Below are 72,089 nucleotides of genomic sequence, written 5' to 3' on the forward strand. Positions count from 1 at the left end.
AGGCAAACCCATGTAATAATGCCTGGTGTGGGCCAGGCACCCTCCTCCATCTTGTAGCCATGCCATTGGCCATCTATGGCCTCCAAGTTTGCCGGCTTAACTGCCCCAGGTCAGGGAGTGACATATCCCTTCCTGCACATGCCACCTATGAGGATGAGTCACATGACCCCACCTACACATGGGGGGGGGGGGGAAGAAGGTAAAGGCCACAGTTGTCCGAGGGTTCCATTTTCTCCACATCCTCACCAACACTTGGCAATGTCTGTCATTTTTATCCTAGCTGGGACATACAGGGAAGCATGAGGATCTTTGGTGAGCTCTAGCCACACTGTCATTTTAAAGATGAAGCAGGCAAACCTCAGCTGGGTTGCGTGACTTGGGCACCCCAGATCATTAGGGCTTCTGTGCCATTTCTCCCACCCACTCCACCCTGCAATGCTTCCCCAAGTAAAATGTCCTGTAGTTACTTCAAAGCAACTCAGATACAAAATGGTCAGCCCGTATTACAGGGGGTGCCAATCCCCTCCCCCTACCACCAAAAGGAATCCCAGACAATACAGCAGAGCAGACACCTGCTAACTTGGCAAACTCTGCATCAATGCCACAAATCCCTATCAGGCCCTGATGAAGGTCTGATCATGTATTTTTTTTTTTAATCTACCCTGCTGTGATGGCTGTATCCCCTCCATCTGTCCCATGCTGGGTGAAATCTGCTACAGCTGCAAGCTACACCTGCTAGAGAGCCAGACTTGTACCTTGGGGGTCGGGGGCGAGTTAGCAGGTGGATGCAAAAAGCTGGCAACCACTTTGCAAAATTTTCTTATCCTTTTGTAGACTTCACTCACGGAAATAAAAGCAAAGGAAATGAACTGCAGGGATGGGGGTGGGTGGAAACAAAGACTGGTGCATCCGGACTTAAATTTTCAATGCAAAATGTCATTTTGCATTTGCAGTGTGGGAAGAGATGGTGACCCACCCTCCACCCCAACCCAAATCGAAACAGCATGCTTTTCGTGTGGGTGAAACTCAAGTTCAGCTGCAAGCGATCTGCTGTGGGGGAGACAGCTGGAGCTCAGGGCCAGCAGCTCCATTTTTCTCTCCGTCTTTTTTTCAGTAAAAGGAAAAAAAATCTAGGACCCCTTTCCAGAACTTTCTACCTTCAGCATCTTCCTTGATTCTTCCCGGCTGACCACATCCTTTGAACACTAGAACAGCGCAGTGTGCGCCTGTTCTGGAGTCAGACTAGAGCTCGGGCTGGGCTCTGACCCTGCCGCTTAACTGCTGTGTCACTTTGGACAAGGTATTTCACCTCTCTACACCTTTACTTCCTCATCCATACAATGGGATAAAAATATTGCCCAAGTCGTGGCATTTTTATGAGTATTCAAACGAGTCCATGAGCCAAATACTGAAAGCTTAACCCAGTGCTAGATACATAGCAAGCTCTTCCAAAGTGGGAGCTGCCATTCTTACTGTTATTAGTATTAGCAGTACTGGTAACATTAGCAGTAGTGGAAGTCATTTTTCTGACTTCTGGGATCCTGGGACTTTTTCAGTTACTAGGTGAGACGGTAGGAAGAAGTGACAAGCAAGTGGGTTGAGGCTTGGCCGAGGCTGTGCCAGCTTAGCTGAATAAATACTTCTTCCACGATTTCACACAAGGCAGAGTGGTAGAAGGTCAACGTGGGTGTTGAAGTCAGACAGACTTAGGTTTGACCCGGCTGTTCTGTCCTTTGCAGCTTTGTGCTATGGCGCCTATCACTCAGCCTAAGTTCGTATCTTGTGATTCTCTCTGGGAATATCACTTTATTGTCACGGAGAAAACCAAGCAAGAGAGAGTGAGCTGATACAGTGGCATGAAAACAGATTCACTATTAATACGGACTAATTTGATTTTCTTGATTCTGAGTCTGATTCCCCGCCATTTGATTTAAATAAAAATGAGAACATTTGAATAAGCAAAGGAGAAAAAGTTACTCGTTATCGTTCAACTCAAAGAGGGCACTGCCAACGTCCTGGTGTTTATCCAGAAAAACTATCTTGGTTGCAAGGTTGATGAGATATGAAAACAGGCCACCTAGAGAGAAAGACTTTGGACATGGAGGCAGCCACCATCTGGGGTCAATCGTGTGGACGTTGCCCAGTTGGAGCAGAGGGCTCCAGCAGATGACAGGCTCAGCCCCCCGCTATGATTTATTGTCAGGGCAGTGCCATCAGCTGTCACCCTGCAGGAAAGTCATCTCAGTCCCCGTCCGCAACGTGGAAGTCAAGATGACCACACAAGTTAGTTTTAAAGACCTTTTATCAAAAGGGAGGCAGGACATAAACTTAAATGTAATGTATCCAGTGTGTCAGTGTGCCCTCCTTCTCTCCTCTGCCCTCCCTCCCTCCCTCCTTCCCTCCCTCCCTCCCTCCCTCCCTCCCTTTTTTCAACTCTTGCCCATGTGTCAGTTCTGAGCTCCATGCAGCTCAGGGCTCACAATGTAATGAAGGAGGGCAACAAAGAGGCAGTAACATTTATAATCTAATTAACGAGGTTAACAAAGAGCAGTAAGATTGAGAGGCAGTCCCGCTAGCCATGGAACCCTGAAGAGGGTGTGACTCTCCCACCTCTGCCTGGGTTATAGAAAGTCAGACAGAGAAGCTTCCCAGGTGTCCACTGTGTTCTGTGTAAGTGCTGTGTGGCTTTAGACGAATACCCTAACCTCTCTGAAGTTCAGTTTTCTCATCAGTAAAAATGGAGAATATACAAGGATAAAAACTCTCTGTGGTCTCTTATTATGAAATGTGAGACAGGTTTGTAAATACTCTTGTGTCACCCTCAGGACACTACATTTTGTTTACCCATTCACCCATTGATAGACATTTGGGTTGTTTCCATTCTTTGGCTATGGTAAATAACGACGCTATGAAATTCATATACATGTCTTTGTGGGGACAAACGCCTTAAATTCTCCTGGATAGATACCTAAGAATGGAGCTGCTAGGTCATGTGGTAAATTTATAGTTGACATTTTAAGAAACTGCCAATTATTTTTTCCAAAGTAGCTTCGCCATTTTCTATTCCCATCATCAGCTTCCGAGGGTTCCGTTTTCTCCACATCCTCACCAACACTTGGCAGTTTCCGTCATTTTTATCCTAGCTGTGCCCTAATGGGATTGAAGTAGTACCCACAGTTGTCTGAATTTGCATTCCACTAGTGGCTCATGATTTTGAGCATCTTTCATGGGCTTCTTGCCGGACCCTTTATTGCCTCTGCGCTTAGAACCTTCTGTTCCACCTGACGTCAGTCACACACTTCCACAGTCAAACCCTGGACCTTGTCATTCCCTCCCTCATAATTTCAGTTTTGGACATTCTGCCCTTAACCATCACCATCTTTCTAGCTCACTACATCTCCATCTTCAACCATTTTTCAACATTCTTGGGATCCAATTCTATGATCCTGACAACTTTCCACTTTCTCTCAGCCTCCATCATGCCTTTCCCTTTGTGTTTCTTCACCTTAGATGCTATGGGCTGTCATTCCCTGCACCTCCCTCTGTGCATTGTGGTTTCCTGGTTAAACCACACCTCTGGTTGTATCCAACGCTACATCTATTATGCAACTTCACCCACACATTGAACATGGCTTGAGGAAACACACACACACGCACACGTACACGCACACACACACAGGCCTTTCTTTAAATTCATGACCACAAACTTCAAGGTGTGTTGGGTGGTACCTGGCAATCGACTTATCCAATCCGATGGACTCAGTCTCCCATTCTCCGGGTGATTATTTCATACCTTGTCCTTTCTCCTCAAACCTTCAGGATATGCTCTCCGAGTCTCCGTCTTAGCTGATGTCTGTGCTTCCTATTTCGCTGGGAAAATAGAAACAATTATGAAGACACAACTAGCCATTGGCACCATATCTACACACCCACAGGCATCTGCTCCTACTCTCATTCCTTCCTGTTCTATGGATGGAAAGTCCTCACCGCCATCTAAGGGCAACTCACTACTCACGCACTGCAACCACCCCCTCTAATCTATTCATGGAAATGACGCCAGGAATTGTCCTCTCTTCTATAGCAGCAGCATGCCAACAGGCTGTCACCACCTGTCTCAACCAAGCCCTCTTTGGGGGCCACATCCCCATAGCTACTCCCATCCTCCATTTCTCTGCTCCCAGTAGCAGCAACAGTCCTTGGTAGATGTGCCTTCTGTACTCTTTTCGTCCCTAATTCTCCTCCTCCAAGTCTTTCTTGAACCCACCCCAATCAGGATTTCACCCCTACCGTCCACCATAACAGCTCTTGTAAAAGCTACAACGACCTTCAAGGTTGCTAGTCGGTGACAATTGTTAAGCCTCTTCCAACGTGACCTACAGCAGCATCTGAGGTCTCAGAATTAGTCCCTCTCTCTTCCGTAAAGCACTTTTCTCACATTTCCTCCTACCTCGCTGGTTTTATGTCTCCTTTGCTAATTTTTCCCCATTTGCCGACTTTTACGTTGTAGAGTGTCCTCAGGCTTAGTCCTTGGGCCTCTTCCCTGTCTAAACTCACTCCTGGAGTGGTCCCAGCCACGCACATGCGTGTAAACACCCCTGGAAACCATGACCACCCCGGCGACACTCCAGCCTGGACCTCTGCTCCATGTTCATAAACCCAGTTGCTCTCTCAAAATTTCTACCGCATGTCTAGAATGTATCTCAAATTGAACACGGCCAAGACGGCGCTCCTAATTCCTACCTTCTCTAAATCCACTGTCTTTACCATCTTCGTTAACAGAAATGACCTTTTTCTCAGTTTTCCGATTAAAAATTCAGGAGTCATCCTTGACTCTTCTATTAGTTTGCTAGAGCTGCCGTAACACAGTGCCACAAATGGGGTGGCTTAAATGTCAGAAATTTATTTTCTCATAGTTCTGGAGGCTCGAAGTCTGAGATCAACGTATGGGGAGACTTGGCCGCTTGTGAGCGCCGTGAGAGGAGCTGTCCCTGGCTCATGGGTGGCGGTCTTTTCCCTGTGTCTTCACAGGGTCTTCCCTCTGTAGGTGTCTGTGTGTGTCACGTTGGGAACCACACCCTGTCTCCTTACAAGGTCCTCCATGATTATGTGCCTCCTACCTACCTCTTAGCGTTTCCTCTTTGCTCATCTGCCCATCATACCAGCCGTCTTTCTCTGTTCCTGTCACAGGCCAGGCACTCCCCAGTCTGAGCTTTTGCTTTTCTCTCTCCCTGGGAAAAATGTTCCCTTAGCTTCTCACATCACTGGCTCCGTCTCATGCTCAGGTTTCACCCCAAATGTGACCTACTCTGACTACCCAAAGTAGCCCTCCTCCAAACTTAATCGAATCACCCCATTTTTCTTTCGTGACACCTATCAGCATCTATCTGCATTGTTTACTTGCTCACTGTCTGCCTCCTTCTATGAGTATACAAGTGCCGGGACAGTCAAAACCTTTTCATTCTTGGTCACTACTCTGTCCCTAGCCTTAGGGTTTCAATACATGTTTGCAGAAAGGAAAAAATGAATAAATGGATTAATGGAACCCTCTAATGCCCACCCAGATTAGGGATTTTACATCAACTACGTCCTGCACTTGAAACAATAATTTGGGCGCACGCGCACACGTTCAGGGAGATGAGAGGAGCCAGAACAGGTAGAAGATTAGATTAAAAACAGAGTTTAGGATAGACAGTGTCAGGCCTCTTTGTTCATGTAACCAAAGCCTTGAAAATACTACTGAAATGGGAAGCCATGAATTCTAGAAGATTGTGTGGGGAAGGCCTGTCTCCGCCTTTGGACAAATGGTGCCCAGCTGAGCTGTGTGACAAGGAAGGTGAAATCGTTTTCAGCAGCTGCCACTGAACTTGAAAAGGGTTGACTGATATGACAAAATCTTTTCACAAAGAACATAAATCAAACAAGATGACTGACAGTGAAGTAAACATTTTAGAACCAGAGTAATTAGGAATATATTAGCAATTAAAATAAACTTATTATCATTAACAAAATTGGCAGTTACTTGCAATTTCCCCGGGGGCCTCATTTCAAGTTTATCCTTGCAGATTATATTAAGGCAGGATTAATGCTTAAGGCAGTTTTAATTTGTCTCAATTATTCCTGGTGTATGGATGGCCCTTGATAAATAGTTGCTGATGGAAGGAAGGATGGAAGAAAGGAAGGAAGGAAGGAAGAAAGAAAGAAAGAAAAGGAAGGAAGGAAGGAGTTGAAATTCTAGAGATGCTGGTAAACATGAGAGCTTGTTTACTTGCCATAAAGTTGCAATGAGGAAACTCTCCTGAAGGAAAATTAAAGGAAAGTACAATGGAATTATAGACACAGCATTAGTTACTCAACATAAAAATACTAAATTATATATAATAATGAAAATAATAAGAACCAAATAGCTTTCTAGGTCAATAGCAGACACAAAAGCAGTAAGAAGGCTATTTGGTTGTTACTGGAATTTCAAAACACCCTGTTCAAGATTTATTTCTACTGCTTATGGACACAAAAATGTTGTAGCCGTTTCCTCAGGAAGCACCATGTATCTCGTTATATTTCCAGGAGTCAAATAAATGAGTCTACTTTGAATAATGACTCACATAAACAGACACACACCATGACTCTTTAAACTATCCTATTTGGTTTGAGTGAAACGAACTTGACTTTACTTGGAGCTGTCACACTGTGATTTATTGCCCAATTCCCCCTCCTGTTAGTGGACTGTAGCAATCGCAGCTCATTTGTACACCTGTCCTTCATGCCCCATGGGTGCTGTTTCTGAGAAACACAGTGACTGTGATGTTGATTTGAGGAAGGACACAGCATAACCAGCCCAGCCTGGCCCACGACAAATCATTAAGTAGAATTCCTGGATCCCCTGATTTCTTAGCCAAGGCACTTCTCTGTTCCACCAAAGCGATGAAACAATCTGTTAAGACTGCTTCCAGAAGTAGCTCTTATCCTAGATTGTGGTGGAAAGGTCCCAAGACAAGAAAGTGTCTAGTGAACAGAAGAATGGGGCACCCTTCCTGGGTAGCCTTCTAGATCCCTTTCAAACATGGACACCACTGCGATGATCCTGCTTAAGCCATGAGATGTGGTCCTTGCATCCAGAACAGCCAGGCTCTTGGGGAGACTGGCTCACTGACTCATTTATTCAGTCAATTAATATATATTGGGCATCTATGGAGTGTTGGGAATTGTGATGAAAGCCAAGATTCGGAGATGAAAAACAAACTCCCTGCCCTTAACTAGCTCTCAGTCTTGAAAATGATGCAGTATAGAGTGCAGGTTTGGGCACAAAACACTGGATCCACTATCCTAGTAATACTGGGCTTCAGTTTCCATATCTGTAATGGTAGCATTGTCTACCTCCAAGGGTTAGAATTAATACACACTCCAAAGCACTTGAGTAGAGTACAGACGCAGTTCCATTGTTTGTTAACTTGTGTATTAATGAATCGAATACCCCAGTTTCATAGGCATTAAGTTTCCTAGGAAACATTCAAGGCCCATTTAACCGTTAGAGAGCTTAAGAATGAGGTAGAGAATTCAAGAACAAGTTTGTCTGAAGGTGAGGATAGAAGCTCAGAGCCAATATGGCAGCCACCTGGGTCACAATTGCTCTTGAGAATTTTCTAGAGTCCCGGACTATTTTCCTCTTCTGACCCACAGGCTGAGATCCTTTATACTGGACCTGACTTCATGCCTCTGTCAGATTAGAATCTACCTGGAATACGTCCTAGTACCAGCTTCCTGCCAGAAGCTAGATCTTTTCTAGCCTTGATGGAACCCCTTGCTGTCAAAATGCTCAAGTTCAAGCACAGGCCTGCTGCTCATGGCTGCCATCTCTTCCATGAGGAGTCAGACACCAGCACGCAGACCTCTCAGTGACACAGCTATAGATGACTGCCTGTATTGTCACCTTCATGTGGAAATGGGCAAGTTTTAACTCTGGAAGGTGGAATCATGAGTCCGATGCCACACAACCATAAATCTGTGGATATGAACTGGCTCTCCAACACCCAAGGCCATACTCTTCACCCCACACTGCCCTACTTACGAAAAACAGTGAAGTGATGGGAACTCGGCTTTTTGGCAGGAGCAGGGGATGTCACCCAAATGTATAGTTTGAGTGCTTTTGGGAGTGTCCTTAGAACTCCAACTATTTCTCCCACTGTGGGGACATAGTGCCTGAAATCCCACCGTTCCAGTTAGTTCCTTTGGCCTGGCCTTGAAGGTCTCCATTACCCTGATCTAATTTTTCGGGCTTACTGTTCAAAAATCCCCTCTATGCAGTGTCTACATTGTCACACCGATTGGTCCTTACTTCTACCTTACTTGGCTTTTCTGCCTCTCCATCTCAGTCTACGCTCTTCACCGGGCAAATCCTAATAACTACCCATGATCACCAATTATCAGGTGTCTGCTCAAAGATTACATTTCTTTGTACTCAACTTTGCTCTATGAATGTTCCTTAAAATGTAAACATATTACACATATCAAGATAAGAAGCATGCACTCCACACAGCTTACTATGACTGGGATGGGGGGGTAGTTTTTGTTTTTTATTTTAAATCTTTTATATATTGCTTTTTTAAAAAAATAGGGTAGACAGTAATGATTTTATAATAAGACATTAAAAATAAACAACTCTTGGGAGGTGTAATACATTAAAGCGCTAAGATCTGAACATCTGAGAACCAGTGAGGTTACTGATGTGCTTTCGAGTTCAGAACTGGGTTAATGCACGTGGCACACTTTTGCAGAAATGTCAGGGGAGTAGTGGGAGCTACAGGAGATACACTTCCTATACTTTACAATTAAGAAAGTGGTGGGTAGGGGAGGTTGAGGGAGGGAATAGTCGGTGGTGTTTCTAAAACTTTTTAGCAGAAAATTGACTGACTTTGGGCGGCGACTTTAAAGAGATGACCACTAACCTTTACACTGGGCCCGCTGTGTTTTTAAAAAAAATGTCTCTCATTCACTGAGATGATCTCATTAAAGCGCTACAATGATCTTTGAGGTTATTATTATTATTCATCATCTTACGGGGGCGGGGGACAGGGAGGCTAAGGAAGTTTGAGGTCACATCGCTAGTAAATGGAGCAGGGGCCACATCCAGGTCTCCTGGCTCTGGAAGGTGTTAAATAAAATACAAAGAGAGAAAAACAAAGGTGCAGGGACGCTCAGAGGCAGGCGTAGCAGGCAGTCCCATCAGGAAACAAGAACGCCCTGCGGCGACTCGCTTCAGTCTGGCCAGTTGGTTTGGCGACAGGGAAGCAGCCTGAGGAAGGTGGAGGTGCAGACGTAGACGAGGGCGAGGTCTGGGCTTGGGGGGGCCCCTGTCTCCTCCCCGCCGCCCCTGCACCGCGGAGTCTTACCTCCCGGCTTCCCCCGAGCGCAGGAAACGCGGCGCCGCCTGGTCCCGCGCGGCCTCCGTAGCGACGCCGTTGCCATGGCTCCCGAGAGCCGGGGTGGACGCGCGGAGACCTAACTGGGACGCGCGAGGGGCGTCCTGGAGGGTGTGAGTTCGGCTTCCGAGGCCCACGGACTGGACAGGCGCCATGGGCCGGAGTAAGCACCCCTCCCACCTCCTGCCCTCGATCGTCCCCCTTCCAGGCATCGTCCCAAGTCCCTTGGGACCCTCGGTGCGGCCCCAGACCACCGCCCCTGCCCTTCCCGCCGGAGGACCCGGCCCAACTCAGGGAAGCCTGTCCCTCGGCCCTCCTTCGCCCCGCCTGGCAGCCTGGCCTTTGAGAGGCCCACGTTCCCCTTCTGTGAAAGTGGGGTGGGCGTGGGGGTGGGTGAGAAAGGCCCTGGGCTTCGGGAAAGGGGACAGTGGAAGTGCAGGGGTTTGGCACACCGGGATGCGGCCCGCGCGGCTCCTTGCTTGCTGTGTGGTCCTGGCCTGGTCAACTGCCTGGGAGCCTCAGCCTTCGGACTCACTCGGGAGGGTGGTGTCGCCTAGTGGTTAGAGACCTGCTGGGGGTGGGGGTGCTGGGAAGCCTCCTCCGCCTGCTACCTAGGAGACTTGGAGCGAATGACTTCACCCCTTTGGTCCTAAGCGACCTCATCTCCAAAACGAAGGCAATAATAGTATTGCTTTCCTGGCATAGTAAGTGTTGTAAAAGCATTCCTTTAAAAATACCAAGAGAATGTGGAAAGTGATGGGATGAACAGTTATTTATATTAGTTTGAGCCACTTATGTTAGGTCCTTGAACCCTTTTGATCCCAGCACCGTTTTGGACCTGCTCAAATGGCATTTGGTACAGTTCAACCTAACTGATCACGTGTAAAAGTGTCATAATTAATGTTTTTTTAATTAAGAGACTCTGCTAGATGATGGTGTTTCTGCCTTGGAAGAGCTGACAGCCTGGCAGTGGAGAAGGCAGGTGATCTGTAAATGTGACCTCCCCCACCCCCCATAGCTTAACCAGGTACTGATATTTCCTCTCACCCTCTTTCATAAAGCAATAGACAAGAAAATTAGGCAGTCTTAAAAAATTAAATGAAAATTTTGTTTCGGTATTGTAACCCACCCATTTTACTCCCAGATATTACCAATGGAAAAATGAAAACCTTTATCCACACAAAGAGTTGTGTATGAATATTTATAGCACCTACTTTTATAGGAGCTATAAAACATGGAAACAACCCAAGTATTCTCCAACATCTGTTAATGGATTAACAAATTGTGGGCTCACTGATCTCTAGACACCGGTGTAGTGCCGTTTATTACCTGGCCCCCACGTGTCCCCACTCTAAAAAAAAAAAAAAAAAAAAAAATTGCCTTGATAATGCTTTGTGTTTCTAGGTGTTCATGTCAGCTAACATACTGTGTCCAAACAGGCCTCAAAATGTTCTGGAATGCCCCTTTTCCCAGTGTATCGTTCTTCAAGTAACGAACAATAAGTTCTTTCGGAAAGGATTGAAGGAATCATTGCTGTGTACTCTTGTTATGCTGTTGCACAGGCCTTCCCCTTGGGGATCCAGCCTTTCTTATAGTCAGTGGGGTGTCAGATAAAATACAGGACAAACAGTATTTTCATTTGCTAACTCTGGCAACCCCAGCTGCAAGTCCCAAAACGGGCTACGTTTAAGAAACTCGGCAAGAAATTGTGAATTTTTTTTATTGAGGTGGTTTTCAGAAAAGGGAAATATTCGAGACTTTCACAGCTCTACTTTCTTCTGTGACTCTCCATTTTCTTTTAATCAGTCCTACTTGTGTCTAATTATTGCTATTGTGCTGCATGAACTCCTTTGTGTGCGTGTGTGTGTAAACTGGTTATTTAGGCTGAGAGAGGTTCCCCTGCTCCTCCCCGTTTTCAACTAATAGTGGTTTTTTATCATCTGAATTCTCATGATTAGGAGATCGGGATCAGCATAATTCCTTCCTATTATCTACACGCCCCTGAAAGCCAAGCTTTGACAATTGCATGGAAATGATCAATTCACACACGTAGTAGCATAAAGAAAGAGGTTGTTGTTGTTGTTGTTAATTTTAAGGAAGTTGTACCGTGTTTCCCCCAAAATAAGACCTAACCGGAAAATAAGCCTTAGCATGGTTTTTAATAAGACATCCCCTGAAAATAAGCCCTAAACCATGTGTCCTCCAAAATAAGACTGGGTCTTATATTAAGTTTTGCTCCAAAAGATGCATTAGGGCTTATTTTCAGGAGATGTCTTATTAAAAGACATGCTAGGACTTATTTTCTGGTTAGGTCTTATTTTGGGGGTAGCAAGGGAGCATAGGAAGAGTGTTTGGTACCAGTAGGAACTTTGTCAACAGTTGGAGGAACCTGCAAGTCTCCAGGTTTGAACAAATCAGGAACGCTTCTAAGTCTGTAGAGCTGGAGGAACCTGTGATAGGGTGTGAGATCCGGGAAGCCCTCTGTCTGTGGGCGGTGCAGATGCTGAGACAGCTGTCCCAGGCCAGAGATGAAGTGATGATGCTTAAGATGCTTTCAGGTCTTACGGTATTTGTCTTTCTCTGTCTGACTTATTTCACTTAACATAATGTTCTTTAGGTCCATCCATATTGTTGCAAATGGTAAGATTTCTTTTTTTCTTTATGGCTGCGTAATACTCCATTGTATAAATGTACCACAGTTTCTTAATCCAGTCATCTACCGATGGGCATTTCGGTTGTTTCCATGTCTTGGCTATTGTGTACAGTGCCACAATAAACATCAATAATGTTGTAAAGATTTTGTAGGGTATCCGATGGACACTTGTCTCGTTAGGGAGCCCACCTCAGGGAAGATGTAGATGCCTGATCACTGCCCTGTACACCTGAAGCTGAAGAATAATCTATGTCAACCACAATTATATATATATGTAGTTACAAGAAGCGGAGTACAGCATTAGGAATAGAGACAGTGGAAATGTAATGGCTCTGTGCGATGTCAGAGGGGTAGTGGATAGGGGGAGGGGGGTTGACACTGTGTGAGGGATATAAATGATAAATGTCTAACTAGCTATTACATTGTTTTGTGCACCTGAAACTAATAAAAAAATTGAAAAAAGAAAAGATGCTTTCAGAATTCCCCTGAACACATTCAACTTAACCATGCCTCTAGGTTACGGCTCTGATGGAGTTCAAGTTAGGTTTCTATCTTCCATAGGGACGTCCCACTAAGCCTTCTGGGGCAACCGGGGATCCGGGAAAGAATATAAGTGGAGGGCCATGTATCAGGTCGTGATCAAACTGCCAAATAAAATACATTTTTCTCCCTAAAAGGGTACCTTCATAATAACCCAGGAGGCTATATTTAATATAAGTTTCTCAAACTCCTTGGGTTTTGTGCCAGAGCTGGTGGCTGGGGAGAGCTGGCTCCCTGGCCGCCCCTCCCTCCTCTTCCCATGCCTGGCTCTATCCTGGGCCCTCCCTCATGCCCATGTGTGAAGGTATATACTACCTATGCACCAAGCTCTCCACATTCCTGGAAACAGCTGCTCCTTGGACACTCCTGGGTGTAGGGAGGCAGACCTGATGGTAGAGGGTTTCTTCAGGAATGAGCCTTGGAGAGGCTGCCAGAGCGGGGCTTGGAGCTGGGCTTGGGGCAACATGGGCAGGGGATTCCATTGCTCTCCTACCTGGGGCATGGTCTACAGGGACAGCCATGGGCTCTGGATCGGCAGGTCCTTCTGGCCCCATTGACTCCAGGTCTAATGATAGCAAGGCCTCCCAAAATCCCCCTCCCCCGTGGCTTTGTGTAGTTTACATCCTAGATGCACCATTAGTCATTGAGGAAATTCCCCACCTGGTGAGTGATTCCCACATTTCAGTAAGTTAGCTGCAATAACATCGGGTGTGCCATCTCAGCCCCTTAAGCCATGTCGCATCCTTGCTGAGAGAATCCTTGTAGCTACCTTACACAGCGGCTTCTCTATTCTCAGCTGGGCTGTACCATTTATTCGTTATCGGTTGATTTGCCGTTAGGATCAACTTTGGTGGTGGGACTCTTGGAGAGTAATCTTGATGCCCTTTCTTATATAGGTCTGGTCCTCAGAAAGGTTTTTTTTTTTTTTTCCCCTGAATAGAGCCCTGTATTTGAGCTGGTTTGCCTTCTAGCAGTGGCAGCCAGAGACAGTGGAACGTAGTAGGCAGGCAGGACCCCAGTGAGCCAGTGCCCTCCCTTCCGGGGCCACTTTGGCCTGCCCCTCCCCAGGACCTGCTTTGCAGCCATCTCTGCCTGTTGGTTGAATCATACCACAGTGGGGACATTCCTTGTGTGGTATTTGAATCTCTCACCCTCTATATTTCCCTCGTCTTCCTTCCAAAGAACTGTCATTGCAAGTTATCCAATCTCCTAACACGAGAAGTAGCAGAGGGTTCAGCCAACTGCACACAAATGATAAGGTTCATACATGTTTTCGCATTTTTTGATAAAGGCAAACTCCACTTGGAGGGTGTGGCACGGATGCGGGGCTGCTGAAGGTGCTGTGAAGAACTTGGCTTCAGCTCGAGGAGCGTGCACATGGAGGAAGCCCGAGACATCTCCAGAAGCTCTTATTTGCTCGTGCTGGGGACAGTGTAGCCCAGCGGTTAAAGGCACACGGTCAGGCGCCAGGCTCCTGCATTTAAAAGGGGGCTCTAGCACGTCCTACCAAGACCTTAGGCAAATTTAAAAACTGTCTGGTCTCCACTTCTCGTCTGACAAATGTAAATAGGTATTGTCCCTACGCATTTGTTACTACATGCAAAGCGTTTAGGACAGCGCCTGGCACCTTGTAAACGGGCAATGAATGAATATCATCTCTTGGGGTGGACATGCGAGAGCTCCCATTCCTAAAACGTGGGGGTTCAAGTGGATTGTTTTCCAATAGCACTGGAGATGCAGGGTTTCTCCACTGTCGTTACCTCCTTGATTTTACTGCATCTTATGAAGGTGCTTTTTGTCTTGTTCTTGGCTCCAACTGTGGACCAGGGTGTTGTCTCCAGTCCCTTGGTGCCACCATCAGGCCAACCCAGTCCTGCATATCCCTGGGGAGGAGACTCATTACCGCTCCTCCTGTGAGAAGCTTCTTTCAGTTCTGCTGGAAACAGACCAAGTGGTGGTTGCTTTATACGATTGCAGTGTAGAATCTGGGGCCTTCCTCTCCTTTCTCTTCAACGTAATACCAGTTGAATGAACGTGTGGATGAGCCTTTCCTTATCGCTCGGTGGGAGGTGCTTTCATATTTGTGCCGTCAGCCCAACTCTGCCTCAGTAGCAAGTTGCTTGCTCTGCGTTTACTTTGTGGGTCTCATCCAGTTGGACGTGATACCACCACAATACCTCCATATCAACATTCTTGTAGTCATTACGCATCAACTCTGTCTCCATCCATGCACCAAAATGTGTGTACACCCTGCACTAAAGAGACAACACGTATGGTATCTTTCTTCCCTCTGACGCATCGTGGCGTCACAAATCGTCCAGCAGGGGGCAGCACGCCTCTGGTCGCTTTCCTTTTGAAACTCACTTTGGCCTGGAGAATGGGCCCTTAACTGCAAAGAAAAACCCAATGCGTCAGTAATGTGTTAACCTGCTGATGCGCCCAAGGACGGAAGTGTGATATGTGACAAATGTTCTTTCAGTCACAGAAGACCTCATTAGACGGAACGCTGAGCACAACGAGTGTGTAATTTTTTCCCTGGAGGAGCTCTCCTTGCATCAGCAAGAAATAGAAAAACTAGAACATATTGACAAATGGTGCCGGGAGTTAAAGATCCTCTACCTTCAAAACAATCTAATTGGGAAAATTGGTAAGTGGTCAGGACTTTAGTCTATGGTTTTTTTGTGTGTGTGTGTGTTTGTTTTTTAACGTTGTGGATGGGAGAACTTTGGAGAAGGCAGTGTTATTGTTAGAGGGAGACAGAATTACATGGGGAAGTGGACACAGCTTCGCTCAGCAGCTGCCACGTGGAAACAGGAGGAGTGTCCCCCACACTCAGAAGAGCATAGTGTGGTTTCATGGGAAGAGCAGGCGCAGGCCCTGACGTCAGGCGGACCGGGGTCTGAGCCCCCCCTCTACCACTTAGCACATGTGTCAAGTGAGGCCAGTCAATGAGGTTGTCCAAGTCTTAGTGTTGCTATCTGTAAAATGGGGATAATAAGAGCTAACACACAGAAGCGGTATGAGGACGACAGGAAACAATGTGCATAGCACCTCACACATGGCACGATGGCTGCTGCTGTTATTAATATTCATCTTGTCAGGTACCCCAGGGTGCCCCAAACTAGCTGAATGAAGGGAGAACTGAACAGAGTTAGAGGAAGAGGCATGGCGTCAGGGTTGACGAAGCACAGTGAGCGCCAGCCCCTGTGGGTTCTGGCGCTGGAACCCAGAGGTCAGCTTTTAAGGTTATATTTTAACTTTCCAAGCTGATGTGCAGGGGTTCTCAATAGGGGCATGTGGTAATGTCTGGAGACATTTTTGATTGCTGTGTGTGTGTGTGTGTGTGTGTGTGTGTGTGTGCGTTAGTGCTGCTAATAGCATGTAGTGTGCATGGGCCAGGGATGCTGCTGACCACCCTGCAATGCCCAGGACTCCCCACAGAAGGAAGAGTTACCCAGCCTCACATGTAGGGATTGCTGGGCTTGAGAAACCCTGGCGGTGTGGTTGCCTCTAGTTTGGTGGATCATTCAAAATTGGCCCTACGGTTGCAAAAAGCCGAAAATTTGCATCCTCTTTTCTGAAGATGTATTAGAGTTCTTTCTTCAGATAATTATTTTCGGCATCTTTTACTCTACCAGGAATTTGAAACTCTGGCACATTGTTCAATTAAAAGGCGGTTACAGACAACCACCAGCTTTCACGCATGGGGTCATTGAAGAGCCGGCCTCATTGTACTGATCTAAAAGAGTTCTCGCAATTTTCATCTCCACAGCTGGGCCCATCACAATGACTCATTAGTAGCATCACATTTCAGTCCTTTTCAGAGCTGTGAGGAGGCTTACATTTTTGCTTCCAAAGTATTCTTAAATTAAACACCCTTTTAAATTTTAATAATGGGATTTTTCAGTGCTACCCCACCCATAGGCATTTAGGCATTTATTTAGCTAGTATTCCTCTTGGATTGAGACTTAACTCACGTGCCATTGAAATAACACTTTGCAAAAACAGTTGCCCTCCCTGAAGTTCTGTTCCTCTCTGGGAGATGCAGATGGGCTACAAGGAAGGGGGTTGGGGGGTGGGGGGAAGGCTCTATTTAGTGTCGGTCCAGGTGTGAGCTGAGGACTCTCTGGGGTCCTGTGAAAGGGGGGCTCAGAGCCCATCCCACACCTACTGACCCAGTATCTGTGGAGGTGGGCTCGCAGAATCTGCATTTGTAATGACTTTGCCCTGAACCTCCAGCCTGGGCAAAGCTGACAGCCCCAGAGCTGCTCGAATTGGGGAGGGTTTGGCCCAGGACTCTGGTTATGGAAGAGCAGCTGCTTCCAGGATGGTTTGGGCTCCAATGCTCTGACTCCCTGCGGCTCAGAGGCTCTATAGCGTCTACTTACAGAGTCCTTTTCTCTTTCTGACCCACTTGGCCCATTTGTCCTTGAGGAGTTAATTTAGGGACATACTTCCTGAACAAAACTTACCTTTGTTTTTCCACTAGATGACTCTTTTAGCATTTAGAGTGTTATTATACATATAACAAATGTGGGGAAGGAAAAGGTATTTGATTGAGGGCTGGCAATTTTAACCATGATAACTTCAGGTATTTTTGTTCAGAACACAGACTAGACACTCTTGTCATCACAATCCTTGGCACAAAGACCTCTACAAATCTGTTGACTCTCAAACATTCAGATGCTGCCTAGAGAACCTTTACTAACATCAGTATCACTTAGGATAATCTAACTGCTGAGAGACACTTGAGTAATTTTTTCTAAAATCCTCATTTTGAAAAATGAGTAAACTGAGGCTCGGAAAGGAAAACTTACTCTCAGGTCTGTGAGAGCAAGTACATGATATTTTATAAATTTTAAATGAAATGCAGTGATGATAAGGGTGATGATTGTAAATCATCATATTTGATCTTCATAATATCCCTGAGTAGAAGAAGCATTATTTAAGTGGGGCTGCCCAAATGCACATTCCTTAGCATGGTTTTTTACATTCATGTCGTCTCAGGAAGGACTGTTCTTTCAAGGTCTAGTGTAGTGATTTACTGCCAAGCTCTGGAGTCAAATTTTCTGCCTCTACCACTTAACCTTGAACAATTGGCTTCATTCTTCGCACCTTGGTATTCTCACTTGTAAACGGAAGACAGTAATAGAGTTTTTACCTCATAGGGTTGTTATGAGGATTAATGACATTATATATACAAAAGGCTTAGAAAATCACGTGGCATACAAAGAGCATTCAGTGACGTTAGCTATGGTAGCATGAGCTGTTTTTAAAGGGCCCCATCCAACAGTGATTCCTTGACTTACTCACACTGTTGTTTTGCCTTTATGGGCTTTCATATTTATTAAAAATGATAACCCTGTGTCAGGATGCTGTGGGCTTCGAGTCAAGGAGAAGCCAACTCAAAGTGGCTTCCCAGGAAGGAAACCAATATCTTACCCACCTATTAGTCTAGAGATAGGACAAGCTTCATCTCTTGGTTGGTTGATTCATTTGGTCTGTTCCACCAGCCACAATGGCTTCATCTTAGAGCTGGTCCCCTTCTGGTTGCAAGAGGACTGGGTATCAATAGGAACAACACTTCCTTCCTTTTTAACATCCAGCAGGGAAAAAAGAGAAAGGAAATCCCCAAACCAAACATGGGATTGAGATCTTGCCTTTTCATCTGGTTGGGAGCATTTGATGTGCATGCCCTCTCCTGCTTCACAAGGGCTGGGTGACCTAAGACTGTGTTGCTGAGCTGTCACGAGCAAGGGACATGGGATTGCCATGCACTGGCGCAGCGTGGTTAAGCCTTACCCCTGGAGTTGGGGCTGAAGTGGCTTCTATTAGGAAGGATGGAGGGAGAAATGGATGTCGCATGGGCAATCAACAGTGTGATGTGCAGGTATAGATTTGAAAAAGCAGCATGGATTTGAGAACCATAATAATATTTAGACTCTCTTTGTCATCACAATAGATTCTGTAAAAATGTCTTTTGTCTTGAAGGTTAATTACATTATTTGTATATTTCAGAAAATGTTAGCAAACTCAAGAAACTTGAATACTTGAATTTAGCTTTAAACAACATTGAAAAAATTGAAAATTTGGAAGGTAAGAATTTTTTTCTAATTTTACTGTGAATTAAAATTGAGGTTTAAAATTATATTTAAACTGTATTGCTTAAACAATATATTCTCCCATTCTGTTGGTTTTCTTGTCAGTTTCCTTGACGGTATCCTTTGGAGTACAGCTATTCTCCTTTTTAATAATAGCTTTGTTGGGTATAATTGATGTACAAAGACCTGTATGTATTTAATGCATATATTGGATGAGTTTGGACATATGCACACACCTGTGAAACCATCACCACAATCAACGTAATAGACATATCCATCCCCTCTATTTTCTCTGCTCTCCCCTCAGACTTCTTTTAAATGTATATTTTGATTGCATTAGGTTGATCTTCCATGCCCCTCAACCCGCATCCTATTTAAACCTCTTTGTGCTGTGCTACATTCTGGAAGCTTTCCTGTTTTCCTTGGCAGGCTTCTATTTTGTAACGTTATTGCTTTTCTAAATGTCTGGTAACACTTGGTGTCTTTTCATTATCACAAAGGGTTTGGTTGGTTAGGTGGCTGGTGTGGGCTCGTGTGCAGTTGTGAGGTTGTGTTGTGTTTGCACCTCCAGCCTCCCGCCTGGCTGGCAGGGCTGCTGTGGGATCTGTGGGAGTGGGCAGAACATGAGGACCGGCAGGCATTCCCTCGGAGCGCAGGGGCAGGGAGCAGAGGCAGGCAAGCTGCTCTCCCCACCCCACTCCCATCTGCCAACAGCTGAAGTTTGGAGGATGTTACTTAGGTTATGGGAGATTTTATCCTGTTTACCTCCTTAGAAATTGATATTTCAGCGACTATCAAAGTCATATATCAACCAAGACATAAATATTCATCATACATTTAAAATTTTCATCCTCAAAGCCTAAAATATCATCACTATCAAAGCCCCAGACCCATCATCAGTGCTGGAATTGAGATGATTCTTCCCATGGTTGGCATTTTTCCACGTTAGAAATGGAGTCATTGCTCTCTGAGCTACCACTCTACAGCCCTGTGACTATGTTCTCGTGTGAACAAATGGAATAACAAAATTTACTCAGTATCCATGTTTTGCGGTAGTAAAATGCCAATATAAAATGTCAGAGGAATCATTAAAACGCTCACTCTTGGTTGGCTTGTCCGGGACTTGTTATTTTGATGCAAGTATGTGAAAGGATGGGGAAGTTCTATTTCTGCGGTCTGTTTTGGTCATCACCACTAGAGGGCAGCGTCGTCACTATTGTCTTTTTGCGCTTTGGGCATCACAACCCGCAGCCCACCTCAGGCGTTACCTGGACGCTCCTTCCTTGGGCGGATCCACTTCCCAGCTCTCACGTGGGCGCGCCCGGCTCAGGGCAGTTTGAGGATATGTTTGGGTGGATGGCGTCTGCTGGCAGAGACGCACTTTTTGTTTCATTTTAAGGGTTTGAAGTGAAAGAGGAGGAAGATGGCTAGACAGATGCAGCTCACCTACTTATGTAAATTATCTCAATATAATTTTAAACGTGAGTTGCATTTTTGTTTGTTTTGCTGGATGGCAAAAAATAGCTAGTATCCTTTTTCCTTTTTCCCCGTTGTGGATTTACCTGGAAAGAATAAAGTAGCTTCTTTTTCATTCCCTACTCCTCACCCTCCCTAACGTGGAAGGAGAGGTAGGGTTTCTAATAGTGTGAGCTGCCCCCCTTGGGGAGCCAGTGCTGTTGGTTTCAGTGACCTTCAGACCCCCGTGCGTCTTGGGCTGGGTCTTCGCAGGCCAGGAGGTAGAGGGTGGGACTCAGGTGAAGAAAGCAGTGCCTAACTGCGGGGCAGGAACTTCTCAAGCCCGGCTAGTTCAGCCAGAATTGTTCTTCAGGATGGCAAATGTGGTTTCCTTTTATGTAGGCTGACTAGAAGAAAAATTAAGACTCATCACGGTGAAAACTATGATGAACATTTGGAGGGTCCTTCATCTATAAAATTACAGTAAATTCCAAAAATACATGAATTTTTGAACTTGGCGTCTTTCAAATGTCAACCTGGACTCAGATGAAAGAAAAACATAGTAAAAATGTCTCCCAGAATATCTCAAAGTAAACTAAGAAATACCCGGTAACCTGTATCTTAAATTAGATTACGCCAAATATATCTTTCACACTTCATAAAATCCATCTAACACTTTTTTGTAAGTGTAGAACATATTGACGTAGAGATAGAAACTTAATTATATTTATATACATATGGAGTTTCATATTCATTCTTCATATAGTGGCTGAGCCCACATATTTATAATTTAATGACTGAATTACCAAGTACATTGATATGTTGTAAATAACTCCTTATTGTTTGGTGCTTGGATTGTTTTTAATTGTGATTGATTTTGTGAACAGAACTGTTGTAAACAGCTTTGTACAAATTACCTGTTTTGAGTTGATGTACCCAAATGAAATTCAGGATCCGGGTGGGAAAACATTTAAAAATTTATTTCATGTATTGTCAGATTGATGCTAAAAAGAATAATTGTGATCTTTTAGACTTGACAACAGTTTAAAAAAATTTGTCTCTGTTTTTACTAATTTAATAGAAGTAGTGATTTTGTTGTCCTTTTTTTCATTTATGTGATTGTTTTTGAAAATGTGAAGTAATGAATGTCCTTCGCCAATGTAGTAGAATCTAGAATATATAAAAGTGTTTATTTGTTCTTGTGCATTTTGGAGAGTCATCTTTTTAATGATTAATACATTTTCTATAGTAATACAATACACAACTTAAAAAGTTGGAGTGCTAGCTGTACATATGTTGTCAACGCCCTCGGACCCCTAAATCCCGCCCCCTAGAGGTGACCGGCTCCTCTCAAGTCTCCTTCCTTCTTCTCCAAGTTTTTACCTGGTGTGCTCACTGTGTGCTTTCTGGGCTGTTCCTTGTTATTCTCCTTTTAGGCTTTGTCTGTTGGCTCCCTGATACGGAAGAGGCAGATCGTGTCCCCACACTGCCCCAAGGTCCACTGTTCCCTTCTGCCGACCCTGCTTGCAGTTTTATATCACATACCATGTTTCCCTGAAAATAAGACCTAGCTGGACCATCAGCTCTAATGCATCTTTTGGAGGAAAAATTAACATACGATCTGGTCTTATTTTACTATAACATAAAACTGGGTATAGTATAATATAATATATTATATAATACGGGGTCTAACATAATATAATTTAATTAATATAATATAATATTACGTAATACTGGGTCTAATATAATATAATCTAAGACTGGGTATTATATTAATTTTTGCTCCAAAAGACGCATTAGAGCTGATGGTCTGGATAGGTCTTATTTTCGGGGCAACACGGTAATGGGGCACCATAATAAAATATGGGATATGGACCCATTCATGGTGACTGGTGTTGCGAACTGACACCTTATTGGTAGGACCCACATCTGACCTCTGACCTTTCTTCCTCCCCCTTCCTCCTCCCACCTTCCAACAGGCTGGTCTGGCTCTCTCTGGCCTTGCTGTGAATAGCAGGCAAGTCCAGCCCTGGGCCCACTGGTCAGATGGGTGGGACTCCAACTGCTGGTACTTACAGACCTCAAAATTGGATGCCACAAAGCTTTGGCTCAAGAATTTTAAGGTGGTGATGATGATGAGGCTGCTGATGACATGTTGGTAATAAATAGCTGACATTGGCAAAGATATTCCCTAGTGCACCAACTCAGAGGCTTTTCAGCGGGGCAGACCGGGATTCAGTTCCCAATTCCCCATTTAGTAGCCGTGCGAGATTGTTCATTTCTTAGCTCATTTCCCTTACAGTTCCCGTTATCTATTGCAGTGGGAAAAACTGTCCCAAAGCTCAGCGCATTAAAGCAACTTCCTCCCTGCCCTCCCCTCCCCCAGCTTTGTGGGTCAGGATTCAGGAAGAGTTTGTTCGGCTGGTTCCTCTCTGATCCATCGCATCAGCTGGGGAAGATGTTGTTAGAAGGCCCACTTCCAAGAGGCCTTCTTCACTACCTTCTCTAATTTGCGCTGTGACCCCCCCCACCGCCGCCCCAGCCAGCAGCCCCGCCAAGGGATGTGCTGCTCCCCCTGCTCAGTCTCCGACACCCTGCAGTAGGCTGAGCCCCACGTGGGTGCCTTCTTCACCTGGTTTGCGCCCCTGCTCCCCTGCTGGGCAGCCCCTGCCTGCATGTCCTCCTTGCCCTGCTCAAGCTCTGACACCTTGCTTTTGATTCCCCGCCCACGGGGATTCCCTCTTCGCTCTGCTTGGTCTCTGATACCTCTTCCAGGGTGTCACATGAGGGTGCTTCCCTGCCCTCCCTGGGTTCTGACTCCATGATGACACCACTCTGACTGTACTCAGATTCTGACACCTCCTGTGACTGCCTTTCCTATTCTGCTATATCTGGAATCACGAAGGTAGAACTAAGCCATTTGGAAGAGACTGGCTTGGGATGTGACTAGATAGGAGGAAAACGTGGAATTCTGGATAAGGTGAAGTCAGGTGCTAGAATCAAGACCGGGTGAGGGGGAGAGGACACTGCACTTAGTGAAATTGGTTCAGCAATGAGAAAAACTTTGCCAAAGGTGGCATGGCTACAGAGCTATGAATTAATCGGAATCAAGTTCATTTTGGTGAGCTTACTATGAGATATCAGGAACTTGAGTTCACCCCAAGTTACTCATATACAGCCACAAAACAATGACAGAAAAGCTGTATATAGTCAGGAAGCACATGGGGAAGGTAGAATTTTGCAGAAGTTTGAAGAAATTAGTACAGAACAAGATAGAGCTGGGTTGTCAGCTGGACACGACTCTCTAGATGCTGAAGGTTGCAAAATCGGCCATGTCAATCCAACAAGCGTGAGCCAATCACAGGGAGAGAGCCTCACCCTGAACCTAGCCCACAGAGGCTGCTCTGTAAACCAGGTCACCTCTTCCTTAAGACACTGCAAACTCTCCGCTTATGTGACAGCAAGCATCCTTCTTGCCCGGTAGGCACATTGTCCCAGAGGCCACGTGATAGTCACAGGAGTGCTCATTGGGCTACTTCTAACTCTGGCTAATATTTACGGAAGCTGTCTGGGTGTGAGGCAGTGTGCTAAGAGTTTTCCATGAATCCTCTTATTGTCTTCACAACCCCTGAGCTGGGTACCAATACCGTGAAAATTCTACAGACGAGAAGGCTGAGGCTTGTAACTTTTCCCAGGTCACATAGCAAGGACACGACAGTATTAGCAATGCAATCCATCAGCAGACTTAATATATGGCAACTGTTGCTTCTATTACGTGCTGTTTATTGCACACATTTTGTTACCAGTGTGATATTTTTGTTTGTTTGTTTTTGCTTTGTTTTCTTTTCACTTCTCTCAACAGGATGCGAAGGGCTGACGAAACTTGACTTGACTGTAAATTTCATTGGCGAGCTGAGCAGCATTAAAACCCTTCAGCACAATATCCACCTGAAGGAGATCTTTCTCATGGGGAACCCATGTGCGGACTTTGAGGGCTACCGGCCATTTGTGGTGGCCACTCTTCAACAATTAAAGGTATGCTTATTTCGATGATGCAGAAATCTCAGGAAAATAAAAACAAGCAACTGCAGTAAGTCCTGAGTTATTCACAGCATTGTCAGGGACGTGAGTTGTTTCAGAGAATGAAATAGTCCAGAAAATCAAAACCAATTTTTTGACTTACTGAGCCTTTAAAATTGTTTTAAGTGCTTTAATAAATCCCTGAAAAATAAATTGCGTACTTTTCTCCTTTCTCACTCGGAATACACAGAGCTTAATTGAACGATTTCTTGATGTGTTCAAATCATTGTTACGAAGAGCATTCATCATTACTAACAGCAATGCAGTTAGTTAACAGTTATAAACACCTTTGTATTCCATAGTCTTAAACTACTGTGCTTTTGTAATTATTATTATGTTATTGTTTTCTATTAACTTGTTCTCTGTGTTAGCGGTTCTCAGACTTTGGTATGTATTGAAATACTTGGATGGTGTTTTCTGGGTCCTAGCATGACCTCATCTTAACTAAAGACATCTGCAATGACCCTGTTTCCAAATAAGGTCCCATTCTGAGGCTCTGGGGTTAGAGCTTCAACATAACTTTTTTTGGAAGGAGATACAATTTAACGCACAACAACAGGGTAGTTATTTAGACAGACACATAGAAGAGGTGTGAGGAGAGTCAGCCCTTTCCAAGTAGCCTCTCCCCGGTGTCTGAGCCAGTCCAGGCAGTGAGAAGACACAGTAGTGCAGTGGGAGAAGTCTGGTCGCAGGCACACCAGGTGGGACTCACGTCTCCACTGCCTATGAGTTGCATGCCTCATTTTTCCGATCTGTAATGGGATGATCGTTTCTACTTTAAAGGCGTTCTATGAGGCTGTCAATGAATTTTAGTTTCTCTTTCTCTTTGCTCCACCACCTGTGCAGTGATATAGGTAGCGTGGACACCCTACCTCTGTGATGCAAGAATCCTAAGTAAAGACCAAGGAATATTATAACGCACAGTTGAAAACTTCGTCTCTCAGTTCATTAGGCCTTCTACACTCAGGTGTGCTTTTGGCTCGAAGGAAACTTGGGCCAATTTCAGAGACTACCAAACAGAAGTCATCAAATAAATTAGATCCAGTAAGAAGACCCCCCTAGAGCAGGTACTGACAGATACATGGCAAAGTCCCAAATTTGTTAGGCGCTCTCGGTATGAGCTTTCCTGTTTCTTGTCTGTATGGCGACGCGTAGAACATGGGCTCGCAGGTACTGGGCTCAATTCTGTGTGATCTACGAGGCCCTTTCTTGTAGAGGACATTTGGGAAGGGTCATTGTTATACTTTAGCGCTACGGTTTGACTTGGGGCATTGAAATCCTTGATATAGTGAGTAGTTATAAAATTAATATAGTTGAGAGCTTGCCATTAGTAATTGGTTTTAACAGAAGACCTACTTATTATTACTAGTAAAGACAGTTTGTAAACTGTGTTAATTGTATGAAATAAATAGTGACTAAGGTCCGAGTTTCTGATGTACCCCGTTAAGTACTTTGCTTTTAATTCCATATCATATGGTGTATTATTTATCATTTCTAAGTTTGAAACATTCCAATCAAAGTCAACTTGGGGCTGATTCAAATGGCAACTTTTGAACAATGACTCTGTATTGGTTGTGTTTTATTCAAGTGGTTGGACGGTAAAGAAATAGAACGCTCAGAAAGGATTCAGGCGTTACAGAACTTTCCAGTAATTGAACGGCAGATCAGAGAGCAGGAGAAAGCTTACTGCCTCAGACGAGCCAAAGACAAGAAAGAGGCTCAGAGGAAACTGCAGGAAGAGCAGGAAAGCAGAGAAAAGAAAAGTCGCCCAGGCTTTGATGGACGTTGGTACACCGACATCGCTGCTACTCTGTACGTAAATCATTCGAGTTTCCTTTTGAGTTAACGTTTGTTAGAAGCAGCAAACTGTGTTCTTCTCCTAAGGTGTTTACAGTATCACTAATATTCCAGAAGATTAATTTGAAGAATATGTTTTTATGTGAATTTTGGGGGTGGGGGAGGTTCATTGTCTGTGACAGTAGTGAGGGTTTCTTCCCTTAGGGAAAAAATACCTTTCCAAATTTGTAACTTTCATTTGCATCTGAACTTCTCAGACAGCAATCTCTCTAATAGGTGCACAGTAAAGATGAATTAACAGGTGTATACTTTGATTTGTCAAGTAGGAATATTTTAGAAAAGTTGAATGCAAATCACATTATTATAAATTGAATTCTTTTTGTTGCATCATATAATGTTCAATTATGTAATGAATACATTTTTTTAATGTGATTAATAAGCTTCTAATTGGTCTTTTTTTTTACAAACATGAATTTTTTATGCTTGTTTAAGTGCATTGCATCTATAGTCAGTTGGCTTGATTCCATGTGGTAAAAGCTGTAAATATTTTGATAACAGAATCTCTTAACCTTGCAAAAATCATAATTATAAAATTTTCAGACATACATACATGTTAAAAAAATAAGTCAGCCAGCAGTTATAATTCCACCATCCAGACTTAATAAATATCAATAATTTGCTTGGCTCTGGATCACTTTTAAACCAAGAAATAAAATATCGCCTGTAGAGCAGAAGTTCCCTAAGTGTCCTTCCTCCATCCCATCCCTCCTTTCATCCGCAGTGGTGTCTACCATCCTACAGTGAGTATGCCTTTCCTATCTGTTCATCCCATCCGCATTGTTAATATATTCACTATGCAATTATGCCTCCTAAACAAGAGTACTTAGGTGTAATTTTTTAGCATGAATGATTATCTTTCTACCGCTTTGCTTTCCATTCATTATATTTTTGAGATTCATGCATATGAAAAAGGGAGAACTAGTTCATTCATTCCAGCTGTGGAAATCTATTGGATGAATAAATCACAATGTGTCCTAGAAGTGATGTTCAAAATGTCTAACAGTAGGGACTCACCTGATCGGTCAGGTGTGCACGGGCTGTAACAACCTGCAGGGCTCTCCTAGTGGCTGCCAGCTGCATATCAGCCCCGGGGCAGCCATTCTCCTTGGGTGACCATTTAGGTTGTTTTCCTTTTCTTTTTTTTTTTTTTTTCAGAGATGTCTGCACATGTCTTCTTGTGCAGGTATGAAATTTCTCTAGGGTATTCAGCAGTGACATTGCCACATCATCAATTAATGAACAGTTTTCAACTGTGTATGCTTTAATTACCCAATTGTTTCATGTATCAACAATATAGGAGAGTTCCTAATCATTGCTACCATGGTTCCCTGAAAATAAGACCGGGTCTTATATTAAGTTTTGCTCCAAAAGACGCATTAGGGCTTATGTTCAGGGGAAGTCATCCTGAAAAATCATGCTAGGGCTTATTTTCTGGTTAGGTCTTGTTTTCCGGGAAACACAGTGGTCCTGGAGAATATATTTTCAAGCATCGGCCAATCAAGTGGGTTGTTGAATAGCACCTAATATTTAATTTGCACTTCTAGAATTACCAGTGAGTTTGAATATCTTCTCATCTGTTTATTGGCTATTCAGATTTCTTCCATCTTGGTTCTCTTCAGGTCCTCTGCCTCTTTTAAATGAGTTATGAATTTTTCTTTATTGACTTATAGTTCGTTTACATTCTGGAAGAAAATTCTTTTGTAGTTGTGTGCTTTGCACATATCTACTCCCAGTCTGTGACTTGTCTTTAATTTTAATAAGTGCTTCTGTTTTATAGAATTCAGAGATATTCATGTAGTTATACTTATTTTTGTTGTCTCTGGGCTTGTTTATGAAAAGTTGCATTACTCCAGTGTCACATTTATCTGGAACTAACTTTTGACTGCGATGCAGGGTGGGGTTCTAATCATTTCCCACGTGGGTAGCTGATCGCCTCTGCACCATTGATGAAGGTGCTGTCTGTCCTTCTCCCATTGGCCTGTAAGGCCACCCTTACCGTGTACCCTCTACTACTGCATTTATGGGTCCATTTCGGGGTTCACTAGACTGCTCCATGGTGTTAATTTCTGCAGATTTATGCTCAATCTTGATATTTAGTAGGAGGTATTCTCGTTTTTTTTTCAAAGTTACCTTGGCTCTTAGTTTTTCACTCTTCTGTAAGGATTTTAGAATCCACTATTCAAATTCCCCCCAAATCCCCAGTGTCATTTTGATTGAAATTGCATTTAATTTATATGTTAATTGGGAAGTTGACATCTTCATGACATTGATTCTTTCCTTGCTGAACTTTAGAATAGCTCTCTCTATTTAGACCTTCTGAGTCCTCCAACAAGTTTTTGTAATTCTCTCTCTATAAAGGTCTCCCATCATCTTTTATTAGATTTATTTCCAAGTATCTTGTAGAATGGGATTTAAAAAATAGATTTGCAATTTATTCTTGCTGATGTATAAGGAGACAAATGATTTCTGTGTACTGATACTATATTAATCAATCTTGCTGAAATTTTTAAAAAGATGCAATTGTTAGTCTGTAGATTATCCAGTCATTTCTAGGTAGGTAGAAAAACAATTTTTATAAACAGCAACTTAAATTTTTTTCCCAATCCTCCTGGCTCTGCTTTCTGCTTTCTACTTTCTTGATGGTGCTCGCTAAGACCTTCAATGTGGGGTGGAGCAGCACAGGAAGAGGGGGTTTATGCATCTTGTTCCTGATTTTAAGAAGAATGTTTCTAATTTTGCATCATTAATATAATATTTGCTGTGAAGTTTCAGTACAGTTAAGCAAATTTCCTTTTACTCCAAGTTGATGAAGAGCTTTTATCATCACACATCCTGGATTTTTATTAAATGTTTTTTCTGCATCTATTGAGATAATCGTGTTTTTCTATTAATGTGCTGAGTCCCATTAATAGGGTTTCCAATATTAAACCATCCTCGAATTTCTAGAATAAACTCACGTTGTCCATATGATGTATTTTAATGCACCGCTCCATTCATTTTGCTACTACTTTTGAATAATATTAACCTGCATTTGTAAATGACTTTATGCTGTAATATCCTTTTTCCATTGTATTTTTTCCTGGCGTTTTGCATCAAAGTTATAATAGGGCCATAAAATGTGTTGGGGATCACGTCCTAGTCTTGGTTTCTGAGTGCTGACAAACGTTTCAAACGACCCGTCCCTTGCATGTTAGCAGAGGCACACAGTTGAGTTCCTTGCAGGTGCCTCCTTGCTTCTCCCACAGGACTGGCTGTCCCTCAGCTATCACCCCATCACTCCAGTTAGCCTATAGGAACAGAAACCCAGGCGTTCTGGAGGAGACTCACTGACATAGTTGGGGAGGAGTAGGCGGCTACTTTCCTTTCAAGGCTGCAAGAAGAAACACCATAGAGAGTCAGGGCTTGTAAGAAGGGGAGATGAGCATTTCATCTCTTGACTAGACAGAGCCTGCCTGCTTCCAGCCTGGAGAACTGTGGCCTGGAATAGCCTGGAGCAGAAGGGTCAGGAAAGAGGGCATTAATGGATGCAGCTTACACTTCAAGCATTTGGCATGGCAAGGACTTGTGAATGTCCCATAGGCCGAGTACATGTGGTAGCAGGAGCTGCACTTGAGCTGTCTTGAGTGGATGCTGCCTAAGAGAGTGGCAGCCATGAGAGACTGTGGGCTCTATCATCAATGGCAGAAACTGAGGAGTTATCACAAATGACAAGCCAGGTAGTATGTGGATCCCACAGTATACTTGGAAGGCTCTTGTTGTGTCTCTAAGAACCAACAATTGTGCTCACAGGAGAAAAAACAGTAACTGGGCATCAGCCCCAGAGAGGGTTCCAACAGCCAAGGTAGAAGAGCCTCATTCTCACGAGAGATGTTTGCTGACTGCCCCCCATCCATCCTCCTGGGCCCACATTTCTGAAGTCGGGAGGCACCTGTAGCTGCCTAGTGGGATGGGGTACAGCAGGAAGGAATCCCTCGCCCCATGCCCCGTCTCGAACTGGGAGAGGGGAGGAGGGTTTGGAGAGGGAGGGGAAGGGCTTCAATTTGGATGCCAAGTTTTATTTAAACTGTAGGCCTTTCAAGCCCTGAAAGTGAGTGTTAGCTGAGATGAGACTGTTCTTTAAAATCTGCTCACACGTGGGAAAAGAGTTCCTTCCGAGGGAGCAGATTTGAAGGAAGTGGTTGAAGAGCAATTTTTTTTTGATTCATATCTTAAGCTCAATCTATTTCATCAACCAGCTATACACATTTTACCTTTGGAGACTTATGTTGTTTAGCTGATATTTCTATAGTTTTTCTTAAGTACAGTTTTTGGTTTTTATTGTATTTTTATATTGCAAAAGGTAAATGTGTACCAATTAGTCAATTTCCAGCACAAAACAAAATCTTTTAAGTGAGAATGGAACTGATTATTTCAGTGACAATTAGCTAGAATGTTATAGAATATCGTAGATTCCCTTAATAGATTGTTTTTTAATACCATAAAGAACTATAGTTATATGGCAAAGCATTTTCAGTAATTTGCATTACTTAGTTTATTAAACTATTTAGTCGCATTTTATAATAAATAAAGACTCTTAGCAGAATTTTACACTGTGTCCTGTTTATACTATTTCAATTTCATGTTCTAGTATTTTTGCTCCATCCCTTCAAAAAGCACCTAATTTGAAGGTCAACTAAATGAGACTTGTGTATAATCTCATTTCAGTAACAATAACAACAAGACCTAACATTTAATGAGTATTTACTATTTGCGATACTTGGTACTAAAGGCTTCATGTGGATTTTTTCATTTAATATCATTTTGCGGCACAGTGTATATTCTAGGGCGTGGTGAGAGCAGAGAGGCTATTCTCTATGGTGACATTTTCTGTCTGCTAGAATAGAATCTCCTACGGGTGGTGTCATTGTCTGTCTTGACCAGGGCCGTGTCTGGTGTCTGGCACACAGAAGATGCTCAATAAATATTTCTTGAATCCACATTGAATGAATGTTGAATATCTCATAAAGTACCGATTTGATGCCGTATAGAGACATTTAGTTTGCTGACAGTCCACAGAACATGAATAAAAAGGAGAACACAGCACTGTTACCAAATAAAGCTACCAAATCAGGAGTTATCCATGAAACATAGAGTAGGCAGAAGCCTTACCATGGAAATTCTCATATGTCCCACTGCAGAATTTTGGAGCTAGAGAACCTGGAAATAATATGATCTAATTTTCCTGTTAGATCCCTGGGAGCAGTGTGGAGTGTGGGCTTGAGGAGATGGGATGGTTGCTAAGTGTCAGTGGTCCCTGAGTTTGTCTGATCATCAGAATCCCCTGCAAAATACTGTAAAATACTGATTCCAGGGCCTCACCCCAAATCTGCTGAATAGACTCTGGTGGGAGTCCAGGAATCTGTACTTGTTATAAAGCTCCCAGGTGACTCACGTCAGCTAGGTATGTGATCCCTGGAATCTGCAGTAGTCTTGGTGATGCTATATGATGAGGGCCTGTCCTGATGCTGTAGCTCTACTTTCCTCCAGCTTGGCTCAGATAAGCTCTGTTTCAGACACATTTTGTCAAAGTAAGAGGAAAACATAAGAAAAATGTAGAAGATATTTAAGGAGCAGCAGTTTAAGGATGAAACTCAGACATCCTTTTGTTTTCACCTAGCCCATCTTCTGTAGAAAGCAAAGACCACCCCCAGGCACCAGAAAGACAAGAAGGGGAATATACCAAAAAGAAATTAGACGACTGCGAAGACGACCTGGAATTCTGGAACAAACCCTCTTTGTTTACTCCGGAATCTAGATTGGAAACTCTTAGACATATTGAAAAACAACGGGAAGACCAAGAAAAATTAAGGTATCCCAGTTTCTTCCTATCATTGAGAGTGCAGTAACACTCTCTTATGGACTCCGTGGCGTGGTTGCGTATTATTTTACTCATTATCTGTGTTCAACCTTTGCTAGCCGTCACACAAACTTTGCTCTTGTTGAAGTTCAGCCTTGTGTTGGGTTGTATCTGCTAACATTTCTTAACATCAAGCTACTTTCTTTGGAATATCATAAGTGATGGCATTTTAGGGAGGGTTTTGTTTGTATATCTTTACCATGTTTCCCCCAAAATAAGACCTAACCGGAAAATAAGCCCTAGCATGATTTTTCAGGATGCTCGTAATATAAAATAAGCCCTACAGTTATTTCCCTGAAAATAAGACCCAGTCTTATATTATTTTTTGCTCCAAAAGATGCATTAGGGCTTATTTTATATTACGAGTACCGTGAAAAATCATGCTATGGCTTATTTTCCAGTTAGGTCCTATTTTCGGGGAAACGCGGTAGTTTCGTAATCACTTTAAACATGTCGAGTAATAGTGCCCTGGCGTAGAGATACTAGTTGTCACGGTACCAAGAAAAAGTCCACTTTGTGGGGTGAATGGCCACTCTGTGTCTTTTAATTTGCAAAATTAATAATTAGAAATCGGTTTTATTAGGCACTATATTTTCCTAATACAACTCTCTTGGACATTTAACAGTATGCTTTTCACTTTCGATTTATTTAGATATAATCTGATGATTTGTTGGAAGCTACAATGCTTAAGCTATTGTTTTCAGAGTAGCTTTCTTAAAGACAGGCTCTGTGTCATTCCATTTCATGTCATTGCTTAGGTGCAGTATGTAAAATGTATCACTGATGGGAATACTTAGAATTCATGAGCTTGGCACGTGATCAGTTAGCTCTGAACTACGGTTAATGCGTGGCAGTGACACAAGTGGAAACCAGTATCTCTCCCTATGAGGAGAAAAACAAGCAGCAATTTCTGGTGCTTTCATAAACTTTTCTTTATTACTTAGCTAGATAGGAAAGTACAAAAATGAAAATGGAATTTTTTTCTAAAATGCTTGTTTATAAAATTTGGTGATTTGTACACTCTGAGGCCAGTTTGGGAAGAGCACTGGACTAACATTGGAAAATGGGGATTCGTGTTGCGACTCTGATTTTACTCTGTGTAATATGGGCAAGTACCTAACTTCTTCTCGCCTGTTTCCTCATCTGTTAAACAGGGACTAGTGTACCTGCCTCACCTCCCCACGGTATTGTTAAGAGAATCAGATGGGCCAGAAATGTGAAAGGGCTTTGCAGGCTCAAAAACCCTTTGAAATGGAAATTCTACATGTTTGTATCATATGTGCTCTATATCTGATACATATGCACACACACATATGCATACACACGTATTACATTTATATAGGGAAACGTATACTCGTATATAATACATATTTATAGTATATGTAAATTACATTATATTGAGCTGGAAATCAGACTAACTTTTTCTTTCCCTGATAGCCTACTAAAGTACTGCTGACTTGGATGAAAGTCCCCCCATTCTGTTCAGTGTGCTGGAATTTGCCCAAACCCGTGGGTCCCCGAGCTGTTTCCCTCTCCTGGTACCCCTTAGCTGTCCTGGCTCATGGAAAATAATGTAGTCTACAGAAACATTAACTTATTGGAGCTGGGGGTCCAGTTAAAAATATACAAAAGTGTGAATAAATTTATCTATTTGAAAATAAAGTTAACTGACATAAAATCTATGTGAAAAGAACAATAGAAATCCAAGGCAAAGCATTCAAAGCATTGCCTACAATTCCACCATCTAAACAAATTTATCCATCTGATCTTCTAGAGCTTATCCATATATATGCCTATTTAAGTTTTTGTGTATTCTCAGTAATGTTTTAAATAAATAGAACTTACATTCTACATTTTTCCTTCATGTAAATCCATGCATCTTTCCCTTTTTGCTCCATCTCTTTTCCTCCTATTCCTACCCCTTCAACGTAATGAGTGTTAAAAGGCTTGAGTTGATCTCACCAGAACTCCCTCTACCCTCTACAATTGGATGAGTCATTTCTGCAAGTGTAGGATATGGGCTCTTTAAAAAAAAAAAGGACTTATATTTTATATTCTTGTTCTCACTAAATACATCATCAGCCCTTTTCTGTCACTCTTTAGATCAGTAAATAAAGAGTGGACACATTTTTTTAAGAGCTGTAGAATATTTCATAGCATGAATATACCACAATTAATCCAATCATTCCTCCATTGGTGGGCATATGTGACAGTCCCAGGGTTTTGCCACTACAGATAATGCTGTGATAGTCATCCTTTTATGTACTGGTATTTTTATTTCTGCAAAATACATTCTACTTGGCATTTTAAAAAAACTGTAATTGTAACTAGAGCAGAAGCTGTATGCACAAATGAAGAATTGACAATGGTCTGGCTAAATCATGCATAAGATGGACTTATTTAAATATTAATGGCTATTTCATGAAAAGGAGTCTTTTTTCCCCCATTTGAATTATCTGGCAAATTGTCTTGGTCACATTTTTGCTTTACAGACATCGATACAACCCTGCAAAAGTCTGGCTTGCTTGTCAATTCCCAGCAACGGAATGGACTTCGTAACGGTGAACAGATATTCACAAATATCTGATTAATTTTTCTTAAACTGTTTCTCAGAAATATTAATTACTTTCCTCTTCTCTTTGTTTATTTTTTCCCTCTTCCTGCTGCCCCTTGTTCCCATCCACCCCTCATCTTAAGGGGAAAAAAGAAGAAAGTGAAACTACCCAGGACACTGGTCACTGAAGATGGGAAAGCTCTGAACGTCAACGAGCCCAAGTACGTGAGGCCACATGGAGACTTGGAAGCAAAATGTGTGGGTTGATTGTTACAATTCCAGGTTCGCTCTGCAGAGAGTGTATCTGACCGCTCTTAACAAGCTCGATGACTCTAATAAGAGTGACATTTGTGCATATTTGAAAGCAAATTATGTTTTCAAGTGCATAATGTTATATTTCACTTTCTTGGCATCCAGAAAATGATCTTGACATATGGAAATCTCAGTTATTTATATATCCCCTGAAACTTTGGACCATCTACAATTTTATGCCTGAAAATTGCCAGTGTATTATTGTTGTGTTTATGAATTTTTAAAACTCTGCCATGAACAAGCTGGCTGAGAATACTGCTACTTCTCCTGTCCCTCTGCTTCATACCCTGGAACACATTTACAGAGCATTCGAGAGCTAAGGAAGGAAATTGATATAAATACCTCCATGAAGTTAATGAGAGGAAAAATATTCAAACTGGAAATCCTCAAGTATAATAATATCTGATGTACTCTAGCTGGCTGTCTTAAAATGTAAAACTAGAAAGCAGCCTAAAAAGGCCTTTTGTAGCCGAAATACAGACCAAAAAGCCTATGGTCTAAATCTTGTTTGCTTCCTTTCATTACTCAAAATCTACTTATTTTCATCATTTTGTTTGCTAGGCCATTACCGTGGTAAAGGTACCATCCTGAATCATAGCCACGCATCCTTCATTTCATCTGCACGGCAATCTTGTGTGATAGGCAGTATTTCTTGTTCATAGGTCCAGAACCTGAGCCAGGTGGAGTGACTTGCCCAAGGTCGTGTAGCTAATAGCTGGTGTGTCTGACTTGTGCATGGTAACCCGATTCTAGTGAGTTCCGTGATCAAGTTTACAATCTCACCCTCCCCACCACTTCATACACACATGTACCTTCTTTATCCAACAAGCATGAATGCAGCATAACACACGATGCTGGGTACGGGGGATACCGCAGTGAATATGACAGGTTTCTGCCTTCTTGGATATTAAAAATATAGTGGGAAAACGTCTTTTTTTAGCCTACAACAGAGCTTAGGGGAGACCCCCAGCGCTCTCTGTGCCCCACTCCTCTCATCACACTAACCACTTTGCCTGCCTCTAAGACTAATTCTGTTTAGGGGGATTCTATGAAGAACCGATTTCCCATCACCACCCCTGCCACCATCTCCCTCTATGACACGTGGTCACCCTTCCTTACCTTCCTGGGTCATCTGTCATCATCCAGAATCCTATTCCCATGTGGCTCTGTACACCATCTAATCTAACTCATTCTCTTCCACCTGCCTGACCCCCATCCCTGCCACTGTGCCCTCTGCAGCTTATGCTTTGTCAACAAAACCTGGACAATTGCAGTAGCTTGTTAACTAGTCTCTATGGTTCAGCTCTTAGCCTCCTGTAATCTCTTCTACTCTGCTGAATAAAGGAGGAGGACAGGAGGGAAGGGCACACACTCCCTCTCTTAGGAAAATTCCTGGAAAGTGCCATAAAACACTTGCCTCCACAGAACTAAACCACGTGATCTCATCTAGCTGCAAGGGAGGCTAGAAAATACAGTCTTTGTCCTGCAGAGCCCTGTTCCTAGTTAAAAATCAGGGGTCCTGTTACTACAGAAAAAGGGGGAGCAAATAGTGGGGAATGATAGCAATCTCCGCCATAGAAAACCTCTCTGAAATTCCTTTCAAGCAATATATGAAGGGAGAGTTTAAGTTGGCTGGCTGGAAAATTGAGGAGTAGCCATCAAGGCAGAGGGGACAGTATATGAAAAAGCTCCTGACACGAGATAAAGAATGCATGGGTCATTTAAGCAACTGAAGCCCCTCACAGCTGGACATGCTGCAGCTCAAAGCCAGATCAATGGCTAATTTTATATTTCTCCAAACAACTTAGCTAATATTCTTTAATATTGTTGGGTGATGTGTTTTATAGAATAATATAAATGAACTGTTCAAAATAGAAATGACTAAGTAATGCTGAACAGTATGTTGACTATGGAAGTTATACGTAGGACTCAGCCTCCAGGTAGAGTTAAAAGGCTTAGCGCTTTGAAATCCTGCCTCTCCAGGCTCATATGGCTTCTCTCCCAGCCACGACCACCTCTCTGGGCCTCTGTTTCTTCATCTATAAAATGGAGATGATATCATGGGCAGTGTGTCAGCATTTATGAAGGCAATGGAAAGGCCAGCTATGAAAGGAGAAGAAGTAAAGATGGCAAGGAAAAAGGAAACAAGACTGTTTAAAACTTAAGGAATAAGATGTTGGCTAAAGAGAGACAAAGATAGCGTTTAGTTCTCCATACATAATTCCAGTGTTCTGGTTTGCTTCTAGCAAACGCGAAAGAAATGGAAAGGAAAACTTTAACCACCAGATGTCTCTAGCTCCGCACCAATGATAATTTTTTTTTTGTATGCAACTTACCTTAAAAATGCCACATTTAAACAATGTAAACAGAAATAATTTATGAATATATTGTTTTCTGCTGAAAATTTTGAATTAACATAGACATTTTTTTTGTCCAATTACCAAAATAAGTTTGTCATTGGAAATCATTAGGTAATTATTATGAAACTTATTTTTTATAAAGGGATGAGGCTGTTTGTAAAATATTGCTAACGACATTGTTTTTTCCCCCCAAAATGGATTATTCCTTAGACTTGACTTCTCTTTGAAAGATGATGAAAAACGTAACCAGATCATCCTGGACCTTGCTGTGTATAGGTAAGGACGCTTCATTATGCACTTAATTAACGGCATTTCTATCTGTTTTCATTCTGCAATCTCTAGAGTTGTGAAACACTTTGAAAGGAAACTTGGTTTGATGACAAACAGCACCAATTCCTCTCCCAGCACTTCTTTCTACCTCTCCCTTTGTTTCTACCTGAAAAACTATAAATTAACTTGTATTTTTAAAAATTTGTGGTCAAGGCAGGAACTTTGTTTTATATTTATTTGTTCCTTCCTCCTTATATCTCCAGCACCTAAAACAGTGCCTGGCACCTAGTAGGTGCTTAATAAGTATAGGAATGAATGAATGAATGAATGAATGAATGAATGAATGAATGAATGAATGAATACTGATGAGGGAATCATGAAACATTTACATGCATGGATTATAATAAAGGCTTTTCTCTTTTTAAGGGCTGTTTTATATACTCTATTTTATTGAATTTCTTGTAACCCAGTGAAGTGAGAGGGATTATTATCCTGGAATTACCCAGGAGGTGTCTGTGATTTTTGAATCATCACTGCGTTTTCTGATGTTCACAATCAATATCTTAAAACATATAAAAATAATTATGTGGCTAACCGAGCAAGGTGAAATGTACATCTTTCATTTGTTCTGAGAGTCAAGGAGAACAATTGCCACCTGATCCTGGGGTCACTGCCCTAGATGGAAGGCTTTGCTTGCTCAGCGGGATGTGCCTTCACAGAGAAGCAAAGCCAGTCCAGGGGAGATGGTATCAGGGCAGCTGCTGCAGGGGATGGAGAGCAGCTAACAAAGCAGAAGCTGGCGGTGGCAGCCCCCAAGCATAGTGGATGCAGCATTCCTGGCTATTCAAGTCGGTTTTCGGGGCTTCAAATAAAATATTCACGAAAAAACATGCCAAGCTGTTTTTTTTGTGTTTTTTTTTTTGCAAACCTCTGATGTTTCAGGCCTCAGATATTTTTGGGTGAGGGGCAATCAATGCCAAGTGTATTTGTGGGTCTAAAAATGAAATTGCTGATATATTGCATTTCCTTTGGTTGGGGATTATTTCAAGGGTAAGTTTTAAAGACCTGGTTAGCATGGGAATTTGAAACTCTCTTCATTGAAAATGGTCCCAGAAGTGGGAATTTGTACTTGGAAATTCATTTGCAAACTTCACGTTTTTGAAAATCACAAGATGTAGTAAGTTTATTATGTTTAATTTGCAAGGTATATGGATACCTCTTTAATTGATGTTGATGTGCAGCCAACGTATGTGCGAGTGATGGTCAAAGGAAAGGTGAGCATAACGCTTTAGACTTGCAATTTCAAAAGCCAAGCCGTGGGCTAAGTAAGGTAGGTTGCCTGAAAAAATATTTAAGCAATATTAAAATAGAAAAAGAGAAACCCAAGCAGAGAGCTATTTTTTAGGCACATGATTTTATACCAGGGGAACAGTATTCAGCAGTAATGGTTGCTGACCATTCTGTAGTTTGATAAAACTAGTAGTTTTTAAATGTGTATCTATTGCATTGGTACTTTTCCCGAAGCTGATGACTATATATGTGGTAGCCAATGCTTGAAATTATATTTAAATACTACCCCCATTTAAAATTGTCAATGATTTTATTCATGTACTGTAATTTGATCATTTTTGAAATAGTTTTTGCTAAATCTGAGCGTATGAGGTAGCTTGACGACTTTACAATGGAGATCGGTTGATGTTTTGTGACAAGAATTTTTATCTACCAATTCTTTATCGGCCATGTCAACATAAATGGACCAATGAGTGTTTCATTGTTTGTGATGGGTAACAGTTTTTTTAGACTATTCATTAAAATATGTAAACTAGTTCGTGCATATCAAGCATAGCCCATATATTATTTTTTTCTAATAAGTCCAAGCACATTTTCTAATTGAATGGTGAATCTTGAATTTATAATGAAGATACTTCTTGAAGTAACTTCTCTCTCATGAAACATTCACTCTCTCTCCATGACACTTCCTGTTCATTTCCAGCCATTTCAGCTTGTCCTTCCTGCGGAAGTGAAACCTGACAGCAGCTCTGTGAAAAGATCTCAGACAACTGGGCATTTGCTAATCTGCATGCCCAAGGTAGGTAATGTCATTTGGATCAATTTCAAGCCTGGACATGTTGGTTCCTGAAGGTACTTGACCTGACGGGGCTAATTATGACTTCTGATCACGGTTCCTTTGGTTGAGAAAGCCAGAAAATCTACTCACACCAGCTTAGGTAATAGAACACAGACCTGTGAGAACAGAGCCGAGACTCAGATATGGTCGGGGCCACGTCCTACCAGGGGTACTTGTCTCTGCAGCCTTCTCCTACCTCTGCAGACCCGAGTGTGGTGGGAGTTGGGTTTCATACATCACACGGTTCTTCCAAGTGGAGCAGATATGTACCTTTGTACATATTTATCACACGGTGATAGCTACTTTCCTTACAAATAACTGTGAGAGGAGATAGATGTAGGCAGCCTTGGGTATCTAAGAATACGCATATGTTTGAATTCCAAATATGGAGCTTACTAGTTTTGTGACTTTGGACAAATTATGAACCTTTCTAGGCCTCTGTGTCCTAAGATAGGGAGATAATACTCATAAAAATTCATAGCATAGTGAGCACTCGATACATATCGCTGGTATTATTTCTCATAGTATTTTTATGATATGGACAAGATATTATTTTAAGGAAAACTCTTTTTTTGTCTATTTTTGGGGGGCTGGAGGGGTATAGATTACTTCTGATCTGAATCAGAGAAAGAGACATAGAGAGATCTCCTATCACCAGGGAATAAAAGTTCCCAGGGATTGATTAAGCCAGTTTAGCTGAAGAGCCCAACAGGCCTTGATTAACTTATCTCTGGACAGTCGACCCAATCTCTGGCCAAAGAGATGGTAGGACTTGGTTTAGTTTTTATTATTTGGTATTTGGTTACTTTATGTCATGTCATGATCTAGGGGTGTGGCCACCTTTGCCCAAGTCACTCCGGTTTCAAAGGGGAAGACTAGATAAGCCGGTCAAAATGGGGTGCTGCCTGTGAGGAGGAAACGGAGGATGGGGCAGGCGTGTCTGCCACAGAGGGTAAACTTGATGAACCAGTAAGATTTCTATAATAATTTAATAATCCTGCATTTTCCCGGAGCCAGTGGTACAACAGATTGATTATGGGGAATCAATTATGTATTTTTATTCGGAGGCAGTAAAACAACAAATAAGATTTGTCGTCAAGCAAAAAAGAAATAACAAACACAACTGTAAGATACGGTTGTCCTTGGTGACTACAACAAATTGAGGAAATGCTTCCATGCTAATTAGAATCGCCTATAGGGAAATCTAAGAGATAACTTAATTACCTTAGTGCTTTGATAGAGAGTTTGTATGACAGACACTGTAATCGGCAGGTGGTTTTTTTTTTTTGTTTGTTTGTTTGTTTGTTTTTAGAAACTCTCATTCTAACAGAAAAGCCAAAGTGTAAATGGTAGCTGGTATTTCCTAAAAGGAAATCAAGACACGATTTGTGTACCCTTTGCTGGGTGCCTGGCGAATTGATCAGAAAGCCTTTGCTATCACTACTTAAGAATCTTTTAAATAAACACAGCATTCTTTTTCCATTATCTTTTTTGTTTTTCTATCTGTCTAAATTTTTCATGTGAAATACACATGAAAAGTATAAACATTGTATATCTAATAATGTATGTTTTTCCGTTTATTATGCATATCTTACGTCGCTCGGACTTTTTTTTTTGGGGGGGGGTACTTTTTCTCTATAAGTGCCACATATTTTCTAAAGTTTCCTTACAGGCACCACATGTATGATTTTAGTTCTCATTTCAAGTGGATTATTCCCCCTTCGCATTTTCTAAGAGTTTAGGTTTGGCCTGCAGTATATTCTCTTAAGTGTGTGGTCAGATGAGTTGTATCTACATAAACAGTCTTATCATCACCAGCCCGGGAATTTTTAGCACATGAGCTCATCACAATCCAAGTTAACAAGACTTAACTGAAATTTTGCATTCCTTGTGAAGCTTGCATCAAGTCATTAAATTAAACTCCCATCTAGATTCTCAATTGACAAGTTACAGGAACACTCCAGGAATATGCTTCATGATTTCCTTTGGGGGTTCTTTCAGAATAATTAACTGAGATTAAGGAAGTTGCCATGTGAACTGAAGAACAAAATATATTTACAGCTTGACTTGGTGAACCTCTTGCTGGATTCTTCTCTCTTGAGCACGGAGGTAAAGGTCACGATTAAGGTCAATATTGCAGACCATGATTCTAAAAACACAGTCTCAGGTTCCCTTTCTTATTAGTTGGACGTCTATTTCTCAATACTTTCTGTTCAGATATACTTGTCATGTGTCCATCAGAAATTCACTTTTAGTCTCTGGTGGTTCATTTCAAGTGGGTCTGCAGTGAGGGCTGCCTGGGCATCTTGCTGGATTTAGATGCTCTTGTTCCATTTGTACTTCTCCTTTAGTGCATTGTTTCTTATCCTCAGCTCACTCCTAAAACTTCCAACTGCAAAACTAGAAGCATCAAAGGTTGATTTCCACATAGTTCAACTGTCATCTCTCCCCTTGCTTGGCCTACCTTCCTGATTCTACGAATGAACTGTCTGCGATCTGTCCAGACTCCCCAGATGTGTGTTGGATCCAATTTCCACTTGCCTTCGAAAGGCCATTTTCCCTCCCCCCTCTGACAGTTCTCTGTTCTCGCCACTGCTTCATCCAATTTCCCCTGTCTGCATCTTATATTTTAAAACATGCTGAATCATCTCTCTTCTTAAGAACAAAATAGAAACATCCCTCTCTATGTATTGCCCTGATCTGCTTTACAGCAAAACTCTTAAAACAGACATTTGCATTTGCTTGCTGGTTCTTCCTCCAAAAGTTGGCATGTCTAGTCATTCAGTTCTGGGACCCCTTCTCTCCTCTATTTAAACTCAATCCATGGACTCAAATTATAGATAGGTGGATGGATAGATTTTTGTTTCAGTTAAGTACCTGACACACAGTACAACTTAAACTTGGCACTCACAGAGACCTGAGTGGGACCCAGTAGAAACCTAGTCAGTGTTTTGGAATCTGGTTATGCCAGGTTGCTTCTCTTCCTCCTGAGAGTCCCACGGTTATTGTAGATATTAAATTGTGAGACACAGACTGTCAAACACTGTTTTAATTTGAGGTCTCCCAGAAGTGGAACCTAATGCAGGGATATGAGTACAGGAGTTTATTTGGGAAGTAAGGCAGTGCTCGTTGGGAAGCAGGGAAGGGAAGGCAACCAGGGTATCTCTGCCTCAGGGGTGATGGAGTTGGGTCAGAAGGTAGTATACCAGCCCCTGAGGCTCTGGTTTTGGCTGCTCCCTGGTGTGGGGAGGGTGTGGGGGATGGGGTGGCATAAGTGCCCCAGCACTTCTGAACTACTGCTGGCATAGGCCAAGCAAGATAAGCCTGACCTTTCTCATGTGAAAGGAGGGTATTTCCAACTGAGACTGTCCTGAGCAAGATTGTAAAAGGACAGTTGTCTTTTTAAATGTCATTGCCGTCCTTGATGTTTGTCCTAAATGACGTGTTTTCAGTTTGAGGCTCTATTGTGTGGACGACCCTCCGTGAGGAACTGTCAGATAAGATTGCGCTTCACAAGTATAAGAGAATTTTGAAGGACCCATTGTTCATTAGGTTTGTTCTACTTTTATTTCAAAACCACATAACTGTCTTATGTAACTCAACGTTGATTTCACTTATAGATACCAGTAATGGTACCTTTTAAAATTTTCCTCAGACAACTTGGGTAATTTTGAAATTCAAGCCAGTTCTTATCCTTCTTATTTTTTTGATCAGTTTTTCAAAATTTAAATTGTCTTTGCTGCCAAATATGTACCCTGTTGCCCCGAAAATAAGTCCTAGCCGGACAATCAGCTCTAATGTGTCTTTTGGAGCAAAAATTAATGTTAGACCTGGTATTATATTATATTATATTATACCCAGTCTTATACTATACTAAAATAAGGCCAGGTATTATATTATATTATATTATATTATATTATATTATATTATACCTGTCTTATTTTATTATGATTAATATTTATTATGGTCTTATATTAATTTTTGCTCCAAAAGACGCATTAGAGCTGATTGTCTAGCTAGGTCTTATTTTGGGGGAAACACGGTATTTATTTGAGATAGAATATACTTCAAAAATGTTTGACTTGTACAGATATTTTTATCTGTTCAAAGATTTTTAAATAATGCGCCAGTGGTAATTTATATATTTTTCTAAAATTGTTGATTAATGACCTTCTTTTAAATAGAAAAAAGATCTGGTTTTCTTTTTTTATTTAATTAAAGTTTATTGGGGTGACAATTGTTAGTCAAATTACATAGATTTCAGGTGTACAATTCTGTAATACATCATCTATATATCACATTGTGTGTTCACCACTCAGAGTCAGTTCTCTTTCCATCACCATATATTAGATCTTGTTCTCTTTAAAGAAAACTTTCTTAATAGGCTCAGTGAATTATGTGCTTTTCTTAGTAAAGTCAATAAGAACACAGTTAAGAAATAATGAAGTTACTGAAATATCAACAATAAGGCTGGAGATAGATATATACTCTCTCCAGAGGAAAGTAAAAAAGTCTTATTGATTCTGAAGTTTTGTATTCATAATATTCCTTTACGGGAATCTGAGCTTTGCATATTCAAATGTTCAGTACCACAATTATGGATAATTAATCAATATAAACGTCAGAGATATGTAAGAAGATGGCTAATTTACAAGTGACCCGATTCCTCTGCAGCTGATATCGGGATTGTTAGAAAGTGGCCTTCTGTGTCAGTTGTCAGGCTGGGCTCCTTGCTGAGTCTGTGCCTCCAGTGACCGAGCCCACTTGCCGTTCTCCAAATCACATCATTGGCGTACATCAAGGCAGGCTGGTATCTAATGGACTTAGACAGTTTGGAAGTTCTACGAAGAAAAACATGTGGAGACATTTTTAGAAATCACTTCTGAGGCCTGGGTGAGGGTGTTCAGTGTGTTCACTTAAGCAAAACTGATGGTGTGCCCATAAATAACTTATATGGAAGTTATTAATATCAGATGAGGGAATTAGTTAGCATGTCTGGGTTGTCACCGCATGAAAGTAAGGTGCCAGAAGTCAGAAATTCAGAAATAGAAGACTTGCTGCAAAATTATGAAAAACTTTAGTCAATTAATGAATTATTAATTAATCAATTCAAATATTTGTTCATCAAAGACTTATTAAGCACGTAGTATGCATAAAGCATTGTGTGAATTACTGTGGAAGAGGAAAAGAATGATCCGGGTCTCTCTGGTCCTTCTTCCTGTTTTCTCCTTGCTGACTCCCTGCCCATCACCCCCAGAGACCCAGGTCTGTCCTTGACCCAGGTTAGATGTCCCAGTTGTAGTAGTCTTCCCTTAAGCTTGAAATTATGCTATTGGCTCAGAGACTAGTGTCACAGTCATAACTGTGGGATCTTCTACGGCTCCCAAGCTCCTTTTCCCCCAAATACACTCAGCACCAACAGGGCCCAGCCCACCTGAAGCTGCAGCCCATAAAACCATTCCTTCCCCATTTGTAGACAGAAGAGGCAGGAATAGGCGTCTCACGGGATCTTCTCTTAGTTCTAGTCTGGTGCCATTACTCATTCAGATGTTCTATACATTTTAACGAACGCCTCCTGTGTGCTGGGCATCTTTGTGAAATTCTTGGAAATGCAAAGAGAAAGGAAGACTTGCACTGAATTAGACACCCCAGGGATGTCTTCTTGCAGGGTTAGGGTTGAGGTCACAATATCTTCCTCACCCATGAGCTCTCTGCTACTGAGACGCTGTCATCTTTCTAAAGTATTTCAACAGTCTTATGGAAATAGTTGTACTTTTTTTGAATAAGGTTTCAAAAGATACAGAAAGTTATTTCCTTTGGAAGAGTAGTGAAGGTGATATGAAAAGAAAGTTATGTGATTTATAAAACTTAGATTGAAATATGGAAATTGTGAGTGAGGAGAACAACCATATAAACACTTTCTGTTTCAAAATCTCCAAATATATAATTTGCACTTTATTTATGTTGATATTTAATATAAATATTTTCAGAGAAAATGAATAGAATTAAATAGAAATGTATACATTACAAAGCATTACAGAAAAGAAATGCAAACAAAAGCCAGTATAATTATACAAAATAGAAAAACCTGAGGAAGGAAACACAAATAGCAGAAAATCTGTAAGGAAAGTAATAGTTGTAAAATCACTTATGCTATGCAGCTTACAAGAACACACCTGCATCTAAAGGACACAGGAAATATATACAGAAAAAAATGTCTAAAGCTATATTAAGTTAATGCAAGCAAAATGAGAATAGTTACGGCAAAATTAGTATCAGACATGATAGAATTTAAAGCATTAAATGGAACAGGATTATTCTGTAGTAACAAAAAATAATATAAAGAGCCAACTGCCTTTTATTCACTAGATTGTACAGTATTTAAAGTCTTACAAACATAAGGAAAAAATCAACTGAATCAATTATATTAGAAGATTTATGACCAATTTCCGTCTTTGATAGACATCAACAAAAAGTAGAACCATTTATTTTTGAATAATGTAATTGAGATCGTTTTAAAAGTTCATAATAGATAAAACCCTACGAAAACCTCATTTTCATTTTGAAAAGAAAAAATATAGAGAAACTACATTTAATTATAAGTCCATAGAAATGTAACTGAGCATAAAATGTAGAGTAAAGCAACAAATAAAATTGGGATATGATGGTAAACAAGCTCAGTACCGATATTATGAGTTAGGATGGCATGTCATACCCTCTTTAAAATACCACAGAGACCTGGACTGAAGAGTATAAAAGTCAGTTGTTAATATTAAATTCTTTTTAAGGACAATATCCATTTAACTTTCGTGTTCTTTGGGGAAATTGTGCCTAATGGATTGTACTGCATGCAAATGGCCCCTTTTAAGAGGATGGATAAGTACTACATGACCTTGAATGGAGAGTCCAAAGTGCATTGTGGGAAACTAGAAAAAGGTGGACATATCTGTAGTCTATAGGCAGACTGAAGCCCAGAATAGTTAATTAGCCAGCAATTTCCATGCGAGTATTCTTACAATCAAGTTGATGGCCATTGCACACTTTTATACATTTTCCCAACAGGATTGTATGTCATTAGTATTTGCAGAGTAGAGTTGGCTGGGGAGGTGGGGGCGGCTGCAGAAACCTGACTGTCATAGTCTAAAATGAAAGAAAAGTGTATTTTTATCTAGCGAGGAAAGAAATACTTCTTTCAAAAGCCATCCCTCCAATGGACTTAGCATTTTTGTTAACATCACACACATTGGTTAGTGAAAATAAGAAAGAACATTTAAAATATTGCTCTTTCAACTGAGATGAATGAATAACTATCATTGGAGGGGAGCCGGGGGCAGGAGAAGTACTGCAAAGGATCCCATCACCTCTTGTGCAAAGTCCAAGTACCTTAAAATGAAGTCTCCCAAGAGCTGACTTTTGCCCAGTGAACTCTTCAGCCTTATTTCCAGCGATTATCTGCCTAATATCCTCCGCTAGCTTATGTGGTCATGTACTTTCCCGTTTTTGTTCATGCTTTTTTCTTGCCCTGGAATGTTCTTCATCCCCTGCATGACTTCTATCTTCTGGCAAATTCCTACCTATTTTTAAAAATTCGCATCGAACCTCACACCCTGCAGTTAGCCTTCTTTGGTCCCTGTTCCACCCAGGATGTGTCCCTTCCTTGGGCTTCCGTAACAGTCCATGCATATATCTATCAATTGCACTTCAATGTATTTTAATTGCTTATGCGTCTTTATTCGTCATGAGATAATCGGGGACAATTTTTTAATCTATCATTCTATATCTGCCACTTAGCCCTGTGCTTGGCGTAGAGTCTGTGCTCAGTAAATACTTCTTTGAACAGATTTAATGGAGGTAACTAACAGTTGAAACTATGATACGAGGTAAAAACCTAAGAGAAGGAGAAATTTACTTCCAATATGCGTGAATACTTTTATTTAAGATAAATTTGCAGGAAAAAGTTAAAAGACTGATTGTTTTATATTTCCTTTCTCAACAAGTGTCTCTGATTATATTTCATTTTCTTTGTCCCTTTACTCTTTTAATTGGCCACCAATAAACCTTCATCTGAAATGGCGTGACTGATTGTTCATTCTTATTTAACTTCATGTAAATAACTGCTAAGTGGAACTATGGGAAATCAGGATTCATAGGTCAAAAATAGTCAGATGTTGGTCGTTTCTATGTTTCAACCTAAACAGAAGCCTGAGAACTAGGTCTCCCTCCCTTGCATCTGTTTACTGTAGTTTTACTAGGCTCACATAATCCAGGTTTCTTGTATTAGGAACTTTTATAGTTGTCGAAGCAACCACATACATGTTGTTAAAGTCAGTGTAGATTGTCTCAGCGCAGGGTACTGCCTGAGGAAGTAAGAGACCCTGGCCAGCCCGGGGTGCTATTTAAGCAAAGGCTGGACAGTTGTCTGTCAGGAAAGCCTCAGAGGGGCCTGTTGCGTTCTGTAGCAAAGTGGATTTGATTACGGCCTCCATGTTCATTTCCAGCTTTCAACTGCAGCACTCCATAAAAGTTAAAATAATGCTGCCTATCATTACAGCATTAATTTGTCCCTTTATGCCTGCCCCACAATTGAATTTTCACGTAGTTGCTTACATTTCTCTCTATGGATTCAGGAAACCATTAGTCCCACAGTATCTCATTTATTAACCATATTTTGGTCCTTACAACGTTTCCATTAGGCATCCCTCAACACGCGTAGCACAAATGAACAAGACGCTTGACGTTAATGAACTTCACTTCCTAGAGGAAGAGTGGCAGGTGTAGTAGGAAACCAAAGGTCGGTATCTCGGTGCCTCGGAAGGCTGAAACTATGGCCCTCTACTTGGGAAAATGAGATCTCTTGTCAGAAGAGTTTCACCTGCTGTGAATGCGAATGTTGGGTGTTATTAGATTGCTGCAAAACTAATTGCGGTTTTTACAATTATTTTTAACCTTTGAAACCGCAATTACTTTTGTACCAGTCTAATAATATTTTTCTCACTGCTAATTTTTAATTCCTCCTAACTTTTCAACTTAAGAGAACCTTTGAAACTCACTGAGCTGAAAATATCTTTTAAAAATAAGAAACACATTTAGATTCTGGTGCATAGCAAATTCTCTGTGAAGAAAGTTCCAAATTTGTGATTCTATTTGCATTTCCATCAACACAGAGAATCTTTGTCTGAGCTTATTATGTGACAAATAAGTGTTAGAAAGGGGGTGTTTTTAGACTCTAATTATGCCTATGTTCCCGTTCTCTTTCGTGCATTGACAACATGAAGCAATACAAAACTTGTACTTTGGGCTTAAGGGCTTTTTTCTTCAAGTCGATATTTTAACGAATTTTAACTAACATTGGCCTCATTGAGGTAATTAAAATATTTAAAAAGAAAAAAACAATTTTAAAAAGGTGCTAAGGTGCCTCTTCTCCCTGGGAAGTAGATTCTGAGATGCAGATGAGCATGTAAAATATTTGTTAGGGAGGGGCCTAGGGATGAATGGTGAGGGGGGGAGGGAAGGCACTAGAAGCCGAGCTGCGATGCAGGCCCAGCAGACGCCTCAGCCATCTCCTCGTGGAGCTCTGGGCAGACGGGGTTCAGACTTGTCCTGAGGGGCTGGGAGCAGCCTTAGATCCCCCACTGAACAGAGAGATTAGGACACGTAGACTCCAGGCCCCAGGCACGTCAGGGAAGGAGCAGAGAGTTCCAGAACGGAAAAGGCCACGCGGTCAAGGAGGACAAATGCATTAGGGGTAATTGGTATGGACGGGATGTCCTTCACTCCCGAAGAAGCATCGGGCAGCCCACGCAGGGGTTTGGGGCTCACTCTGGTCACGTTTCCGGCTCTCTGGCTTGGTCAACACAAATTAAAATGACTTAAAATTAAATGCAATTTCAGTGTCTCAGCTGCACCAACTACATTTCTAATGCTCAGTAGCCATGTTGGACAGCACAGAACATTTCCATCATCGTAGGACATTCTCGTGGACAGGGCTGCTCTACACATACCATGCAGGCCCATGTCTCAGAGGTCCCGCTGCCCCCTGAGACCCTGCAAGAGGGTGGTGCCACTTCTCATTACTGTAATGACTTCTCTCCACTCCCCTCCTTGTGGAGGCATCTCTGTGTGGTCTCCCCAAAATTCCATCTTTCTTTCCCATTTGACATTAATATGGCTTAATGAACCAGCACTGGAATCAATAGCAACTGAAAAATATTTCCATTTCCTTAAGGCTTAAGGCCCCCACCTTAAGGCCAGAGAGGTGGGGGCAGTATTTGTATTCAATGGACTAGTTCAGTGAGAGACTAGCAAGAAAACCAGTTCAAGTTTTCGTGTTAAAATAGTGTAATCATCTATACGCTGCCATAGTAATGTCCAAAAACGTAACATCATCGGCCAGCAAGAAATTAATGGGAAACAATAAACTTATGGCATGAAGTATATTTTAAAACATAACAAATAAAACATTTTAGAATTAGCCTCCTCCAAAATAAACTGTATGTGATGAAGGTAATAAAGACCTGCTTTGTTGGGTGAGCCTTCCCATGAAGTATTGTGTTTAATTCTCCAGTAAACGTAGCATTGGTGTCTTTACTCGCTGATTCTTCCATAGTATTCTCCCCAAAGTTTTTGTTATGCACGCTGTACCCCTTTGAAAACACTTCTGAACAAACTCTTCCAGATTTGAAATAGGTCGTCTTTAGTACATGCAGTATTCATTGTTTTTTGGTTTTTTTCTTCTTCTTCTGGAGACTGAGCAAACGTCTGGCCATGGCACAAACCATTTGTGTTGCTTACAGGTATTTTTCCCAGTTGCTGTTTGATACACATGTAGAAGAGGTGGTCTTTCTCTCTGTAGAAAAGACCTTTCTTTCTGCGTTGCGCACAGGCCTGTCTATGAGGTCTATGGGAAAGGAAAGGCAAACCTATATTCCTGTTCTTCGGGGTCAGGAGCTAAACTAAAGCACACAGACATACTCAGATTGAGTTTTTTAAAATATGATAGAAAAATACACAAGTTCGCTATCCAAAAACACTGGTCCTTGTACCACCGCATAGTAGAAGGATTGCCATGGTGGGGCGCTGAGCCTTAAGAGCACACACACCCCCCCACACACACACCAGTTGAATGCTACCGTCTTCCAGACTAGGACACATTCCTTCGTTTGTTCCTTCATCATTCATTTCCTGAAGCACACATGGGATAAATAATGGGCTAGGCTTTGGGGGTTCTGACCTGGGGAGCATACAACCAAGAATGGCTAGTCAAACGGGAGATTATCTATCCATTTGATGAAGTGCCCAGACTGCAATGCAAAGGTCTCATAAAGACTGGATCAGACAATCTTCTTTGGGATTGAGGCCAAGTGGGGCCTCCTAACTCCCTCCCCAAATACAGATGGCCAGTTCAGCGTGCTTGCCTGAGCCAGCAGATGGGAACAGGGGCTGTGACTGGGCCGTCAAAGCCCAAGCCGGGTCTTTGTCCGTAATCAGGTGTATGGGTCTGATCACTGCTGTGAAACACATCCAGTCTCAGGCAGGGCGGAGGAAGGGTCAGTCCTCTTGGGGGCAGGTAAGCAGTAATGAGGCACCTTCTCACCAAAAAGGAGGCGCTGATGGGGCGGAGAGGAAAGTACACCCACTCCCGATCTCTCTCCCTTGCAACGAAAGAGAAGCCCCCACCTTGGTCAGTGAGCCAAGGCAACATGAGGAGTTTTAACATTCCTTCTTTTCACCTGCAAGTGATGCCCACCTCATAGGACTATTGGGAGGTAGGGGTTAAATAAATAAAGTATGTAACATACCAGCTAGCATCACATCAGTAGGCATGTACCCTCCTTGTTCTCTTCTTCGCCCACACTCTTCCATGTTGCAGCTTCCTAAGGGAAAGTACCGGGTCTGAATAATCTGGCCTGGATGTGTGTTGAATTGAATCAATCGGTTTCATTTATTGAGACCTCACATGCCTAGGCCTGAGCTTATTTAGTTTAAAAGAAGTGTAAGAATGAAAGATGCTTTTCAGACCGAGGAGGGACCTTCGAGATCCTATCTAACGCCTTCATTTTACAGAGTTGGAGAGCAGGCTCCCGCAGCTCCCAGCTCAGAGTGCTTTCCTCCACAGCACATTCACTGGGGGCTCCTCAAAGGCAGTGAGCGTCCCCAGCACATCTGTATCCCCAGCACCCTAAAAAGTGCCTGGCGTGTTGCTGGCTGTTAGGAAATTCATTGTCAAATAAATTCATTCACCACCTCCCCCTGCCCGGCCCTTGGCAGTCAAATGATAAATCGTGGCTTTGCCAAGGCTATTGTGAACAAGCACAATTTGTGATCTAACCTTGTTGCACCATGTAGAGTGGCTTCAAGTTTGTCTCTGCCGTGGACTATGTGGTGAAAATTAGAATTAAAACATTTTAGCACTATATATATACATACATACATGCTTATATACATATACACATGTGTGTGTGTGTGTGTATATATATATATATATATATATATATATATATATATATATATATATAAATTTTGAAGACATACCAAAGAGGAGTATACCACTTAATGCGTGCTGCGTTTTTGTTTAGGTAGGAGAAGTAATCACAGGTGGCCAACGAGCATCCAAGCCTGTGAAAAGTACTTCGGACAGCAGCGTGGAGCAAACAAACAAGAGGTACCACCTCCCCCATCTGTCTGTCGCTTTATTGTTGTTCTCTTCATTGTCATTTGGTGGCCAGAATGCACCTCCTGAAAAGATACAATTATTTCAAGTTTTGAAATGATGGCTACCATGAATGTTAATGTTTCTTCCCAAAACTTAGACTCTTGATTTGCAGGGCTCTTGATCCCTAAAAGACAAATCTGTGTACATACAGGTCCCACCTTCTTGATCATGACAACAAGGGTGGTGATATCAGCACGAATGACTTTTACTGGTCACTTGCGTTGTGTCAGTCATTCTTCTGTGCGCGCTACCCATAGTAACACATTTAACCCACAGACTCTTTTACCCTCTGTTCACAGATGGGGAAACGGAGGGAGACAGAAGTGTAGAATGTTCAAAGGTCGTGTAGCCATGACATGTTGGGACAAAACTCTCGTGCCCTGCTTGTAATGCTGCTCACACGGTGTCCCTTTTATGACCCACCTGTCACTTCATAGATTATAAAACTCTCAAGGCGTCAGGGGCCAAGGGGCCCCGTCACGTGCCCTCCTGTCAACCTCCTAATCATAGGTCATCACTGAGCCTTTGCTTAAGCTTCTTTTCTACGAGGGTCGTCACCCTCTTGAGAGAATATTCACCCCATTCTGAGTATTTCCCAATGTTAGGAAGCCTCTCTTGATTCCTAACTGAAGATTCCAGCTCTGCCCCCTGAGGCCTTCGGAACACAGCCCACCTCCCGTAAGCACTGACATCCCTTACAGTATTTTAGACAAAGCTCTCGTTATTTCTCAATTCTTCCTTAGAATGTTCGTTCAAGCTTTCCTTCCACTCGTCATGATTTCCAGACTCTTAACCATCCAGATGGCAAAATCTATTTTGAACCAAGGCAAACTATCTTTGTGATACAAATGTATGTGCTAGAATTATCATTATAAAAATACCTGAACAAGAGCTATATTTATGTCTTGCATAATACAAGCAATCGGGCAGCTGTATATTCAAAGACAACTGTTGAAGTTTGGTAGGGATTTTCAAACGTAGGATTGATTTGAACAGGTATAGAATTGAATTCCTACTGCAAAGTGGGGAGCTGTTTTTAACCTTGGAAGTCCACTCATGTATTTCCTAACTTAGTGATTTCCATTCCAGATACATGTGTAATATACAGTCATCATGAATATTCATGGTCATAATTAACCCCCAGCAGCATCAGCACATGTAAAGAGTCTGAATCTAATTTGGGAGGAATTGTAGGGATGGGAAGCCAAACAGTGGGGAGCTTGCGGACCCCAGGAAAACTACCATCACTGTGATTACATGTGATGACTAGGAATGTCTTCGCACCACCCTTCCTAGTAATACCTCTCATGTTATTTTCGAGAAGTCTTTCTTTTTCATCGTTACTCCTGAGGAATGATCACCTCACAACCATCCATAGTATGTCTATGTGAGGGTTGTTTGTGGTGCTCCCGAATCGTTGACAAGCTTCGTTATCCACATGACCTCAGCCTCTGGCTGGGCAAACCCGTTAACCAAACAGCTGCCCACTAAGGCTGCACGTGGAAACGAGGTCGGGCAGGTCGTAGTTTAAGGGGAAGAAGGACTGCAGATGCACCAGTACGCTGGGAGGGCGGGATGGGCCCCTCGAGCCTGTCACAGCCAGAGTGGTCCTTTCCTCGCGCTGTGGAGGCCAAGTGGATGGAAGCAGAACACATGGAGGAGGGTTTTGTTCATCAACACGGGATGGGTCACGTTTTGGGGGGAGGTAACAGATTTGGCAACCTCTTGTGATCCAGTGGCACTGGACACGATGACAGCCAACTTCCTCAAAAATGGATCTGTTGAGTATTGCGTGCCGTCCCTGCACTCAGTGTTGTAGGATGCTGTGCACCGTCTTATCTTTAGTATTCAAAATAACTGCAAGAGAAATCCTGTTATTCCTAATGTACTGAAGACCAGAGGGATTACTTTGCCCAAAGTCACAAAGTTGCTAAGTGAGTGGTGGAACCAGGATTATAAAACGTGGTCCACTCTTGGGCTTGCCTTCTTACTCTCTTCATGGTAACTTTTTTTTTTTTTTAAAAAAAAAACAGATTTTCATCTCTAGAGCAGTCTTAGGTTCACAGCAACATTGAGCAGAAGGCACAGAGATTTCCCATACACCCACGGCCCCCATTCATGCACAGCCTCCCCCATGGTCAACGTCCCCCATCTGAGTGGTACATTTGTTACCATGATGACCCTACATAGACACATCATTGTCACCCAAAGTCCAGAGTTTACATTAGGGTTCAAACTTGGGGTCATTCATTCTCTGGGTTTGGACAAATGTATAATGACATGTACCCACCATCATAGTATCACACAGAATAGCCTCACTGCCCTAAAAATCCTCTGCTCTACCCATTCATCCTTCGCTCCCCTCAACCCCTGGTAACTATTGATCTATTTACTGTCACCATCGTTCTGCCTTTTCCAAACTGTGATACAACTGGAATCACACAGTATGTAGCCTTTTCAGATTGGCTTCTTTCACTTAGTAACATGCATTTAAGGTTCCTCCATGTCTTCTCATGGCTTGAGAGTGCATTCTTTTAGGCGCTGAACAGTATTCCATTGCCTGAAGGCACCAGTCTATTTATCCACTTACCTGCTGGAGGACGTCCTGCTTGCTTCTTGTTTTTGGCAATCATGAGTAAAGCTGCTGTAAACATTGTGTGCAGGTTTTTATGTGGGTATGTTTTCAACCCCTTTGGGTAAATAGCAAGGAGTGCGGTTGCTGGGTCATATGGTGAGAGTATGTTTTGTTACATAGGACACTGCCGGACAGTATTCCAAACTGGCTGCACCGTTTTTAATCCCCGCCAATAAGGTATGAGCGTTCCTGTTGCTCCACATCCTTGCCAGCATTTGCTGTTGTCTGTGTTTGGATTTTGGCCATTCCGTTCCGTAGTGGTATCTCGGTGTTTCAATTTGCATTTCCCTGATGACATAGTATGAAGCATCTTTTCATACACTTCTTGCCAACTGCACATCTAACTAAACTGGTGAGGTGTCTGTGGAAGGTCTTTGGCCTATGGTTCAATTGCGTTTGTTTTCCTATTGTCGAGTTTTAAGAGTCCTTTGTATATTTGGGGTAATAGTCTTTTATCAGATGTCTTTTGTAAATATTTTCTCCCAATCTGTGGCTTGTCTTGTCATTCTCCCAAAATTATCTTTCACAGAGCAGAAGTTTTTCATTTTGACGACGTCCAACTTGTCAATTATTTCTTTCAAGGATCATGCCTTTGGTGTATCATCACCATACCCAAGGTTTTCTAGGGTTTTTTCCCCCCCATGTTACCTTCTAGGAGTTTTATAGTTTTGCATTTTGGGTTTAGGTCAATGATCCATTTTGAGTTAATTTTGTGAAGGTTGTAAGGTCTGTGTCTCGATTTTTTTTGTTTTTGGATGTGGAAGTCCAGTATTTCTAGTACCATTTGTTAGAGACTATCTTTGCTCCAGTGTGCTGTCTTTGCTGCTATGTCAAAGATCAGTTGACTGTATTTATGGAGGTCTATTTCTGGGCTCTCTTCTGTTCCGTTTATCTATTTTTTTATTCTTTTGCCAGTACCACACTCTGTCTTGATTACTGTCGGTGCATAGTGAGTCTTTGAGTAACAGTCCTCCAGCTTCGTTCTTCTCCTCCGATATTGTGCTGGCCCTTCTGAGTCTTTTGCCTCTGCATACAAACTTTACAATCAGTTTGTCCATATCCACCAAATAACTTACGGGGATTTTGATTGGGATTGCATTGACTGTATAGATAAATTTGAGAAGATCTGACATCTTGACAATATTGAATCTTTCTACCCATAAACATGGGATTTCTCCCCATTTATTTAGTTCTTCTTTGAACTCCACAAAGTCAAGGGCAGCATAATTATAACAGCTGAATTTAGACATTTCCTTAATTAAGCCACTGATATCATAGCCTTTTAGATAAGAACATAGTAATTAAAAAGCACAGCTGTATTAAATAATGACTGTACTGTTCAGCTTTTGAAAACTATAATTTGCTGCACAGTTTATAGTGGACCATCTGAGTGAGAATATACTACTTTATACTCTTTGTCTACTTTGTCATTTTCGTCAGCAGGTCTGTGTGGATTAGTCAAAATGCTAAGAGGAATCAAAGACTCAAATGCCTTCAAGGGCTGAGCAGATTACAGGATGGGGTGGGGGGAGTGGGACGAGCTGCGAGAACAACACAGAGTGAATACTTTCCAAAGATAATCCAACCTCCCTCCCACCGACCAATCGTGTCCCCTGCATGAATTTTGTCTGAGGACATCAGTTTGGAACTCCAGGGTTAGACTGACTGTGATTTTCTTTAGGTCACAGATAATGGCTTATTGAATTTCATTTTCCAACAATAGTATACAGATTTTTTTTCATGTATTCAACAAGGATTTATTCAGTAAGGCTGTATGTCACAGATACAAGATGAAAAAGACAAACCCTCTGCTTCAATGATGTTAGTCTAGTAGAGAAATGGACCAATGATGGACAATTACATGGCAATGGGATAAATTTTATATCGGAGCACCATACTGCCCTATTAGATGTCACCTGGAAGCTCATCTGTTTGCACACCCCCTGGGATTGCTGGTGTCTGGAGTATAGCAGGCACTTACTATATATCTGCTAAATAACTGACTGAATAAGTAGTGTAGCAATGGCAAAATAATTTGGTCATCAGAATCACTGGGGGAACGCTATATAAATACCAATTAGTGGGCCAAGCTCCAGGTCTTTGGAATAGAAATTGCCAGAAAAGCAGCCCAGTGGCCTGTATTATCCAGAGTGTCTACAACTACGATAATGGGAACCGTTGGCCTTTCCGTGTTCGGTTCATGGCAGCCATTGCCAAGAGGACTAGGTGGAAACAGTAGCAGCAGGGTTTTGTGGGAGGGGAAATTGGTGGGCGGAGCTCTGCTATGCACCTGAATTGGCCCAAAAATGCCCCTGCCAAAGCATGGCAGGTGGGATTGTCTGACACACAGGGTCCGTGAGCCTGATTACCTCCACTCAGGAGGAAGGCCTGCGGGAGTGATTCTCTGACGCCCCTGGCTGTGGGCTTGGAAGTGAGCAGAATTGCTCAGGTGACCTCTCCTCCAGCTGCTGTGCATTCGCACAGCCCGGTAGCACCTTTTAGCACCTTGTGACTATTACTCCCAGAGGCAGATTCTAGCTTCTCCAAGGCTCTAAGCTCCTTGAAACCAGGGGCAGTCCCTCCTATGTTCCAGGGATAGCACTTGCCAATGGTTGCTGAATAGATGCGCGAGTGAGTTGAACCTGTTTGAAATTTAAGTTTAAATGACACATCATTTGCCTTTTCCCTTTTTCACTGCTACAGAAGCCAGCAAGTTGAGAGACTGGAAGTGGACCCTAGCAAGCATTCCTTCCCTGATGTGGCTAACATAGTTCAGGGGGAAAAACACGTGCCCAGAAGAGTCCGATCTGAACCCACAATTATACCGAGTGAGGGCGATCCCGACTTTGAAGATAACCCCGAAGTCCCCCCACTGATCTGAAACGTGGGGCTGCAGTGACTGACCTGCCAGGCCCAGCTTTGCTCAGTGCAGAGAGTGTGTGCATATCATTTAGGGGGTAAACACCGAGTTATTTGTCAGTAGCACCACTGCAGTGTTTCAGCTCTTACTCTCTCCAGTAATATGCTTAAGCTACTTTAAAATAAAAAAGTGTGCCTTAAGTACGCCGTAACTCATCATTTGTCTAGAATAAAGGGTTGGCTCGTGAAATGGTCAGTAAATCGCAGGACTAACCTCATGCAGTTCTCCCTTAAACAAGCAAACACAATGCTGTTGGGGAATGATTGTTTGTGTCCCCCTTCAGCCCCAATTCACATGCTGAAGCCCTAACCCTGAATGTGATGGTATTAGGAGGTGAGGACTTCGGGAGGTGATGAGCTCATGAGGATGGGGCCCCCATGGAGGGATTAGCATCCTTAGAAGAGGAAGAGAGACCACAGCGCCCGTCCTTCCTTCCCCCTCCCTCCCCCCTCTTCTCCCCCCCCCCAACCCATGTGAGGACTCAGCAAGAACGCGGCCATCTGCAAGCCAGGAAGAGGCCCTCACTAGGAACCGAATCGGCCAGAACTGGACCTTGGACTTCCAGCCTCCAGAACTGTGAGAAAGAAATGTCTGTTGTTTCAGCTCCCAAGTCTGTGGTATTTTGTTAGAGCAGCCTGAGCTGGCTAAGACACGATCCACTCCTCAGACGGGATACGTTGAGTCCTAATGTGTCACCTTATCTGTGTTTGGGTGATGGTTATTCCTCTTCTGGAGGAGTCACACCTAAACGTTGTGGGATCTGCCTAAACCCTCACCCAGATTCTGGGAAGGGTCACCCATGATGAAGGAAGAGCAAAAGCAGAGTGGGAGACGAAGATATGTTGTGTTTTGAATCTGGCTGCAAGATGAACATTCAATATTAAATTTACACCAATAATAATCTATGACCTTGGAATCTGGTGCTGTCTGCGTTTTCCAGATGTCCCCTGCATCACTGACTCTTTGCACTCTGCCTTTGCTCATTTCTGATGTGGAGAAGGCTCCTTGCTCACGCCCCCACGTCGGCACCATCAGGGGCAGGAGACACTTAATCCCCTAGTCCCTGGGAGAGAGGAAATCTCACGGGCTGTGATGTCATCTTCTGTTCCCAATGCCCAAACGCTCTCCAGTCTGGGCACTTTTTCTCCTGCTTTTCAAGTTTTTCTTGAGCAGCACGATGGCCCATTATGTCCCACTGTCCCCGGCAGTCATTCATCTCTCCGCATCCTGCTCCCAGCTACCGGGATGAGCCCCGCAGCAGGACCTGCCCCCATGGGAGTGGCCTGTGAATGTCAATAGGACACCACGGGCAGTGACCACGAGGGGAGGTGTGTTTGTCGCCCAAGCCCCAGGGCCTGAGTGCAGTCCACCCTCGTCCTTGCCACGGGAGGATTGCCCTCCACTCCACTGCTGGGGCTGCCACACGCCGTGTGTATCTGTCACCGCTGGCAGTCTGTCACAGCTTGCCTGACACCTTGGACGGAAAGTGCTACCTCGTCTCCAGTGGACACAGGACAGGCTAGTGTGTCTGTCACGGTTGTAGCAGACCTCACCTCAGACTCACTGTTCTTCCAGACATCTACTCCCTAAGTTTTGCTCCTTTCGCGTGGTCTGGTGTTTCCCAGGTGTTAGAGATAAGCTGCAGTTTGCCCTGCCGATGGGTCCCTCACTCAGCACACACATGCTGAGCACCCTACTAGGTGCAAGGAGCCACATCAGGTACCAGGGAGATTGTCTTCTAAGGGCCACTCTCCAGTTCCCGTCCTGTTTCTGCTGAGTGACCGCTCCCTGCAGCCATCACACTACGCCGTCCTAGGGCCATCCCTTCGGCCTGTCCTCATCTCCATGTGCGCGGTCTCCCTCTCCCTAAATACCTGGGTCCGTTCCCATGGCTTCTGCCGCCAGCTCTGGGCTGATGCCCCTGAAATCTCCATTTAAGGTTTTAGATACATTCCTGAAGTGAGTCTCTTCTCCTGGTCCCACGTTCCCTTCATCGTCCTCCCTCACCTTGTCCTCCACGTCACCTTTCTGCTTCTTGCCTTCTGGCTTTCATCTTATGGATTCAGTTTCTATTCACCCAGATTAGAAGACACCATCACTGCTTCCTGTGTCCCACATTCAATTGGTAACTAAATCCTGTCAATTCTGCCTCCAAAACTGCTTCTTTGGTCTCCTCCAAACCCACATCCGCTGTCTGCACTCATCTCCCATCATCTGTTATATCAACGCGACCCCCACCCCTCCTTGATATGAATGCCACCCTTGACGGTGGCCAGAAGACGAGATCTGGGCCCCACCTGTTGTGAGGCCACTGGGCACCCACCCTGCCCACTACACCAAAGTTGTCACCATCCCTGAGAGTATACGTGATCCTGTGTCAGTGGCTTCTGTGCTGGGTCCCAGAGCCCAGTGAGCCTTCTCAGGGTTGGGTGGGAGTAGGGTGGTGGTGCCACCCTCCTCGTCCACGAGAAGGAATATCCTTAGTATCATACTCCTTGATTTTCTCTCAGTGAATCAGAACTGGGGCAGTAAAACAGGGGTGCTATTTATTGTACCCCCACACGTCTTAACACCATGCATTTTCATGACTTACCCATCTAGGTTTTTACCCATCTAGGTTGTTGCTCATTGCCACAGCCTCTGGATTATTCCCCTTTATTTCTTCCCTGTCTCCCCAGGAGCCGGGCTACATGTGTCTGAATCATGAGTGGCTCCCGAGAGCCTGCGTGGGGCGTGCCCGTGCTGCACAATTCAAAGGACGCGCCCACGTTGACCACACAGTTTCTGTCTTTCACGTCACCGCCCTACTCGGAACCTCCAGAAGCTGAATATTCCGCACTTGAAAGCCGGGTTCCCTTTATGGGTCAGCGTTGCTGCCCGTGGCCTGGCTCCAGATGCCCAGGTGAGCTGGCACTGGGCAACATCCCTTTACCTAGACCAGGGCTCCGGGACTCCTGTTTGCCAAGTCCTTGCACAGGAAGGTAATGCCATTTCTTTTCTTTTCTTTTTTAAATTACATTTATTGGGGTGACATTGGTTAGTAAAATTTTATAGGTTTTAAGTGTACAATTCTGTAAGACATCATCTGTATATCACATGGTGTGTTCACCACCCTGGGTCAGTTCACCATATATTTGACCCTCTTTACCCTCTTCTGCCACTCCCCCCTCCCCCCCATCTCTGGTGATATTTATTTATGACCAAAAAACCCTAGATTCACAGAATGCACTTCAAAAATGCTTTTCTAGTCTGGAAAGTTCTCCTACTTGACTAACACTTATAAACCCTTCATAAAGTATGTACCGCGGGGCCAACACAATGCCATCTATAGGAATCCCCGATCAGAATAACCCTGTGTTGTTGGCAGTAATAGCCCCATTGTAGAGACAAGGAATGTGGGGTTTGCTGAAATTGAGTGACTTCACATTGTTTAAGCAAGAACACAGTCTGGATCGAAACTCAAATCTATCTTATTTTAAACCCATGCACTTCCTACTATGCACGTGAGTTTTATACTACACCATACTGATTTGTAAGGAAAATATACAAAATTCCATATACATATAGCAACAAGATCGCCCCCTTACCTCCACTGACATATAAAGAATCCTAAACTCTTTCTTTGTATCAAAACATTTGCAGTGACTCTTGATTTTTTTCATTGCGATGTCTCTTTAAATCAACCCCTAACTCTTTTTTCCCCCCCGTTAATTATCCTGGTTGCTAAGCTGGCACAGTGAAGTGTGTTAAAGTGTCCCCAAATTAATAGTGCCTCATCAGCACTGAGGCAGTGTGTGAAATTACCTTCTGAAGTGTTACCTGAATGCAGTTAGCACCCCCTCAGCTGCTGACTGCAGACAGGAATGGAAACTCAGCAGAAATATCAGCAGGTCTGCGTTAGCCATCAGCAGAATCCGAAGGTCAGAGAAGGTGAAGTCCTCCTTGCCCACCAGCGGCCTGAGCATTCGGCTCCCTTTGGTTGCTCTCTGCCCTGCACCTCCAGCCAGACACAACTCAGGGCCCATGGCTTCCTGAGCTGGTTGTTCCAGATCAGAACTGTTCTGTACACGGCTCACCCCATAAATAGAGCCCATTATGTCTCCAGGCAACCAGATAGATCAATTGTGAGTTGTGCTAATGGGACCGGGTCGGGGAAACTCTCAGGCACTGTGATAACCCTACCCCTGCCTCCAGGGCTGGATCTAACTTGTGGGGCCCCCCACGCTGGGTGGGAGAGGAGCTGGGGGGGGGGGTGCTGTTAGAATAAAGGGGAGCTCAGTGGAAGCCCCCTAGTGGCGCTTCCTCCAAGTAGATCTTCAGGCAGCCCAACCTGTGCTCAGCCCCGCCTGTGAATTTTCTCCCTAGTGTGAACACCAGGGATTCCCAAAGCGACAAGTCTCAGTGTTTAAAAGCTTTATGTACAAGGACTAACAATCTTATTTGAAATTAAATGGACTCATTCAGCTGTTCACAAAATAGAGCAAACTCAGGCCAGGGCAGTCTGTCCCAGGACCTGGACTAGCCTCCCCTACACTGCAGAGGGGCCAGGTAGTGGAAGGGAGGGTTGTAGCTGAGGGAAGCAGTGTGGTAACATAGAAAGTCCTAGAAAATATGTGTTCCCACAAGGATTGAACACATCCTTGTTTGTCACTTACTAGCTGTGTGATCTTGGAATGCTACATACCCCCTTTGAGCCTGCTTCCTCGTCTGTAAAAGAAGGTTTTTTAATAATGCTGATCTCAGAGAGTTGGTGTGAGGGTTAAATGCATATGTTGGTACTGGCATATAGTAGTCACGTCAGTAACTGTTATCAAGACGATAGTGATGGTGATGGTGGTGATGGTGGTGGTGATGATGGTGGTGATGGTGATGATGGTGATGATGGTGATGATGGGATGATGATGGTGGTGATTATTTTGATGACAGAGAGGAATAATGTATACAAAGTACTGAGTAATTAAAACCATGTGGTGTTGGAACTGAACCCTGAGAGCCAGCTGTGCAGTAGGCATGGGACGAGGAGCGTGCAAACCTCACCTCTAATCTGGGGAGCAATTCCATGAGGTTCTTCTTTTACAGGTAAGCAGATTTTGCAGGGAAGTTACTTCCCCAGGATTACACAGCTCCTTAGCAGAAGAGCCAGGATCTAAGCCCAGGCCTGAACCCCGCTCAGTACACAGGCTACACCATGAAGTCAGTGAGAAAGGAGCTCAGCCATCACAGCACAAGCGAGAACACTGCCAGCTTCTGCCTGTATCGAAAGGGAAGACCTCCGACTTCCTAGCAGGTGAGTGAGCAGGGCCTGCTGGGCCTGTCCTCGCCACTGTTCCATTCCTGTCTAAGATTTGGCCAGAGCTCCACAGAGGAGACAGGCAGAGGTGGTGCTTGCTGCCTAGAGCCTGCAGACCTGCCCTTGTGTTACCATTAGGTCTGATGAAGCCCATTCCATGAGCGTCGGGTGTTAAGTGAGCAAGTAAGAGTCGTTTTAATCAATCATCATTTTTAAGGAAGAATTACTTTCAAAAATACAATTTAAAATGTGTTCTTTCATCAACAATGGCATAATGCATGATAAACCAGAAAATTGAGCTTTTCAGCACATCCTTAGTTAAGTGAGGTTAATCTAATATTCCGAAAATGATCATGATAACACTGATGAAACATCTACTCTGTGCCCTTCATTTTTTTCTGGCAAAGTTGGATTGAGCACTTGGCGTGTTCCAGGCTGAGGATACAGCAATCAACAAAACAGACAAAAAGCTCTGACTTATGGAGTTTCCATTCTACTGAAGGGAGATGGAATATAAATAAACATACAAACAAGTAAGTAAACAAGCCACCCCTGTCATGTAAGACGTATGGAGGAAAACAAGCAAGAGAAAGGGACAGAGAATAATACCACCGGGGCTGGAATATTACATGATGTGATCAGGGAGGGCGGCATTTAAGACAAGAAGTCAGTGAGTTGTCAGGCTCAGAATGGACTTCTTGGGGAAGAGGGTTCCAAGGGAAGATGAAGGAATAGATAGATGTGAGGGCACTGTGGTGGGAATGACCTAGTTCCTTGGAAGAGTGACCAGGAGGCCACATGGCTGGAGGGGGAGGGGCAAGCCAGGTGAGGGACATGTGGTCTGGGAGTTAACGAGGCCGGATTATGAGGGACCTCACGGAGCTCTGTCAGCTCGCAGTGAGTGGGGGAGGACAGCGAAGGGTGGGAGCCTGTGTGCGACTGTGGCAAAGGGCCGCTCTGGCTGCTCCCACGGGCCGAGGGGAAAAGCCAGGGACCTGTTAGAAGCGGGGGTGACAATCCAGAGAGAGACAGTGCTGGCTTGGATTAGGGGGTAGTGGCAAAGGTTGGGAGAAGTGATGATTCTCCATATATTTTTAGGAGAAACGCCTTAGGATTTGCACACGGAGTGTATGTTTTTTGAGGGGGGGGGGTTTGAGGGTGACAGTGAAGTGTTTGTCTGAGTCAGCGTGAACAGAGGCCTGGAAGAATGCGACGGAGTCTTCGTCTGGGGCAGTGGAAGCTGGGCTTCAGCCGGGGCCATGCTGAATTGCAAACTCCTCCTGGGTAGCCAGTGAGGGGCTGTCCTGTAGGCAGATGGGGTCAGGAATTCAGGAGAGGACTGGGCGGGGACATGTTTCAGCGACATGTAGAGGTGAGGCTTAGTAATCTCGGTATACAGTGAAGGAAGTTCAATTACAGAGGTTACCTATGACGTTCAAGGCCACGCAGCTAATGAGTCAGAATTTGAACTCAGTTCGGAAACCCCTCTTTTATGCTGAATTCCTGTTCTGTTGAAGAAGGTTTTAGATGTTAAAAAAGAAAACCCTCGCGCGAATCTCTCAATTTAAAAACAAACAAACAAATCTTTGTATCTCAGCTCAAACGTTCCTCTGTCTAAGCTCAGATCCAGAGCCAGCTGGCCACCCGCTCACTTGAAAAAAAAAGTAGAATCTCACTTTTGAGAGCCTTCCGTTGGCTTGAAAAGCAGTCACGCTTCACAGTCCACCCGACAGAGACTTGTTTTTGGCAGCGACACAAAGAGATGATGTCATTGTCTGAGGACAGGGAAAGCCTGTGTGTCTTTGATTCCCCTTCAAATCCATCACAGCCGGCTTCTCACACCTGTTGCTGGCAGCAGTGTAAAGTGGTACAGCATTTTTGGAAAGACCAGTCTCAAGATGTAGCAAGAATATTAAAAATGTTTATATCCTACGACCTCAAAGTTTTAATTCTGGTCACCTAATCTTAGGAAATAATCAGAATCACATAAAAATATCTTTGGCTCAGTGACATTCATCCCAACCCTATTTATGGTGCTGGAATTTTTTTCAATCATCTAATATCCAGTGGAGCAACGGTGGAGTAAACTATAGATGTGAGAGATTATTTTTAGAAAGAAGTTGAAAAATCATGGAAGTGGTTCTATTGAAATGTTAGGCTGAAAAGGCAGGGTGCAGTGTTATATTTTGGTATAGTCTTCATCTATATTGCAGTTATTTTTAAAATCAATTGGTAACTCATGGAATGGACAGAAAATGTCATATATGTGAAAGGATGCTGTTAAGAGTTGAACGGGACCTCGCTTTCTCTCCCTAGAATAGAAAACTAAGGGCACAACTGAAAACAGAAGACCTTAGGCGGCTCGCATGCTACCTGGCCACTTCCTCAGGGCTCACTGAGAGGTGCCATGGCAGCACAACAGCTCCTGCCACCACCACCTCCAAGTCCCATCTCCATCAGCACCATCTGACAGTATCAGTGGAATCCTGAAAGGTAGGTGAAGATACCTGCTTGGGAAATACAGGAACGCCACAGAGAAGTTCTAGTTCTCCTTTCCTACTCTGTCCTCACCCATCGGTTAGCGAATGGAGGATGTGTGGAAGGTTTCCACCCTTGTCAAAGCCAAGGGAAAGAGGGGCCAAGAGAATTGCTCAGAATAGCTGGTGCAAGCCAGCAAGAAGGAGAAACTGGCTCCTCCATTGGCCTCTGCTTGGTCCCCATACTTGCTGGCCTGCTCCTAGAGAACTGAAGAAAGGATCAAGAGACGGACATTGGGGAACAGAGAGCTAGGTCTCTAATACAACATTTCTATAGAGAAGATGAAATGTTTCTCATCCCTGACCTCAGAAACAATATAGAGTTTCACGTGGGAAGAGAGGCATTCGGGAACAGTCATTTCCTCAGTGCTAACTTTGTGCTATCAGTAATAAAGGGACGTTAATAAGTGTTTACAAAGACACAAGAGTGCATCTTGCATCACCATCTCTTTGGGAGGCTGTTCATTTCCTCCACCTCTTCTGCAGCTTTCACATGCTACTTGAAACAGCCCACTCCAACTTTTTGACCTGGCTAACATTTATCCATCCTTCAAGTATTAGTTTAAATATAACTATTTCCATGAACTCTCTAGGCAACTTTAGGGCCTTTCTCCTACATAACTTCATTATTTTGAAAATATTTCCATTATAGCAATGATTTCATTTTATCGCAGTAATCTCTGTGCTAGTGCTAATGCACTCACACCAGCACTGGTAATTCTGCCCTGGCCCATGAGCTCCGCCAAGGCTGGACCAACTCTTTTTTTTTATTATTATTATTAAATTTATTGGAGTGACATTGGTTAATAAAATTATATAGGTTTCTAGTGTATAGTTCTGTAATACATCATCTACATATTGCATTGTGTGTTCACCACCCAGAGTCAGTTCTCCTTCCATCACCATATATTTGAGCCCCCTTACCCTCATCTCCCACCCGCCTCCCCCTTTACCCTCTGGTAACCACTAGACTATTGCCTGTGCCTATGAGTTTTTGTTTCTCATTTGTCTGTCTTATTCTTTTGTTGTTTTCAGTTTTGTATCCCACATATGAGTGAAGTCCTATGGTTTTCAGCTTTTTCTGTCTGACTTATTTCGCTTAGCATGATAATCTCAGGATCCATCCATGCTGTTGCAAATGGCAGTATTTCATCCTTTCTTATGGCAGAGTAATATTCCGTTGTGTATATATACCACATCTTCTTTATCTATTTATCTATCGAAGGACATTTTGGTTGTTTCCATGTCTTGGTCACTGTGAATAATGCTGCAATGAACATTAGGGTACATATATCTTTATGGATAAATGTTTTCAGATGTTTGGGGTAGATAGAAGAGGGATTGCTGGGTCATATGGTAATTCTATTCTTAATTTTTTGAGGAACCTCCACACTGTCTTCTGTAATGGCTGCACCAGTCTGCATTCCCACCAACAGTGTATGAGGGTTCCTTTTTCTCCACAGCCTCTCCAACACTTGTTATTGTCTTGTTGATGATAGTCATTCTAAGAGGTGTGATGTCGTATCTCATTGTGATTTTGATTTGCATTTCCCTAATAGCTAGTGACCTTGAGCATCTTCTCATGTATCTGTTGGCCCGTTTGTATGTCTTCTTGGGAGAAGTGTCAGTTCAGGTCCTCTGCCCATTTTTTAATTGGATTGTTTGTTTTTTTGTTGTTGAGTTGTATGAGTTCTTTATATATCTTGGATATTAGCCCCTTATTGGGGGTGTTGTTTGCAAATATCTTCTCCCATTTGGTTGATTGCCTCTTTGTTTTGTTGATGATTCCTTTTGCTGTGCAGAAGCTTTTTAGTTTGATATAGTCCCATTCATTTATTTTTGCTTTTAATTTCCTTGCCTTTGAGGTCAAATTCGTAAAATCCTCTCTAAGACCAAGTGGACCAACTCTTACCCACCTTGTATACTTAGCACCTGGCAGAGAATCCAGGCTGTCAGAATAGTCACAGCCTCAAATATTGCTGCTCACCATGGTATACAGAAAAAGAGAGTGTGGCCAGTTGCAGCCTAGCCCAGAAATGACATATCAGTTCTGTTTTCTTGGCCAAAGAAAGTCACGTGGCTGCACTTAACTTCACAGGGGCAGGGACATGCAACACTATGATGTGCCAAGAGGAGAACTGGGAATTTGGGGTGCAGACTACCAGTGACTGCCACATGAATAAGTCTTGCAACAACTAATGGGATAATGTCATAAGTTGTAAGGATTAAATAACACATGTATAAAGTGCTTAGAAAACTGTGAAATGCTACACAAAGATTATTTAAAACTTGTCATGGAAGTAAAATGTATGGATGTGCACACAAAGGAAATAAATCCAACACGAGGGAGCAGGGGAAGACTTCGTGGCAGGTAATGGCGATTGTAAGACAGTGAGAACTTCGACATGTGGAAATGGTAGAGCAGGCCTTCCAGGTGGAGGGAACGACAAAGGTCTGGAGAGAGTACAGTCAAGGGCACATGTGAGTAATGCCATAGCTCGTGTAGCTTGAGAAGAAGGCATCTGTTGCAAATAGCATCCCTACAGGGTGGAGCTTCCAATGGCCAGCTGGAAAATAAAACGCCAGCAGTGCCATTTTCAGAAGCAAAGGTGCCCATATGCAAGAACCCAGATGCCAGGGATACACAGACAGCAGTCCAACCCCAAGGCCACACGCATGCTAGCAATCGGATGAGCTCATCGCCGTCTCGAGAGCTCATTACACAGCCTGGCACGTGAGAGGCTCTGCCACTCACCCCACCCAGACAGAATGACAGAGATGAGATCATCAGCCTCATTTTTTTTTTTTTTTTAAATCACCATTTAAACAGCAGAAAATGCGTGGCCTCATGCTGTCAGGAAAGCTGTCACCATGGAAAAGAGAAAGAGAAAGTCCCCCAAATTAGTGTTGAATCCCTTCCAAGAACTGTCAATATTTTTGGAAGCCCCCAGAGAACAAATGTGTGCTTGAACCTGGCAGGATCTGCCGTGTTGAAGAGACTGACTCCTGGCTGATTGATGGTGGCCAGTCGGTGCCATGTTCGGTGGGTGACATCTAAGACAGTCGGCAGCTTGGAAAGCGAACAAAATGCCTCAGCCATAGGCTAATGAGAACACGTGCAAAATCTTTCAGAAAACTTAGAGGGGGATACATATTACAAGGCAGTGTTTATATTTGTAACCCGAGTTGTACGAGTTTTACACAGACCTGCTCAATAAAGTAGATCTTTAACATGTTGCCCCACCCCCAGATCATTTGTTTCTGGGGGTCTCCATAGGTGAACCAGGCTCGCTGGGCCCTGCATCAGTCAGTCAAGGCGCTCTCGAAGGTGGATAATGTGAGGAGAGTATATTAAGAGGACTATTTAAGAGGACTTTTATTGGTAATAGTGGGACTGTTATCATTGCGTTTGGCCACCAGCTGCCCCATGGAGGGTATGATCTTGCGTAAGGCAGCTCAGTCACTACGGGAAGGTGTGTGTGGATCACCCTCCCTGTCACTGGCAGCAGGTTCTTCCTGGGCAAAGCACCTGGGCAGCCCATCCACACGTCTATCCAGTCCCCCTTGCCCTGTTTGGATCCACTTCTCCACGTATATCCGGGGAGTCAATCCCGCAGGATACTGGTGGGCTTCTCTTCCGAAGGGGAAATTTAGAAGGGAAACTGAGCGGGACAAACTACTCACCTGCAGCTACCACTTTGGTGGTCATTCGTCCTTGACTTCATCTGCTGGTACACACGGGGTATTACCCTCCTCCCCCTGCCCATCTGTTTTGCCCCTGAGGATGCCCATTATGTGAACCATTTCCACAGTCCGCTGTGTACACAGTCAGGCTCCGTTGTCTGACGATCGTAGTAGTTGCCACCCCTTGGTTTCTGGCAGGTAAGCCTATCCCCTGGCCTCTGTTGTCTTAGGGCCTTATTGTCCCCATTGCTGTCTGCAAGCCAAGGTCTTTAGCAGCCTCTCCTGCGTCAGGCCTGGCCCACAGAGGAGATCCACCGCTCTCTGTGATGCTGATGCCCTCTCAACAGAGGATTCCTTACGTGTGGGGAAGTGGTTTGTCCTCCAAGCCTTCCCATGAATCACCTGATGGCTCTCCCCCAGTGTAGAAATGGTAAATCAATCCCAGCATGCCCCCTTCCCTGAGTCATTCATTCACTCCCTCCCTCTACCACCTGCCAAGGCACTTCTTCTAGCTGTTCACCTTTGCTCAGCTTAAGGCACTGCCTTTCCTGTGCTTCCAGGATCATGAATTCACACCATCTCCTTGGGTCCTTGGCAGGATGTTTGACGCTGTAACTCAGGAAGTGCACCTGAGTCAATAAACTCTATCCCGTTTCATGTTCTGCCCCCTTGATCAAGCACCCTTAGAATCCACTCCCATGCATACTCTCTGGCTTCAGGCGGAAAATGATGGCTAGGTTTCCATCCTGTCTTCAAATCATAAACGAACCATTTATACCTTATTCAGTGCCCCTAGTCTTACTATATTTATTGTCTTACGAATACTCTTAATACTGTTGGTACTAATGAAGTAAATGATCCTATGGATGAGGCAGTATTTTGTGTAACCTTGGAGATTCCTCTTTCCTGAGGGAAAAGAAGGTCCAAGAGACCCTTACCTGTAGGCATGATCCCAAGAGAATGATTCAGTGAAGAACCCACGAGACAGAGAAAAGGGTGGGGGGTGAAAGAGGAGAAACTGAGGAAAGACTAGCTTCATGGAGAAGATGGCCAGTGATATGAGTGATCACACAGATGGGAACCAGAAAAGGGTCTGGGGTGTGGCAAGTAGGAACATCTGAACAAGAGCTGGCACAATAGCCAGGACAGTGGGGGCAGTGCGAGGCCTTCCTATGTGTCAGAAACCTCTGCTTTTCTCCTCGTCCCACTGGAACGGAGCACAGTGCTGGCAAAGGGACCCAGCGTATTTCTTCCAAAGAACATTAAGTGCTGTTGGATGACTCAACATAGAAGCAATTTCTCCCCTTTTCTGAATTATCTTATCCCTTTTCTGTATTTCTCTGCATCACTTTCAATATTAAGATTGTTGATATTTTCATGCAGGTCTTAATCTCTTTCCTTTTCTAAATTATAAGCTTTACAAAAGCAGAATCTTTTATTTCCTTCCGCCCTAACAGCCTGGCACAGTCTTATACGCATCAGGTATAAGCCGAACATGACAGCAGGTGTTCAATAGCGTTTGTTCAGTGAATGAGTGAAACAGAGTAAATGCATGAGTGGGAGGTCAGTGATGCTTCCTTACATGGTAGGCCTTTTATTAGATGTACTTTATTGAATATATACCTATATTAAATCAACATAAGTGCGTCGAGGGGGTCAAAAGGAAACTCTAAATATTAACTATTGAGAACTATCTATGTAAAAGAATTTCTTAAGGTGTTTTGGAAAAGGAAGCCTAGAAAATGGAGACTTCTTTTATCTGCTATTTCTCATTTATTCATTAATTACCCCAAATTTCTATTTAAATGTTGTTAATGTGTCTGCTAAAATTATCTATTGATTGACATAATAAAGTAACATCTCAGACCTCATGCTGCAAAACCAGCTAGCTAGCTTCTTTCACACTTAAGAGCTAATTTCAGAGGTGAGACTAAGTTCCCAGGTCTGTGAATGTTTGAGACTTTAAAATTATCCTGGATCCTCAAGCAGCACCCAGCCCATAGTTGACATGGCAGACACAGGGATATGACCTTGGGTGGCTGCCACGTCTTGTATTCAGATGCTTTGTGTCTTAGTCTTCCCAAGACCTGGGGAGATACCGTGTTTCCCCAAAAATAAGACCTAGCCAGACAAAATAAGACCTGATCTTATTTTGCTATAAGACCGGGTATAATGTGATTTGATATGATATGATATGATATGATATGATATGATATGATATGATATAATATGAAACTGTCTCTTGCTCCAAAAGACGCATTAGAGCTGATTGTCTGGCGAGGCCTTTTTTTCGGGGAAACAAGGTATGAGTCATAGTCCCTGCTTTACAAATGAGAGTTTCAATCGCAGAGATGAAATCCTGCCTTAAGACCACACAGCCATGAACTGGTAGTGCTAGAGTCCACCACGGCTGGGTCTGTCTGAGTCACGTGCTTTTCATCTGTTACGAGACTGGGGTTTCAGACCCGCGTGGATGCCATGACAGCAGTCGCCTCTTGAAGAATCACAGTTATTTTTGAGTTCTTACTTGGGGAGGAGCAGAGCTGGGATACAGCCCAGTCTGTTTCTAGAGCTTTCATCTGTAACCACCAGGCTGCACTGCCTCCCAGGAGCTGGCAGCCAGGCTGCTCTTTGAAGGTAAGTAGGAATAACCAATGAAGGCTGGGAGAAGCATATCTGTGCAGAGGGA

General features: G+C 43.1%; 1 protein-coding gene and 1 long non-coding RNA gene across 2 annotated transcripts; both read left to right on the plus strand.

Annotated features, from left to right (window-relative positions):
* Positions 1–9,454: 9,454 nt before the first annotated feature.
* Positions 9,455–58,026, plus strand: DNAAF11 (dynein axonemal assembly factor 11). The gene is made up of 12 exons (XM_019724001.3): positions 9,455–9,579; positions 15,089–15,256; positions 18,628–18,705; positions 24,028–24,200; positions 25,834–26,057; positions 31,759–31,950; positions 34,696–34,773; positions 37,435–37,500; positions 38,699–38,768; positions 39,488–39,583; positions 52,198–52,283; positions 57,673–58,026. The coding sequence occupies exons 1-12, from the start codon at positions 9,570–9,572 to the stop codon at positions 57,848–57,850; spliced, it is 1,419 nt and encodes a 472-aa protein (XP_019579560.3). The 5' UTR covers positions 9,455–9,569; the 3' UTR covers positions 57,851–58,026.
* A 4,952-nt stretch (positions 58,027–62,978) lies between these two features.
* On the plus strand, positions 62,979–66,442 carry LOC141567803 (uncharacterized). Its single transcript, XR_012490647.2, has 3 exons — positions 62,979–63,176; positions 63,587–63,712; positions 65,496–66,442. It is a non-coding gene; the product is annotated as an uncharacterized LOC141567803 (long non-coding RNA).
* Positions 66,443–72,089: the final 5,647 nt, after the last annotated feature.

Source organism: Rhinolophus sinicus, chromosome 6 (assembly GCF_057876585.1).
Source record: "Rhinolophus sinicus isolate RSI-liver-muscle chromosome 6, RSI-T2T, whole genome shotgun sequence".
NCBI classification, from domain to species: domain Eukaryota; kingdom Metazoa; phylum Chordata; class Mammalia; order Chiroptera; family Rhinolophidae; genus Rhinolophus; species Rhinolophus sinicus.

Excerpts from the sequence above, each read along its gene's own strand:
- DNAAF11 (XM_019724001.3), top strand. Across the intron at positions 15,257-18,627 it reads CAATCTAATTGGGAAAATTG|AAAATGTTAGCAAACTCAAG; the intron begins GTAAGTGGTCAG and ends TGTATATTTCAG. Across the intron at positions 34,774-37,434 it reads CTGAACGTCAACGAGCCCAA|ACTTGACTTCTCTTTGAAAG; the intron begins GTACGTGAGGCC and ends ATTATTCCTTAG.